The following is a 72,089-nucleotide window of genomic DNA, read 5'->3' as shown; positions in this document are numbered from 1 at the left end:
CTACTATGGTAAATACTGACGGTATTAAAATTAAAAGATGTGGAGACAGTGTTTTTAAATCATGTTTGTCAATATTCATACTCTATTATATCATAGGATAAAAGGAGTAATCCTGTTCGATCCACTCTTGTTTCTTACGTACTTGTTTCAACCAAATATGATCAAAACACTAAGTAGTGACAAACAAGATGAATAACGTAGAAAAATAGTGAGAAAAGTGATGATGATCGAGGGAATGATGAGACTGTACCTTTCAGTTGTCTATGTACCCAAATTATCGATGGGATCAAGTTTCAAGAACGTAGTTCTTTATAAAAAATAGTTTGGTATTTATATGTGTAGAGTAGAGATATCTTGTAGCTCAAGTAATTGTAATTGAACATGACTCTTAATTGATGATTATATCTTTGATATGAAACGAATCTAGACATAAATTAATGTACGTAAGTGGCAAGCCATGTGGCTAGGGTTCCGTCCTAGACACATGAGTTAATGGGCATGTATATTGATTTATGATATTGCAAATTGGGTCTTAGCCCAGTTAATTAAACGAATAAAATAGAGACCCCTACTAATGGACGTTTGCCACATAGGTGGGGGTCGAAACACTACCCCCTCTTTGGCATGTGAACGAAGTTCATGTAGGAACCGTTATTCAGAATGCATATTTCTACAAACCGCGAGAACCACGCATAGCGGGATTACTGGGTTCTCATGATTTTGGATTAGAGAACATACCTTTTGGAATCGGCTAAAATGTAATCTTTGAGAATCAAAGCTTTATCAAATCCGAAATCAACCCCTTGATCTTCTGTTGTATTCCTTTAGAATAGATTGGACGTTGTGTGGACAACGATCTACCAACCCTTCTTTCTAACAAAGCCAGATCCAATTTTGGATCTATCTTTCCTTGCCTCTTTTTCTAATACAGTAAATAGTGAATTTTGGCCAGAGAGAGAGTATTCTATTTATAGGCTACAACAGGGACCATGAGGAGAAATTAGGGTTGGGCCTCCTAACGGGCTTGGGCTTCCCATGTTCACCTAGAACACACAGCCCAAGTCCGTCAACAAATGGCTTATTTCACTAAAGGTCATTGTTGCACTACCGCCCTAATCCCAAATTACGTGTCAGCGTTTATGGGCTCCATATTATATGCTCGTTGATCTCCCCGTGTTAAGATATCGAATGTCCGTTGATTAAGTCAAGTTACTGACAACTACATTAATTAACTTCTTATGTCCTTGAGTAGTACCACTCAACCTCATTGTCATGTCAGAATAAATTCACCTGCAGGGTTTACATGACAATCTTTTTGAGCTCCTCAAGGACATCATCAACCCGACTTCTTGCAGGACACGGATTCCTTCTATAATCAACAGCACACCTTATATACAATGTCATTACCCAATCCATCGAGTTTGTTGATTCACAAATGAATCTCACTCATTGATGATTTAAAACAATGTACAATGCATGTAAGTGACCGTTATTATATCCAGATTAGGAGGACAAACATCCATAATAACAGAGGCGTTTGTTCTCTTATATAGTCAGTATAATGAGAAACAACCTCACTTGGTCCTGTTCAATACACACAAAGTGTACTAGTGTAATCTTATAGTCAAGATAGACTAATACCAGATTATACTACAACCGTACTAATGGTTTGTCCAAATCCATCTAGGTTGTGAACGATTACTTATACTTTATAAGGTACTGATGATATGATCTTCTGTGTGTCCACACCATATCATCTACAACATAAAGTATTAGACACATGCATATAACTAATATGCATAACATTTGCCCATATGATTCTCATTCAAAAAATGAAGAATTAGAGTTAATACAAAAGTAATGCTTTCAGTATATAACCCTATCAGTTCATATGGTAAAGAAGAGAAAAGTAAACTAAAAATCAAAGTGAGAAAGGAATATGAAATGAAGTAGAAGTGCAAGTGCAAGTGCAAGTCTTGGTAGCAATGCATAAAGCAAGAGATGGCTAGGAAGATGGCTTATAGAAAAAGGATTTTAATGTATGCATGTAAAGCAAGGTATGTGGCATGTAACAGTAGAAGTTGTGTTGGCATGTATTTGCTTTGTGTAGAACTGTCGATCGAACTAGACACAATTAAAGGTGATAGAATAATAGAGTTGGAATTTAACTCGCTACTGAAGATAAATATAATTGATTGTATACGTTATAATTTAAGACTTGACGTTAGAATTCAATAGGAATAGGTGTACGTATGTGTAGGTGAACGCTAGGAGTGATCGATGGAAAAGAAATATATGCAAGTCATTTCAATTGAAGTAGCGTACTTGACAAAGATGGGCTTAGTAACAGGAAACTCATCCAAGTGCCAAGTGCTGAAGAAATATCATATAATGGTATAACAAAAGTATACGAATAAACAAAAAAACAAGGGTTTTCTCTCCTTTGCGAATTCCATGTCTCATTCCTTTATTTATCTGTATACTTTTATTCTACCATTACATGATATTTCTTCAACACTTAGCACTTGGATGAGTTTCATGTTACTAAGCCCATCTTTATCACGTACACTACTTCAATTGAAATGACTTGCATATATTTCTTTTTCATCGATCACTCCTAGCGTTTACCTACACATACGTACACCTATTCCTATTGAATTCTAACATCGAGTCTTAAATTCGAATGTATACAATTAGTTATATTTATCTTCAGCAGCGAGTTAAATTCCAAGTCTATTATTCTATCACCTTTAATTGTGTCTAGTTAGATCGACAGTTCTACACAAAGCAAATACATGCCACCACAACTTCTACTGTTACATGCCACGTACCTTGCTTCACATGTATACATTAAAAATCCTTTTTCTATAAGCCATCTTCCTAGCCTTCTCTTGCTTTATGTATTGCTACCAAGACTTGCACTTTTACTTCATTTTGTATTCCTTTCTCACTTTGATTTTTTGTTTACTTTTCTCTTCTTTGCCATATGAACTTCGTTCACATGCTAAAGAAGGGGCGGTGTTTCGACCCCAACCTACGTGGAAAATGTCCATTAGTAGGGGTCTCCATTTTATTCATTTAATCAACAGGTCTAAGGCCCAATTTGCAATATCATAAATCAATATACAGGCCCATTAACTCATGTGTCTAGAGCGGAACCCTAGCCACATGGCTTGTCACTTACGCACATTAATTTATGTCTAGATTCATTTCATATCAAAGATATAATTATCAATTAAGAGTCATGTTCAATTACAATTACTTGAGCTACAAGAAATCTCTACTCTACACATATAAATACCAAACTATTTTTCATAAAGAACTATGTTAAAGAACTACGTTCTTGAGACTTGATCCCATTGATAATTTGGGTACGTAGGTAAAAGTGGTGACGAATGAGATTAATAACGTAGAAAAATATTGAGAAAAGTGATGGTGATCGAGAGAATGATGAGACTGTACCTTTCGGTTGCCTACGTACCCAAATTATCGATGGGATCAAGTCTCAAGAACGTAGTTCTTTATGAAAAATAGTTTGATATTTATATGTGTAGAGTAGAGATTTCTTGTAGCTCAAGTAATTGTAATTGAACATGACTCTTAATTGATGATTATATCTTTGATATGAAATGAATCTAGACATAAATTAATGTACGTAAGTGGCAAGTCATGTGGCTAGGGTTCCGCCCTAGACACATGAGTTAATGGGCATGTATATTGATTTATGATATTGCAAATTGGGCCTTAGCCCTATTGATTAAACAAATAAAATGGAGATCCCTACTAATGGATACGTAGGTGGGGTTCGAAACAGTACTTAAATTTGAATCTAGACTAAATAAAGTTATTCACTAATGAGAGTAATATTAGGCTATGAAAACAATAACTAAATATACCAAAATAGTGATTTATGATGAGAGAAAGATATAGAGAGGGGTAATCCACCACTCAATTCAATTGACTATTGATTGATCTAGTTGTCGAATTATTTGTTGGATCCCTAGTGAACATCAAGTTATCTCTAATCAAGGCTTCACTAGCATGAGAGATTACCCCCACAAATATTTTTTATGGGGTTTATAATCTCTAGTTCACCGTTGTGAGATTTATCTATAAATTCTCCCAACGATGAACTTGAAATGATTTAACTAACGACCACTACATTAACTACCAATCATCCTCACATGGCTTCATAAACCCCCTATATTGGAGGGTTTAGCCTTTGTCATCGAATTTTCTATACTAATAAGAGAAAAGAAATACATAATAAAGTAAAGACAAGAATTGAAATTGAGCTAAAGCTTTATTAAAGAAGGTTTAATGGAGGCTAACTACAAACCTACTTAACTAAACATAAACTAAACTATATTAAACTAAAGAAAAGGGGGCTAAAAGAGAAAATCCTAATTACTACTAAACTAATGAAGATGTGAGGAGTGCTAAGTTTAGCCTTAATCCACTTTATATAGAAGGTGATTATGTTATATTTTCATGCATAAGCCTAAAATGGGGGTTTGGGCATCTAATGCAAGCCCAAAGTCCATTAGGTTAAGTCTAAAAGAGCTAATGCTGTTAGAAAATACTTTAGTACCCTTTTTGTCCATTTTTACAGATCTGATTGGGGCAAAGTTGGGTCTATTGTAAAGCTCGTTCCGAGCCGGTCATTTTGACATAACGTAGGCCCAATTCCGAGGCCCGAGTCCAACGATACGCTCTTTTGAAGTTCTGATGGTTTTTTATCATTTTTCTATCCGAATTTACTTTGACTTCCCAGCTTTGACTAGGCTTGAAAAAGTTTTTCTTTTTTATTCTTGGGCTTTAAACATAGAACTCTTCTAGCAATCATCTTGACTCGTTTTCCATGCAAAATGGCATTTTTAAGCACATAAACAACTTCAAAACCTGAAATGCACAAAAACACGTAAACAATACTAACTCTTATTTATTATAAACATAATTGGCCTAAATGAAATACTATTAATGAGGTTAAACTACATTTTTGGGTGCTTATCAGGTACCATGGTCCATAACATGGTGACATTTGTGTTGATGTAAAGCGGACCAAATTTGATTGAATTGTTATGGCAAAATTGTGCTCGACTTCAAACGATAGTAATGTACTTTTTTTTCAAATGGAGAACGACATGTTGTTTTTCATTTGCTTCATCAAAAGTACTTTTTTCTATTAATTTCCACGTGCGAATTTTCTTAGATTTTTCAAATTACAAAACTATTCAATATGTAGATGTATTAGGGATGGTAGACCTGTGGCAGGATGAGATTCAAGAGAGCAATGTAACTCTTCAATAAAAAGGGGGAGACACTTTCAAGGGAAGTATGCAATGTTGTCTATGAAATTTAGGATTTGATGGAGGAGATGGATAGTATTAAAGTTGATCATAATGCAGGCGTGCAACTAGACAATTTTAATGTTAGATGGTTGCATGTTAGTTCATCATTCTTCATCACACTCGTAGACAACAAACAAACAACTATTATAGGAAAGGAAGGAGTCAATATCATGTAATTATGACTACAAGAGGAGCTAACTTTAAAACTTACGTAACCTCTGTACAATTTTTTTAGGTACAATGTGTCTGACGTAATTTTATCTCAAGACAGGGTGAATATAGGTAGGTCAGTGAAAGCACTTTCTTGGTTTGCACTGAGCTTATTTAGTGGTTCCTGCTAGTGGTGATATGACTACTATTACATATTTTATAGGGGTGATTTAAGGAAATTGTCTGTCTATTAAACAATCCAAACTGATTTAAGGAAATTGATGATTCACTGAACATAAGCTCTAGGTAGCTAATTTTCTATTCACTTTGTTTTTCCATCATTAGTTTCAGGGAAGAAGTGCATTAAGTTAGCTAATTTTCAAGTTCATTTTCTAACTCTTCTCATATAGGTCGGCTATATAATAATTAAGTTGTTACAACATGATTAGAGAATAGATATTATGTAAATTGGAAAGTGATTATGTTTTCTAACTATTTTCATTAATGGACTACGAGTTGTTCAATAAATCAATTTTATTATAATTCAAATTTTATAAAAATAGTTCTTCAAGTGCCCATACTCTAGGGAAGTCATGGATGGAATTAAGATGCTATTGAATTTCTCTACTGCAACAGTTAATGCCAATAGGGAATTGTTCAACATTTTTCGATTGTGTGAGTGAAAGAAAGACCTTACTGAGATTTATCGGGCATTCATTTGTGTTGTGGTTCATGGGATATGGGTAGAGAGAAATAGAAGAAGGTTTCAGTCAGTCCCACAGGTTTAAGTAAAGGAGTTGGTAGAGCTTATTGTTAAACACACTAGAATCTATTTGTAGGCGGAAATAAAAGAAATTGCAAATACAAGGGAAATCAAGCAATTTCTACAAACCCTTCGATTACAAGTCAAGCTAAATGAGGTCATTGTAGTACCGTGTTACTGGACCAAACCTGACGAAGGCATTGTCAAGTTGAACTCTGATGGAGATGTGAACTCTCGAGGTGCTAGCTCAGGAGGAATTATCCGTGACAGTGGGGATACAATTATAGCATACATAGGAACCAGCTTCAACAATTCATTCCTATTTCAGGAGTTAATTGCCATACATCATGAGCTGTCTATATGTCGTCAACTTGGTTTCCTAAAAGTTTTAGTTGAGTCAGACTCTCTCAGAGCAGTTCATGCTATTAAGACAGTTGAAGCTAGTCCATGGCAGATACTTGATATGGTTCCAGAGAATGGGATTAGACTTTGAATTTAGTGAATTTAAACATGTCTTTAGAGAAACTAATAGGGTAGCGGATCCATCATTTGACATCTTTGGCTAACCCGAGAGAACACCTTCTAACTTGTACTTGCTTTTATTTCATTCCTCGATTGACTGACTTATTATAGACTATTGTAAAGGAAGATATGGAGGGAAAGATGTATATGAGGTTTTAATATAATGCAAGGGTCGAGCCAAAACCCCAACTTACTATTCTTTTTTTGTAAAATACATAAAAACGGCACCCGTTCGTTGAATGGGTACAAAATCCAGTTCTAAAGACCCTCATCAGATCATATCCATTTCTGTTGGCTCATCAAAGACCATTAATACTGAATAGTTGAGAATGCTCCCATGAAGCCACGTTAACCCCCTTTTTCCTCTTAAGTGGACACCTCAGATTTAAGAAAAGTTCGGCATGAAAAAAAGGAATTCTACGCCCTCTTTTTACAATTCTACGCCCTTTCATAATAATAATAATAATAATAATAATAATAATAAACTTTCCGACCTTTACCAAAAAAAAAAGAAAACCCTAACTTCTCAATTCATTCTCTAGCCTCTCTCAACAACAAAACAGAAGCTCTGACTTTTGCCCCAACCAAAAGAAAAATGGCTTCGTTGATACTCCTTTTCAACTCTCTTTTTCCAAAAGCAAAAAATAAATAAAAATGGTGGCGCCTAATCTGAAAGTGGAAGCGATGTGTTTGATAGAAAAGAGGGAAGCTATAGAGACGGAGATGAATGCCATCATTTCTACTCTCACCCAACCCAGCGGTCCTGGCCTTACTAGCAATCTTCTTTATTTCGAGGTTCATTATTTATTTATTTATTTATTAACCAATCCCAGTTCTCCTCAATTAATTAATTAATTACTAATTTTTCTTTTTCTTTCAGGGATTCCCTCGCTCTGATATTGACGTCCATGCAGTTCGTGCTCAGCGTCATCATCTTGTTGGTAATTATTTATTTACTATTTTTTTTCTTATGATTTTACCTAAACATCCAAATGGAGAATTGAAACACGTTTACCATAAAGTTTGGCCTTTTGGGTGTGGGATGTGCCAAGTAACCTTAACATAGTGCAAAGTAAATGCTTAGGCACATCACTAGGGGACATACAAGAGGTGAATGCAAATCAGTGTGAGAATTTTGTAAAAAATGAGAGACACTGACTAATTTAGTATGGACATACACTACAACAAACTTTAACAAGTATGATGCATGTTGGTATTGTGTGGTATAGTAGTTGGAGATAATAGATGATATGTGCTAAACTGAAATTAAGAAAGTGTCTAGAATTTACAAGTCATGGCATTCTTGCGCTATATGGATTGGATTTAAGGTCAGCAAAACTGAACAAGCCCAAAGTTGTTTTTCCCATTCTTCAAATGTCATCTCTTTCAGTTTCTCTTCTCATTCGATATTCAAGCTTTGTTCCTCACCAAAGGTAACTTCATCACAAGTCTGTTTTACTTATTTGTTGAGAATTCGAGTTTAGGATCAATAGCTTCATTGATGTTTTATTAGATAAGTAGGAAGATTGTAGGAATTGTTGAACAAGTGTAGTGTGTTTTGTATGTTTGGTTAAGTTAATTTGATGGCAACTTCAAAAGTGGAAAACCTTATAATCTACTCGGGGTTTTGGAAGATTTATGTTGACTGTGTTGGTCTATTTAAGACCAGTTTGATTGCTTTTATTGGTTTGAGATGAGAGATTTCTTTCGTAGTGCTCACTGTGTTGTTGTGAGCAATTGGAGTTTGGATTGAGTTGTATATTGGATTAGCTATTGATACCTAAACTATGTAAGTTTGTTAACTCTGTGCAGTCATTGTTTGCTATCGACTTATAATCAATAGTTGATTTCTTCAATTGCTATCCATTACCGATTTCTTCAATTGAAATAATGCCATAACATACAATAGCCCTTTCTTCATTCACAGTTCCTAATCTATTTTATATATTTGTTAATTGGGTGCTTCAAAAAATGCACTATGTGAATTCAATCACTTACATTGATAATTCGGTTAACAGACATATCGATATACACCTTAATGACAATCGAGAGGGTTGTAATGCACTATGTGAATTCAATCACTTAGATTGATAATTCGGTTAACAGTCATATATCGATATACACCTTAATGACAATCGAGAGGGTTGTATAGCGGGTTTTCCTATAATTTGAGTAAACAATATATTAATATATCATTTATTCAGTGGTATTATTAAGATATGTAGTTCAAAATGTTATTAGTTCAATAGTATTATGTAAGAGGCACCAATTGGATGTAGAGCTTCATTAGGCTAGCATAGTGTGCAACAGAATTACGGTGTATTTCCAATAATTAATAAAAACGCTTTGGTAGGGGCATATTGAGAGGTGGGTTGGTGGCACTTCACTAACATAAAAATATGGAGTGGAATGTCCATGCTAGGAACACCATTACATCTCAAATTTTCTATGGTACATTAGACATATCCATCCATCATTACTTTAACAGTAGATGCTTCATTTCACTGAAAATTCAGACAATAATATTATCTTGATTTTGAGTGGATATGAGATATTAAAATGCCTGAATAAAGTGAATTTTTAAATAAACAAGAAGTTTGAATGTTTTAAAATGTTCGATTTCATACATCCTATAATACTGTTTTTTCTATCACCATTCTTTTGTCAACAAAGGTAACTTTTTCTTTTTGTTTGTTGACAAAGGAAATTCTAATTTTTCATTTTTCATTAAATTTTGATTTTGTCAGCAAGAATACCCAGGTGGACTGGCGACACAAGTAATGAAGTCGATGCTCAATGATGTCAACTGTCTTCACTGCAAGCATCGGTGCTTAGTTAGATATGGTGGTGGCTCTGTTGGGTTAGTTTTTCTTTTTCATCAATTAGTATCATTGTATAAAATTTTATTGATGTCTAAAAAGCATTGCATTCTTTACAAGTGATTCAAAGAATTCATCGAGAATGGTCTAGATGCTTCTTCAACTTTCGTCATTGTTATCATCAAAGACGGTAGTCTTAAACTCATTCAAGTATATCCTTTTATTTTGTTTTTGAATATTTTACATTATTTGGAATTGTTTTTGAATGAGGATTTTTTTTTTTTTTTTTTTTCAAGCTGCAAAAAAAAAAAAGTTAATTTCGATAATATTCATTGGATTGGTCAATGTATTCTACTATGAAACAACAATTCTATTGTTGATTTGTCTTATTTCTATTTGTGAACATACACCACTTAATATATTGATTTTCTGAACATTTATAAAATATCAAGCTAAGCCAAAATTTATTGTCATCAAGTGAAGGCTACACCTTCCAATTTTGGATCATCTTTATCGGTTAATCCTATTAGGACCTTCTAAAGCAAAAAATAGGTTACTTATTCTTTGATTTTATATTTCCTCTTCTCCCACCTTAAGCCTGCAAGGTGATACTTGGCACCAAGGTAAAATTGAAAATTGAAAAATTTCAGTCCATTCTTTATTACTGTTAATGGCTATAGTGATTCCATAACAAATGATAAATGTAATGATTTTTTCGAATGTTAAATCTCAATTTAGTTGTCTTGCTTATGAATGTTTTTGTTCTTCACTGCTTTGTGTGGGTCAATGATATGCCTTAAAGAAAATTTCAAATGGAGTTTGGTTGAATGGTGCAGCTTGAGTGTAAATTTGCATCAGGCAATGCGATGAAACTATTAGTTAGGAATGCCACAAAAAAATGAGTAGTTTGAATAATACAACATTTCACCACCAAAAAAATTATTAGTTAATATTTCTACTAGCACCCCCCCCCCCCTATTCAAAATCCTAGATCCACCCCTGAACCTCATTGAATTTCAATCTCCTTTACATGTAATTATTTCCTAAGTTTATGACCTATTATTTGTGCTTAAATATAAAATGGGTGGTATTACTATATGCAGGTTGTTAAGGAAATTCAATGTTTAGGAAATATATTCACAATTAAGATGGAGAATCAGTGCTTCTATCAGTTAGTATTGGTGTTCTCCAAAGAAGCCTCATTGAACTTCAATCTCCTTTACCTGTAAGTTATCTTTGAACTCTGTAAGGCTTCAATCTCCTTTACTTCGAACTCGAAGGTACATGATTAATTTAAATAGCTCGCCTTTTTTTACGAGTGGATTGATTTGATTGGTAGTACATAGTGTAACTTGGTTAGTTGTACATCTTACTAATTCTAATTGGCTATTTTCAAATTTGAATGGAAAAGAGTTGCTTGAGGTGCAAGAGCATGCCTAATGTCAAGATGTTCCATGATTCACTCAATAATTTAAAAATCATGTATTATTGTGAGAATCTTGAATCAATTACCCAATGATGGTTATGACTGAGAGTAAGCCACCTATTTGAGGAATGATTCTTTGCCACACATTTTTAAGCTTCGACTTTAGGATTTGAACTATTCAAAAACTTCATCTTTCTAATGTGGTTTCTATAATAGCCCATTGTAGCGATCAAGTTTAAACATTCTATGGTAAAAAATTTATACCATTTCATCAAATTGTTATTTTGTTGGCTCATTTACTTATTGTGTGGACTTGAGATATCACATAAAACTATATAAGCATAATGTTGTGTGAATAGAGTATTAGAATATTTAGTAGGGGCCTAATTATTTTTTTCCTAGTAGAATGAGCTTTAATTGACCATAAGGTTAGGACTGCCCATTGTTTTAATTTCATGGAATTGGGGCAAGGGATGATGACTTCATTACTGTCAATACCGATACTTTGTATAATATCCTTATGGTAAAATTTTCTTTCTTCAAGAATTTATTGTATATCAAGGTTGTGTTAGAACTTTTGATTCAGTGGATGAAATTGATAAAATATAGTAGGCATTATTGTGGACAAATTTGTAGCATTAGGCAAATAATATGTGATACACTTATTGGAACTCAAAGGCACAACTTGATTATCAGTTCCTTTTTTTCCTTTGAAATTAGAGAATGTCTTCTGTCATGTTGTTTTTTAGATGTAGACTTCCCCACCCGATATTAAATACCAAGTTTGGAAAACCCAATAAACAGTGACATGGAAAATGTAGTTATTTATAGACGTCGCTGGGGATAGAATTCCTCTGGAGCAAGAGCAGTCTCATATTCATCACAATTGTGGAGAACTTGCTGATTGACTTCTTGGGACTTGCCACACACAAAAACTACACTTTAATTTGTATATATTTTTTATCATCTAATGACTGATTGACAATTAGGTGAGGCGATTTCATAAAAACAAAAAAAAAAAAAAAACAATCAGGTGAGGCGCAGATTATTAGCACTTATATGTGCAACAATTATCAATAGCTATCTACATCTCATATTCTTTTGGTTCTATTTCATTCCTTGCAAAGATATTAGCTTTAGGGACTGATCGGTTTTCACCTTTTCTCGATATTTAGCAATTCTAAGGTTCTTTGGAATCTGTGTTGGTGAATTTTGCTTTAGATATTGGTATGGTAGATAGTCATATCTGAAACTTGCATAAATAGCTAGATAAGCTGTGGTTTTTCTGAATAGTAAGCTGTGAAATTATGTGCCTGATCAAGGGACACTTGCTGAATGCTCCATATATATCCCTTAGTTTTGGTAGTAATATGGTAGCTTGGGTTGATCGTTTTACTCTATTTTATGCAGGATGCAGATTATATGAACATGAAGAGCATGCTTGATATAGCAATCCAGAGGGTGCCTGACATAACCATGGGAAGGTCACCCGAATATGCGTTAATAGTTTTCAGAATTAGCTATAATGGTCGTCAACAAGTACATTCAGCTCATCTTTGAGGGATTTAAAGCCCCAAATGTGAATTAATATCATGGTCATCCTTGCTTTGGACCCAAAATAAGGGATTTTCATTAATATCATTGAATATCATTGGAAGGAAAAGATCAGTGTCAAGGTTGGGATTCAAGAGAATGAAGGTGTAGTTGGGTTAGCTGGAGCAACCTCATGTCACCATGAGTCATGAAAGTTAAGCACAAGAAGGGTTCTGGGGATTGGAAATTGCACTCCTTGGTGATCAAAAGAGCTCTTGATCCTCTTGAACTTCAAAACCAAAATTGCAAAACAGGTGTATTAATTGTTGATGCCTAACAATCTTTTTATTCATCTTTTATCAAATATGGACTTGATTTTATAGAAATAACTGTCTAACTATATATTTTTTTGTGTGCAAGTCTTCATCAATGTTCCATAGTGGTGCCTTGCATCAAGTAGGACGATTAGTCCCTTCTTGACCATTAGGACCAAGAACAAGTTTTCTCAGGAGGGCCCTCAATACCCTTTTCAAGTTAGTCCCGAATTGATTTTGCTTCATGTTCTTTGTTTATTTGATTTTAATATGGTGGTTTCGAGATTTTTTAATGTTTTGATTGATGACGTCTTTATGTTATGTATTTGGTTATAGATACATTGCTCCTAAGCACGACTTTAGTATGGTGGTTTGAACAAAGAGGGTGATCAAGAACTTAGTAAAGCTGATGCAGTTAGTGAGGTTAGTAATTTCCATTGCCCTTTTTTCTTCTTTGCCAATCCGGCCCGACTCTTTTATTTATGAAAATTATTTGTTGGGTTTAGGAAAAGTTGTCTCATATATTCCGACACTTTTTTGAAAACTCATACTCTCATCTAGAGATTATGTAGGTTGTAGTGTGGTACTACTTTAGAAAACGAATCGAGAGTATTACATAGTAAAGCTGGGAAGCGGATTGCATGTTCAATGTGCACTATGGCAAGTCCAGTACCAGAAGGAGTTAAGAGCATATATGGAGCCATCACCCATTGATGAGATCCTAGGATTTTTGTTTGCCAATTGCAATGTGGGTGGGACTGGAAGGGCATGGCTTGGTCAAGCATGGATTTGTGTATCATAACTCATTCAGAAAACCAATGGATTTAAAGCTTTTAATATGGTTAACTGTTAAGTAGCTATCCAGCCTATCCTCACCCAATGTAATAATGCCTAAGAGGAGATGATACAAAAAATATGGTGAAAGCATAAGCATTTCACAAAATTGCTCGTGGATATGATGAACAAAGAGCAAATGGTAGACATATACAATAATGTCAAAAGGGTGATAGGTTCGGTAGCCTTTTCATATCATGTAGTCTTTGATGAAATAGTAGAATATACTTCCTTTTTTATGCATTACTTTCTAAGTCTTCATTGAATACCTACTGCTCATATTGGTTGTTTGTTTATGTATCTTGCTTGATAATTTAGCCCCCATTTGGTGCTACATATTTTAGTAGAACTAATATGTTAATTTTTATTTCTTAAAACTTAATCCTTTATTCTTTTCATTGGGTCCTTCTTGACATCATTCATTTTTTTGTATAATTAGGATACATTTAACCCCTAATGTTTCCTTGATAATTTATTCAAACGAAATTTGATTTTGATGGGAGCAGAGAAACAATAACAATTTATTTCCGAGTTTCATGAAACCTCAACTTCTTTGACAAAGAATGTTGTTACATAGAGCTCTTCTTTAATAGTGGTAGGATTTCAATTTGAACATTTTAATTTCTACTACATTAATTGGTTGTGCCATACTATATAGATATTGTATTTTCACATCATCACATGTGGCAACGACTCGATTTCTTTACTAAGCACAAAAAGGCCTTGCAAGATCTTACATGTAATACATTGGTTACGCGTGTTGTAGCTTATTTTTCAGCATAGAATTTTTTTTCTTCTCTTTGAATACATGATAGAAAGAATACATAATTCTTGGATACTTGGCCCAATCTGAACTATGAAACCTCCAATATATTACCCGTTTATATCGATTTTGCAGGCACATAAACATTCAATATGTACATGGCTATTAATAACTTGATCCAGCATGGTTACGTTTTCACAAGTCTAACATGTTTATTACTCTTGGAATTTGATTAAAGTAAGCTCTTGGTCATATGTTGCTTTAATCTGTTGCTTCTACTGATGTTTCATTTTCTTGGATGCCAAAATTCTTAAATATGCAACATAAGTTATGGGGATTTTTTGCTGTGGTTGGAGCTACAACACTTGATATTGCATTCTTTGAGGAGAAAGAAGTTCATGTCCACACTAACTACTCTCTTGGAGTTCAAATTGAGTGATTCAAACAACTCTTGCTTTCTCTTTGTGCTTGACCTTCCTGTAAGTCAAACAACTTAAACTTTTTTTTCCATCATTCTTAACAAGTAAATAGGTTGATAGAGTTGTTGGCTGAATTCATTATGCAAGATATATGAAGAAGATGATGCTAAAATGTTCTTATCATGAATTAGTCTTTATGATCTATATGACAACTTGAATAGTGATATATAGAATGGCTGAATGAGGTTGAATCTTATTTCTATAATGAAACCAATAAGCACAAACGATATATTACACAATGAACAACTTCAATTGGTTTTGATGTCCCTATATTTTGTATTTCTACTTGATAGAAAGAATTTTCCACTGTAGCGTATATATGAAATGGTGTACAATAGGCCTTATGAATCTAACATTATAAACTAGAACCTTAGTAAAGAGGCTTACTGCCGATTAAAGATGCTGATCATAGTGAAAATCATTTAAAGAGACCCATTGCCCATCAATCTATGAGCTTGAAGTTCAGGGCTTTTTTTTTAGGGTATCAATTTGACTATCCCAGTAACGTCAACTTTTGTAGTGTGTGGTGTAATACTTGTTGTAACTTATAATGCTCGTTTAGATGTTTGGTGAAGACTTGAATTGCTTAATATCTTTGTAACTACACTTGCATTTACAAAGAATTATTTTACTTTTTTTGGTGATTGTCTCAAATCATACATATCTTGGTCTGACAATAGCACATGTGAAGAGTCACTTATAGGTGAAATTATTAGAAGGAACCTTCTTTGATTTCAAATGGATATATCATTTTTTGTTGGGTTGTCTTAATTATTTGATAAGTGGTTTTCTAGGAAAATTCTTATCAGCTTAATGTAATTCATCCCTGTGTTGAAGCAATCACATGGAAAAAAGCACCACCGTAGTGTACATGCAAAGGTCAGCAACATAGCACCTGTAGTAAGGTGTAAACTTTTACATTACCAGAACTATAGATGTCATGGCCGATCTTCAACTGGCCTAGATTGTATATTGTATTGGAGGAACATCTTCACTCATTTGATTTGACAGGTTCCAATTAGTAGCATCGTTCTGCAGACCTAATAGGTTCTTTCCCCATAGATGATGACGATCAGAAAGTGATCCAAAGGTGTGTCGATACCTTCTCCATGCCCTTGACAAGCTCTTAGGCTCAGACATAGGCGAAATGGTTGCATCATCTGATACAAGATAAATGAAGTCAATAATGGGCCGTTGCTTTCACCAAAAGTGTTATCCCTGTTGGCAGAGAAGTCATCACCAGTTTGTTGCCCAGACTAGGAATTGCATTGTGTCATGTGCAGAACTACTATAGAATTTATTACAAGATCTATAATTTTGTATGAATATTGATGAAGAATGGTAAGAGACGTGATACCTGATGATCTCCATAATTTAAGCATCTACGAAATCAAATTTTATTTACATTATCAGTATTTTAATTTATATATGATGGCAGGGAGTGTTGTGCAAGTGTGAAATGCCAATATAGGTAAGAAATCGGTTAGCCGATGTTATAGAATTTGTTTTGATGGGATTGTATATATTTGGTTCGCGTGGTATATAGATATGTTTTGGCTTTCAAAGTAGATAAAGTTATATATAACTTGGAAGGGTTGATATATGGATATTAGGTTATTTTGATTTTCAGGTTATGACAAGTTTGGTATATGAAATGTTGATAATACAAAAAAAAACTATGCCGAATTTTTATTTGTAGAAAAAAAAAAATATGATGGTTTATCGTTAATTTTAAATTATTATATTGAACATAGTTTTATCAACGTCTTGACATCTTTATTTGATTTTGGGGCGTTACACATGCCATGATCCTTGTATTTTTTTAGTTGTCTTTTCATGTATAAGAAGATATATTATGTTGACTACCTTTTTACATCTGCGAAGCACACATTTACAATCTTAGATTTCTTGCATTTAGTCTGTGCTTTAATCATGTTAGAATTCAAACCTTCTTTTAAGAGGATAAGTTCGGTTGGGTCATGGCCTAAATGTATCAAGGGTGACCAACTACGGGTCAGAAGTTAAAGCAACCCTTGAGTTTTTGTTATTAAAAACATAATATTCTAAAAGTAGACATTTGTAGCAGCATGTTACATGTTATTGGTGACATCATGCATTATGGTTGCTGAGAGTGCTTAATGTGCATAAGTTGAACTTTTGATATATCATGTATCTCATGTATATCCAAGTCAAAACTTAAATGATTAATTGTAGCATTAACTTCCTATATATAGTATGAGGTGGCTACCAAGCTAGGCCTTCATTCTAAGATGTGTGTGTCACAGTTCATGAGAGTCACACTATCACAATTCACAAGCATGTATGTGTTTCCTCTCTACAGAGAATCCATTGGAAAGGGGAACTTAAAAATAGAGGAGAAGGAAAACTTTAGTGAGATGAGAAGGCATATATCTCTAGATGCTAAGGATTTATTGTTAGAGAGAAGCTCTTAATCAACATATATTAATTGTCGCAAAGATTTTTTTTTGTAAGGGTTTTTGAAATTTGACTATTAGACTATGGTTCTTAGTAGTTGAAATATTTCTGAAGGCATGCATCTCTTTCTGAAGCTACACCAAATAAGTTGCATAATCACTAAGAGATGCATGCCTTACTTGACCAAATAAGTATGCAATAAGACAATATGGTGCAAAGAAGAGATGCATGCCTTCAAAAATATTTCAACTACTAAGAACTTATTTCTGAATTGTATTTGCATAATCACTTCAGAAATAAGAGATGCATGCCTTCTGAAATATTTCTGAAGTGATTATGCAAATATTTCTGAAATAAGTATTATGCAATAAGTATGTGCAAATATTAAATCTCTAAAGTTTGTCTGAACTGGATGATCTTTGAAGTACTTGACAACCAATAGAAAAAAAATATATACCAACAGAATTTCTCCGTCTCCAGCGGATTCAAAATACCTACATTCATCAATAGTTCGTCCTAATCCCTAATACACTTTTAGCTTTATATTCAGAGACTAAAGATATTACAACCATCTTAGGTGAAGTACATATGTATAAGGTTGCATAAAAACTGGAAATTTTGAGGCTAACCCAAACCACAAAGAGAAACTAATTTTTGCGCAAATGTAGCTGCTAGACGTGGGCTCGAGATTTGGAGCGACTATAATTGAAAGCCTTTTGCTTTTATGCTCCTTTTGTACGTAGTGAGAAAAGCTTAGTGACTAGAACTGACATGAGTGCTGGATCACGTCCTCCTTTAGTGCTTACAATAAGATGTCTGAGCAAAATCTGACAATCAAGTTACGTTGTTTATTGTATCTTAATTCAAGGAGGAACTTGGTGTTTGGCAGTGCAATTGAATGCATCATTAGGAACTGTCCAGGATGATTTATTTATTAACCTCACTGAATAATTAACGAGAAATAGGAAACTAGATGCAAATGCATCAAACTAACCTCAAAGAATAATTAACGGTAAATCAGAAACTTGATGCAATTGTATTGAACTAACCTCAAAAAATAATTAATAGAAAATCAGAAATTATATGCAAATGTGTTGAACTAACATTAAAGAACAATTAACGGGAAATCGGAAACTGGATACAAATGTGTAGAACTAACCTCAAAGAATAATTAATGTGAAATCAAAAGTTGTATGCAAATGTGTCGAACTAACCTTAAAAAACAATTAATGGGAAATCGGAAACTAGATGCAAATGTATCGAACTAACCTAAAAGAATAATTAACGAGAAATCGAAGACTAACCTCAAAGAATAATTAACGAAAAATCAGAAACTAGATACAAATGCATTAAACAACTAACCTTAAAGAATAATTAAAAAAAAATGGAAAATATATGAAGATGCATCGAACTAACCTCAAAAAGTAGTTAATGGGAAATTGGCAATTGGACCCAAATTCATTGAACTAATCTTAAAGAATATATAGTTAACGGAAAATCAGAAACTGGATGCAACTATATTGAACTAACCTAAAAAAATAGTTAACGGGAAATCAGAAACTAGATAGAAATGCATCAAACTAACTTCAATGAATAATTAATGAGAAATAAAAAACTAGATACAAATGTATGAAATTTCAAAAGAATAATTAACGGGAAATCGAAAATATAGTGTAACTGCATTGAACTAACCTCAAAGAATAATTAACGTACGGGTTCCTAATAATCTATTTTAACAATATATTATATGAAATATTATCTATGTTTTTTAATGTTTAATGCAATATTTATTTCAATTTAATCATAAAATAATAATAATAATAAACTAAAAAAATATAGCAAATCGAGATTGAACTTTAAAAAATTGCCGGCCAAATAGTTAGTGTGGTGGTCAGTAACTCAGGATCACAATTGTGTCACTCACCAAAACCAAACAACATTAAAAGACAACAACTACACACGGGTCCCAACTCCCAAATACTAAACTGTCGAGTCCACCACTTAAACATCCAAGTATCCAACTACTAGCTCTACCTCTGCAACCACAGAATATAAACTCCAAACAAAAACATGCTCTTGTCATCACTCTCATTTTCTTCCAAAACACAAGTTAAATTTTCAGCCATGTCCATTATCAACTCAGAACTCCACGCCTTTGCTGGAAACCCTTTGAAGTTCAAATCCTCAAAACCGAGTAATGATCTCTTCTCTCCAATATCAGCTCTTGAATCACTGAAAAACCAGCTTTTAAACAACACCCAACAACCTCCTTCACCTAGTTTTAAGGTCTTGCCTTTCAAGAAAGGTAGACCATTGGCCACTTCTGCGGCCACGTTTTGGCATTTGGGTTGGATTAGTTTGGCTGATTGTAAGGCTATTTTGTTGGACAAGTATGAAAATTTGAGCGAGAATTGTTTTGTTTATTTAGGATCAGATGAAAGTGAAGATGTTGTTTATTGGGGTATTGATATTGTGGGTGAAGATGGTAATCGTGAATTGCGCGAAAGGGGTCTGTGTTTTGTTGAATTGAGGACTTTAATGGTTGCTACTGATTGGACTGATTCTCGCGCTATGGGGGATTTAGCCATCGCGGGTCATGTAAGTAGTGATTGTTGTTTGATTTCATTGTCAATCATGACACTTAACTAGTTAGTATAGGAAAACATATAGAGAGAAACTATTACAAATCCTGGAATTGATAATTGTGTATTTTGCTATTGGTTTCTTTATTTTGGCATTAGATCAGGCCAGGGCACTTCTAGAATGGCATAATGTATCTCGCTTTTGTGGCCATTGTGGGGAAAAGACAGTCCCCATCGATGCTGGGAGACGGAAGCAATGCTCAAATGAAGAATGCAAGAAGAGAATATATCCCCGTGTTGATCCGGTATGCCATTATATATTGTTGTTTGTTGTCCTTGAAGAATCTCGTGATGTCCTATTAATCATGTCCGTATTGGTAATGCCCTTTAACAGGTTGTCATTATGCTGGTCATCGACAGAGAAAATGACCGTGCACTTTTGAGCCGACAGTCAAGATTTGTACCCCGTATGTGGAGTTGTCTTGCTGGTTTTATTGAGGTACGATTCCGTTTGTCATCATTTTTTAGCTTCTACCAGACAGAGCCTTAAAACTATAGTATGGATATGTTAACAAGAAAGATACTTCATTAAATGATAGCAAATAAGTCATACAACTTGGACTCAAACTCTAGCAAAAACAATTTGGACCGACATAGGTACCAAATTGTTAGACACGTCATTTAAATTAAACACACTGAACTCAGCCAACATATGTGCGTGTGATCAAGTTTCTAGGACATGACACTATCTTAAAACACACAAACAACTAGTTAAGAGTATTAATCTTTTCAAACAGAGAACCCAAATCACATGAAACGTCAGCATATCCTTAAGCATAACTACTATATATTTACAGTCCGAGACAGCCACCACATAATAAATTACCGTTTACAACAATTGTTGAAGCCCTCATTAAGGATTGGGCTTCTGCCTCTTCTGCACTACAGACTGCAACTTGCTTGGTTTCTGCTTGGACAATCTTGTTATTCCAAGGATGAAAACTGATATAAATACCTCCCATTTTTGTAAGAAGGTTAAGTTGTTGGAACCTCCATCAGTAGCCAAAGTATACAATTTAGGGACAAGGGATGCGGGGATGAAACGGTTGATATGTATGGGCTGTTGTTGTGGGATAAAGGGGTTTGAGGAACTGTTCAAGATATGAATGGGTTGTTTGTGTTCGTAACTAGGATCAAGTACTAGGTTGTTTCTGGTCTACCATATAAAGTAAACAATATTTGCAAAGTTAGTTAAATTCTCCTTCAGGATATCCTTACTGAGTTTATGACTATTTAATACTACAAACTTTCATTTTTTTTTTCCTAAATGGTACCCGAACTTTTTTTCTCGCCTATCAGTACCACGAACTTCCAATTTCTTACGATTTGGTACTCAATGTCCAATTTATATTTTCTGATGACCAAAATGCCCCTATATATTTTTGTAAGTGTATCTTCTTCATCTATCCCTGCCACCACCTCCACCCCCGCCACCACTAACTAACTTTTCATTTTTATCTAAAAGAAGGTGGGGTGGTGGATGAAGAAGATATATAATCACCATCGGATTCATTCTATTGGGGCGGGTTAGATGACCATAGTAACTTAACTACTTAAGTGATGGAGTGGCAATTTGGAAATTAAAGACATAAGGACATTTTGGTCATCAGAAAAAGAAATTGGAAATTGAGTACCAAATTGTAAGAAATTGGAAGTTCGTGGTACTAATAGACGAGAAAAAAAGTTCGGGTACCATTTAGGAAAAAAAATGAAAGTTCGTGGTCCTAAATAGTTATTAACTCTATCCTTACTTAATGAGTTAACATTAATAAGCTGAAAATAGCAAAATCCCATACTATGACTCCAATTATCAATGTGCAAAGAGAGAGGACTAGCAAGCCAGATCTTTTAAGATAATCACAAGTAGACAAAGCATGTTCTATAGTTTCAATATTTTACTGACATCTAGAACATAAATTATCATTAGTAATATTCCTATCAAACAAAGCTTCTTTTTCTTTTCTTTTTTTGAATTTTGAGCTAGAGTTAGGCAGACCCCTACCAAACAAAAGCTGGTTAGTAGGAAGTATACAATTTAACACTTTCCAAGAAAAGGGTTTGATTCAACGGGGAGATTGGATTTTCCAGAAAGCATTCCAAATATTTTTTGAATTGGTGGTAACATTAGAATGCAGAATTTGGTTGAGAAATCAGCTATAGGCTTATTTGACAGAGAACTGACCATTTTTCTCTGGTATACAAAGTATCTTTCAGGAGAGGTAGAAGGGTTAGTTTGGGAGGTTACTTTGATAGATAGCATTAGCTACAGCCTACAGGTCCAGTAAAGAGGTTGTCCATATCGGCTATATTACACGTTTGGCTATTAGGAAGAATAAGTTCAAACACGAAATTGATATTAGGATGTAAATAAGAGTTGGGCCTTTCATGTCTTACTTTTTCTTTTTCCTTTTTTTTGTTCACGTCCTAAGAGTGCAAATCCAACCATCTAGTATACTTAGATTGAATAGTATATCTTCGTAGTAGTTTCATTTTTTATATTGTTCCTACTATTGAAGAGGTCCAGATTTTTATTTAAAATTTTCATCTCATTCTTAGCCGGGAGAAAGCTTGGAAGAAGCAGTGAGGAGAGAAACATGGGAAGAGACTGGTATTGAAGTAGGTGATGTCGTCTATCACAGTTCTCAGCCATGGCCTGGTAAACTTTTTGCTTCTTGTCTCGAGTGGTAAATGTGTTTATTGATCTGTTTCACTGCATTTACAGGGCAAAGTATGGCGATTAGTATAGAGAATCATATTCCAGTTAAATATGTAGTTTTGCAAGTTGTGCTAATTTGAGACTGATCACTGATGTAGTCGTTGCTGGCAATATATTAACGCTCTATTTATGGTACCAAATTTTAAAATTGTTACCATAGTACCATTATTATTGTCATCTCATCTGGATAACCAAGTAGGTTTGTTCATCAATGGATTACTATTGTGGATAATTAAGTAGGTTGGTATCATCAATGAATTATTATTCTCATATTCTGAAATATTTTAGATAACGTATTTTAGGGTCATGGATAACCCTGACCTGCATTAATTTCTCTTGTAAATATTTACTTCTTTATCCTCCATGACGCACATCAAAGTTTCTCGTCTAATGGAGGTATAGAGTTGGACAGTTGGTACATTTCTCAACAATTCGTATGCTGGGTCAGCTATCTATTAGTTTCTCTGTACACATGAATGAAAGAGATTTTACAGGCTTCCTGTATATGTTTTGTGATTTATAAGGCTGTATTCAAATAGTAACAAGGTGTCTATTTTCCCCCCTTCAGGATGTTAATAGCTATCTGAGATTCAGCTGACATCACTATCTTTTTTGGCCTAGTCGAACACACCCTTGTTTACCATAAAGTATCCCCTGAAGCTCTTGATATAAAACTGATCTCATGCCCCCTTCTTCTGTATGGGCAAGTAATACTTCTCCCTCTGAGTTTCTGATTGCTCCAACTCCAGTTCTAGTATATGTCATGGCTCCATCAGGGTTCATCTTGACACCATCTCCTACTGGTTTGATCCATGAACAAAGGATAGGTTCTCGTCATGTAGTTGACTTGTAGTCCAATCTTGTCCATGAGGACTCTTCCCTCGATGTCAGAATGTAGTGTGCCATTCTTAGCTCCTTGCTAAGTGCTAGCTATCTTGTTTGTACACTTTAATTGCGAATGAAAAATATAACTTTTCACGGATGAAAATAAAAGGTTCACTTGTGTTTCTAAACCTTCTGAAGTTTCTTTCTGTCCATAAGTGGCTCACAGTTGCATAAACATAGGTTTTAAGTATCTGAACTTCTATATCATTTGTGGAACATAGCTTCATGATTATCTTTCATTCTCTGTTATTGTCTCCTTGTATTCTTCCTCCAAGTGCAGATTTAGAGCTGTACTTACTGCTTGATTCCAGGGTCTATATCACTCTATCTTCTTGGACGTAGTTACTGACGTCAGTTTCCAATATTTGATCTTCTATTTCTCTTTCTGGCATGTTAGTGACTATGTTATTCCAAGTCATGTTTTGAACGTGAAAGCGCCGCGAGGCGTGATATTGTTTTTTATTTCAGTAAAATTCCTATTATACAAATATAAATGTCTAAGTCAGTAAAAATTAAAAGTAATCTGAAAAGCATCAATGAAGTGAAGAAAACTGTGTGGTACATCATTGTACACAACAAGTTATTCAATAAGTTGAGATTTATTCGTAGTTTCATATTGTCAAGAGTTAATAGTTACACTCTAGGTTGCACGACAAGAAAGAATACATGGTTTATAATTTAGGAAAGTTGACAGTTGCCCCTACAATATGTTAAAAGATGGGTTAGTGAGCTACGTCAATGCTACTTAAAGATGATGTCTACTTTAATTAAAATATAGATATGGTCTGAATATTTTTTGAACGTAGGCTTATACCTTACTACTGAAGCGTACACTTCAAGAATGCCTCAACGCTGAAGTGTACGCTTCCGGTGCAAAAACGCCTTTTGGGGTGGATGCTCTAGTGCTCACAGTTTAGATTGGACAAAGGTCCCATCTACTCAACGTCACCGAGGTATGTTAGTCACTTGGTCCACGTGGTAGGTTCAAGTAACAAAGCCCATGTGAGTTGGTGTGCTGAGATTTAAAGACTTGCTTATTGGTATATAAGTTCTTGGGGAAGCTCCACTCACTGCCAATTGGTTTTAAGTTGGATGCTCCAAATTATAGTATTACTTATTTGAACCTTGTATGCTACATTCATAAGACGACCCAGGGGTTCCCACTGTCAATATCGTTCTGTAAATGTTTTCTTTTCTTTTTTTCCTGTGTTTTTAATCGGTAACTCCGAAAGTCACCAAATTAATCCTCAAGCACTCAATGATTAGACACGATATGTTTTCTTCTTAGTTTGTGAGGCGTTCCCATGCAGCCTGGATACTTTTGCAATTGGGAAGTTCTGTAGCTCTTTGGACCTATTATTGTAATTATGATATCATAAAGTATTTGTTCTAATACTACATAATATTTAAATAGTCCAACCTTTTTGTGGCTGTTTATACTACTTATTGACATTTCTCCCTGTCAAAATTTAATTTATTCAGTTGGACCAAGCAGCATGCCATGCCAATTAATGGTGGGCTTCTTTGCATACGCAAAATCGCTTGAAATACATGTGGACAAGGTCGAATTAGAAGGTATATTTTCTTGACCAAGCATCCAGTTATTACTATGTTCTAATTGGGCATTTGGCTTTATTCTCAGCTACATGCTAATGAAGCATTAATACTGTTTAGTCATGTTAAGATTTTCTTTTTCTACAAATTTCTCATGGCTAAAGAAAAAAATGGCCTGACCTAATTAGTTATTTAAAAGAAATTGGTTAGGTAAGCCATTGGCACATATGATGCACGGATTCGGGCACGGGTACCGATACGGGGATAGGGGTACGATATGGCATTTCAAAAAGGATAGGAGTTTGTGTATGGCTTAATAAATATAAATGATTATATTTATTTATTAACTCCCTTTTAAGTTAAACAAGGCAGAGGAGCACCTGATCAGAGAGTCCAGCTGGCTGATTAAAGGCCATTTAAGATAAATGAAGTTGGGAGCACACTATCAGATATGCTTAAACCAGGTTGTCTCCAACTGGAAGCTGCAAAGTCAAAAGTCAAAACTGATTGAGAGATTCTTGCTTAGTTGAAAGAAAAACGAACAAAACAAAAGAAAGTTGGAGAGAAAACGAAAGAGTCGACGAAAGGAGATTTTTCAGGATTCTATTTTAAATTTCTTGACTTGAAATATTTCTGTATCCTACCAGTATCGGTACCCGTATTGTGCAGAGGCAAATATGCCGTATCACACGCTGGCATATTATAAAGTATGTTTTCAGCTTTTAGAAAACATGAGCTTTACTAGATAAATAAAGGGTGCTAATATTCTTACCCCCTGTAAAAGCTTCCCCAAAACCATTTTCCTCCACTACCACATAAGACTTTTGATATCAACAACTTGAAGGTAATCTGCAGGTATACTTGGAATTCAGCCTAAAGTATCTCATGATTAGTAGCTTCTAACTTTTATTTAGAGTAATGAAACCTTAAGGTGGGAAAGTTTATTATTGATGGGATTGACATTTGCAAGTTGGGACTTCATGATCTCAGGTCCGCTATGGGATCAGTCCTTAAGAACCTGTCCTCTTTGAAGGAACCATTGAGGAGCAACATTGATGCAATTGGAAGGCACAATGTAAATTTAAAGGTTCAATCATTGTAATCGACTTGATAATAAATTCCCAGTAACATCACTTAAAGGCAAGAGTACATATGTCAAATTCACGTAGTCGTAAAATTCAACTGATTTGGAAACTTGAGTCATAACTTTCTATAAAAAGGGATGGAAATGGTGGCGTTTTTCTGTGATGGGGAGGAAGAGAGGGCATAATGGGTAACTAAAGTTGTTAGGAGTGAATATGTGAAGTCAAATGAAGGGGTGAGAATATTAGCACCTTAATACACATATTTGTGTCTTGGTATCGAACAAAAAATATTAAATTTCATAACCTCGTTTGGAACATAAGTTGGAGACACCTAAAGAGAAGTGGATAGCGACTCGTGAATTACCCCAAATACCCCCATTTATTGAATGTTGGCAACTCCAACTTTACTTTTTTTTCTTTTCTCGAGGATGGCGGTGGGGTTGTGTAAATGGGCGTAATAGTTCTCAATGTGAAAATGATAGTGAGAGGGGGAAGTTTTGCAGTAAGACAAAGTAAGAATAAGATTGAATAACAAAGACACATATGTAACATCTTAAAGATGTGGACTTGCTGTATTACTGCATTTATCTTGCACGTGTGCGTGTTGTCACCTGCCTAGACTTTACCCGTGCTAGATACCGTGATGGCACGTAGATGACATCCTAATTTCACCTAAGTCGGTTGTCCCAGTGCCCTAGAGAGAATAACCCAAACTCTCGAAGGACTTATAATGAGCAATAAAGAGAACACTACGACTGTATGGAACCACACTTCAATTTTTTTGTTCAAACTTGAATGATTACAAATGAGAACCCACTCATGTTTGTAGCTTTAAGGAGGTGGAATGAATGGCTAGATTGTAACACTGGTCCAACATCTAATGGTTGCATAGAATTATCAACATTTCTAGAAACAATCTAGATATTTCACATGTTTTAGTAATTTCGTAGAAACATCTATATAAAATATCCTAAGTAAAGTTTAGATCATCTATTTTCTAAATATCTAGGGAATTGTCTAGATGATGGGCCCTACTTAGACCATTTTGAGGAACTCTCTCGATTTGGGCCCATTAGGCCTTAAGAATAAAGGATTTGTGGTCCAAATAGCATTAACTTATAGTTTTGGACTTAGGCGCTACCCAACCGTGACACTAGAGACTTAGAATGAGCTACCAAGAGAGAATAAAGAACACTAGCAAAGTCTAAGAGTATTGTAAAAGCACACACTTGTAGTATTTCATTCAAACTTCATTTATTACAAATGAGAACTACTCCTATTTATAGGCTTAATGAGGTGGAATGAATAATCTAGATTGGAACACATTTTATTTTTTATCAGAAAGTAGGGTTTTTGAGAGGTCCCTTACCCTATTTTATTAATAATGAAAGTATTAGCTTAGTTCCAATTACATTCTCTCCCATACTCTTTCCCTATTGCATCCTCATATACTATTTTCTTTACATCCTCTGCAAATGAACTAGGAATTAAAACAATATATCTAACAGCTGGAATATTAGAAGCTAGTGCATCTGCTAGCTTATTACATTCTCTAAATACATGTGTAATAGAAAAGTGTTCCAGTTCAGCTATCATTCTTCTTATGTTTACCATCAGATGTGTTGCTTCCCACGGGTAGTCATTGTTGTTAAAGAAGGCTACCACGTTTTGCGAGTCTGTTTGTGCTTTCAGTCTTCTTATTCCATTCTCCATTGCTAACCTGATTCTTTGTTATACACCTTGAAGCTCTATCATTGCAATGTTATTGTACTCTGATTTTCCATGCGCGGCACTTATAACTTCACCTTGATCGTTTCTTAGTGCAGCAGCCCATCCCCCTTCATTGTTCTGCAAGGTGCCATCTGAATTCAGGTTATGAGTTCCCATCGGTGCTCTTTCCCACTTGCATTTGATGCATCTGGTCCTCTTCTCTTTTACATCCATATTCCACAAGTTCATGAACCTTTCTCTCTCGGGTCCTCCCTCCATCTGCAAGTGTAAGGATATAAGCTTCGTTCTGACATCTTTAACAACTTGGGCCGCTATTAAACTCTTATTTGTAAAGATTTTATTGGAACACATTTCCTACATCTAATACTTTTTAACAACATTCTAGTTCTAGATATATCATACATTCTAATAATCAATTAGAAATATCTATACAAAATATTCCAAGTACATCCTACATACATTTCAATCTAAATATCTAGATGAATATTCTATATATTATATTTGCCCATTGGGCCCTATAACTGAAGGATCTTTGATCTGTATAGCCTTATCTTAGGGATTTGAATTTACCAAACCGTGACACTCTTCCCAGATGATGTCAAGAGTTGTGAAGTAGTCATAGAGTTGCTCACACCTTTGCTTTGTTCACCACTTGAACTTATCGATCTCCTCGACTGCGAATCTATCTTAGAAGGCATTGTTGTAAGTCAACTGAGAGCTCTCGATGGGTGAACAAAGCTCTCGATGAGCACGTCGAGCGAGTGACTACTTCTCAGTTCTCGGGGACGTTGAACAAGGGACTATTTCTCACCTCTCGACATGGATGTCAATAAGGGGGGGGGGGGGGGGGCATGGGCACAATTTCGTAAAGCCAAGTCCAAAACTCCCTAAGTCAAAGCTATTTAACTTTTCGGATTACAAATCCTTAGGTCTTAAGCCCTGTATATAGATGATCCTCTAGATTTATATAGAAAAGTATCTAAAATGTACTTAGAATATTTTGTATAGATGTTTCTAGTTGATTCCTTGAATGTAGGAAATATCTAGAATGTTTCTAGAAAGTGAAGATATTTCTATGTAACCATTAGACATAGGACGTGTTACAATCTTGGTCATTCATTGCACCTCCTTAAAACTATATAAATATGGGTGGGTGCTCATTTATAATCAATGAAGTTTGAGTAAAGTATTACAAAAGTGTGTGTGTTTACAGTACTTTTCGTGGTTTTTATTCTTTCTTAGTTGCTCATTCCAAGTCCTTGGTTTACGGTTGGGTAAAGCCCAAGTCCGAAACTCCAAGTTATTTGAATCACAAATCCCTTTGTCTTAATCCCCAATTGGTCGAAATTTAGAGAGTTCCATTAAGTGGCGCAATATGGCCCTATGTCTAGAAGATTTCCCTAGATATTTAGAAAGGAAAGTATCTAGAATGTAATTGGGATACTTTTGTAGTGATTTTTTTTGGAGATATCTAGAATGTAGGAAATATGTAGGGTGTTTGTAGAATGTGTGTTTCGACCCCCACGTACGTGGCGAACGTCCATTGGTAGGAATCTCCACTTTATTCGTTTAATCGACAGGGCTAAAGCCCAATTCGCAATACCATGAATCGATTAATGTGCCCATTAACTTCGTGAGTCTAAGGTTGAACCTTAGCCACATGGCTTGCCACTAATGTACGTTAATTTATGTCCAGATTCGTTTCTTATCAAAAGAGATAATTATCAATTGAGAGTTATATTCTATCACAATGACTCAAGCTACAAGAATACTTGAGCTACAAGGACTCTCTACTCTATTTATATAAATACCAAATTATTTTTCATTCAGAACTACGTTCTTGAGACTTGATCCCATTGATAATTTGGGTACGTAGGCAACCGGAAGGTACAGTCTCATCATTCCCCCGATCACCATCATTTTTCTAATTACTTTTCTACGTTCTTCGTCTCTTTTATCAACACTTGATGTTTTGATCATATATGGTCGAAACATAATTGGCGCCGTCTGTGGGACTTATGCAAAACCGACGATCACGTTCTACAAAAGTTATGACGAATACTTGACGAGCCTAAGTTCTCGATGCACTTACTGACGATCATCGCGAATGTGCGGTTCCAGGTCAACCTGGCGGTATCAAACTACTCCCTCCTATTCCTTTTCAACATCTGATTGTATACGACCCGACTACCGTTCAACCGATGCGCCAAATTATTCAACACGAAGTTATTGCCTCTGACGATTTTTCGTCATCTGTTGCGGATAATGTCCGTCATATGTCTCGAGGCATTCTTGTATTGAAAATATTACACTGGCTTTGTTTCATGCTGTCAGACGTCTTAAGCTTATTTCAAAGAAGGAATAGTCGAAGTTTATACTTGTCGAATATCCGCTGCGTAAGTTTTTTCGCAACGTCTACGGATCGAGTCGCAGAATGGAAAAGTTATCTTAGCGTTTACAACATTGTCTCTGACACTCATACAATTAAACAAAGACAAACTTTGGTTTCGCTAATGACTGACTTTCTTATTGATGATATTCCTATGTCGAAAGCATTACTCGATGAGGAAAACGTCGATCTCTAATTGTCATTACCTCCCGGGGGCGATGACTTGAAATATTTATCGGATATATCGCCTACTTGCTAGATTTACACCGATAGTTCGCGATAATAAGTCCGCCTCCGGGTCTTGTTTGTGTCATCTTGAAGCTGAATGAAGACATAATTGAGAGGTCTCTACATTGGGGATTTGACGCGTCAAATAATATGGTCGAATACGAAACTGTCATTTGCGGTATACGCACAACTCTTCAATTGGGGGCGATTAAGTTACGATTAATTATTTTAAATTAGTCGCTAGCCACTTTGAATGATAATATGCGACTCGCAATGATAGAATGGGCGTTTATTTGGACTTCGTTCAACGAATTGCATGAAATTTTACATCTATCAGTATTGTACAGTATCCGCATTATGATGTAAGGCATCCTGATTCTATTGCATACTTATCCGTGAAAAATCAAGTCGTCACTGTAACGACAACACTGGATTAACCACTTATCCTGTCAGATGATTCCAACGAGCTTAGCACTAATAATGTTTCGGTATCTACCGACGACGATCATGCAGCTGACGATGCTCAGGAATTCCCGGGGGCGAAGTCTCGCTCACATAACAATGAACCAATGGTATTGGTGGCCATACATGCCAAATGATGTTAAGCATTTGTCCGAGAAGTGTGTGCCTTATCAAACACATGATATATGATATGGGTCAACTTCCCGCGACGAAGCATTATCCAATCCATAAACCTTGGTCATTTGCGAAATGGGGTTTTGACATTGTTAGTTTATTTTCGACAGCCCCTGACAGTGTTCGTTTCTTGCTCGTCGCAACAAGTTATTTTACTAAGTGAGTGGACAAAATTAACAAGTTGGACGAAAAACCAGACAAAAATTTGTTAGTCTGTTTCCAGTTCAATAGTTTTTTTTCTGTTATCATTTTTGCACTTTTCAAGATTTGGTGATCAATAAAGTCTTTCTTTCACTTCAGTTATAATGGCATAATTTTTGTTTCCATCGCAACATTATTATCACTACGGACAAAATCTGACGAAGTTACCGCGTTTAGCTTCGTCAGTCTAAGTTTGAACGTTTTTACGCTCGCTTAGTTCGTTACTATCTTTACGACAAAATTTGACGAAGTTACCGCGTTTAGCTTCGTCAGTCTAAGTTTGAACGCTTTTTCGCTTGCTTAGTCGTTACTATCGCTCCGACAAAATCTGACGAAATTACCACGTTTAATTTCTAAGTTGAACACTTTTACGCTCGCTTAGTCGTTACTATCGCTATAACAAAATCTGGCGAAATTACCACGTTTAATTTCGTCAGTCTAAGTCGAACGCTTTTATGCTCGCTTAGTCGTTAATATCACTCTGACAAAATATGGCGTAAATTACTACGTTTAATTTCGTCAATCTAAGTTGAACGCTTTTACGCTCGCTTAGTCGTTAATATCGCTCCGAAAAAATATGGCGAAATTACCACGTTTAATTACGTCAATCTAAGTTGAACGCTTTTACGCTCGCTTAGTCGTTACTATCGCTACAACAAAGTCTGGCAAAATTACCACGTTTAATTTTGTCAGACTAAGTTGAACGCTTTTACGCTCGTTTAGTCGTTACTATCACTACAACAAAATTTGGCGAAATTACCACGTTTAATTTCGTCAGTCTATGTTGAACGCTTTTACGCTCGCTTAGTCGTTATTATCGCTCCGAAAAAATCGAATTTGAAATTACCACGTTTAATTTCGGCCGATCTAGGATGAACGTCGTTCGTTTTTCGCTTAGTCGTATTATCGCTACGACAAAATCTGACGAACGTATCACATTTAATTTCGTTAGTCTAAATTGAACGATTTTACGCTCGCTTAGTCGGTTACTCGCGCTATGTCAACATCTGATGAAGTTACCCCGTTTCGTTTCGTCAGTTCTGCGTCGGAGCATTTTTTCGCTCAATCTAATTTTGCAAGCTTAAAGTTAGCATTGGGGGCGTCTCATTCTATTTCATTTCAATTATATAAATCAACAACACTGTCAGTTTTCCGCAGGTACGTTATCTGTCACAACAACAATATTCAATAGCAAACCCATACTTTATTTTTATTTTCATCACAAGAATTTTTAGTTCTATGATATTACATTCACACAATCACATAATCTTTGGTTTGGGAAAAGCCAATGGTTCCTTATCAGCTTTTGCTTATACAGCTCGTACAACTCTTTCCGTTTCAAGCGAAACTATATGCCAACTTAATTATTTTTTCTAAGGCATTGTTCCGATCTTTCTATGAAAAAATTTCCGAGCAAACAATTTCAACAGCTTCATGCTGATTTTTCTGAGCGAATCTTCCGGGTGAATCTTTCCTAGTTAAACTTTCCGACAGCGCCATTATTTTTTCTAAGACATTGAGCCGATCTTTCTCAACGAAACTTCTTTCAGCTTCTTTCATTCTTCTACGACATTAATTGACACCTTGTTACGCAAAACTTTTCTCCGTCGACTCTTTCTAAATATATTTTGCTCGTACGACCGCCGTTTCTCCGTGCGGCAAAAAAAAAAAAAAAAATCGCATTACGTTAAGTTTCTGAGCAGATTGAAAATTATCTTCACCTTATTTATTTTTTACAAGGCATTGAGATCATGCGGAGGGAAACTTTTCTCGTGGTATCTTCACCTTATTTATATTCTCCGCACTTTTCTCCATTTTCTTCGTCTTCTTCGACAGGCGAATCTTCTTCTTCTCGATTATATTTCGTTCGTATAGTACGGTCGTTTCTACCGCAAAAAAAAAAAAAAAAAAAAAAATGGTCAAATAGCTCAAAACCGGATGCACTAGCTCCACAAGGGTGAACTGGTCACCAAGGCAACAGGTATGGTGCCCCTTCTTTTCCGGTGCGGCACCGTATCATGTTTTGTTATTTCAGTTCCGGATACACTTTGGCCATATTAAAAAGAGTAGGTACGGTGCTTTTTCATTAACCGGGCGCCGCGACCGTATCGTATTTGTTAACATCAAATTTGAACATGAGCGCCATCGTCAGTATCTCTTCCTCACCGTCTTCTCCAGCTGGTCTTCAGGATCACTACAGCCAAAAAACAAAAACCAAAGTTAATATATTTTTTTGTCGCTACCTATGTTCAACCCTTACATGCCAAGGTAAGGTCGTTTTCTCTATGGGCAAAGACGACGAGATTTCTTTTTCACATGCTCGCGGCTGATGGAAACGACCCACGAAAATCAGCACCACCGCTTAGTGTTTTCCCCACCTAGATAGGTTGAATCCTCCTTATGATAAGGATAATAGGATGGTTATACCTGGTGCTATCAAGGTGTGGAGTTTTCAACCTGGACAAAAGTACGGTTTGATGGGATCAATACAAGGAGTAAAGTTTTACTTACCGAAAATCTAAGATGAGCTGAACAAGTGCCTGTTCGATGGAAGACGGCACACAACGTTCAAAAGCGGCAGTAATACAGAAGAAGACGAGTTTTCTGCGACTTCAAAACTTTTCTTAACCCGCATTCGTTTTGATAAACGCCAAAGACTTATATAGGGTCGAAATTTGTTTTTTTCGATGGGATTCTTTGCTAATCCAACTTCATCTCTATTCTCAATTCTTATCTCCTCCATATTCTTATCTCATCCGAACACTTTGAGTCCAATATGTATTTAACATCCTTTTATTACTATTATTACTAAACTGCCCCTACGTTTCATTTTCAACGGTATAATCCAAGTATCGTTATTCCGTTGGCACGCATCGTCGAATTCAAATTTCGTATTATTACGTGACGCGTTCGGTATAGTTTTCGCCAATCGAATTTTTTTTGCAATTTTATTTCTGTGCATGTTTTATTTTTTTCTGTGCATTTTCGGCCATCTTTTATTTAACTACATTGCGTCCCGTATACGTTAGTTTAACATTATTTCGTTCCCGATAATTCACGAATTTTTTTCGACAGTCAATTTTCCAATTATTTCTTTTCGCACGACACTTCGTTATACATTCCGCTAATTTTTCTTTCTTCTTTGCCATATGAACTTTGTTCGCATGCCAAAGAGGGGGCGAACGTACGTTGGTAGGAATCTCCACTTTATTCGGGACAGGGCTAAAGCCCAATTCGCAATACCATGAATCGATGTACAGGCTCATTAACTCATGTGTCTAAGGCTGAACCTTAGCCACATGGCTTGCCACTAATGTATGTTAATTTATGTCCAGATTCGTTTCTTATCAAAAGAGATAATTATCAGTTGAGAGTTATATTATATCACAATGACTAAAGCTACAAGAATACTTGAGCTACAAGGACTCTCTACTCTACCTATATAGATACCAAACTATTTTTCATTCAGAACTACGTTCTTGAGACTTGATCCCATTGATAATTTGGGTACGTAGGCAATCGCAAGGTACAGTCTCATCATTCCCCCGATCACCATCTTTTTTCTAATTACTTTTCTACGTTCTTCGTCTCTTTTATCAACACTTGATGTTTTGATCATATTTGGTCGAAACAATGTGTTCATATGATCTTGTTGCCATTAGATTAAATGTAAGACGTGTTACAATTTAGGCCATAAACTCCACCTCCTTGCACCTATAAATAGGGGTGAATTCATATTTGTAATCAATCAAGTTTAGTGAAGTATTATAAGTGTGTGGCTGTGTTGCATGGGTATGCCTATATTTTCATCATGTCGCGTTTCGTGTCGTACCGACACCGACACCGATTCGTGGTCGAACTTGAGAGAGAACAGAAGTAGAGAAGAGAGAGAACAGAAGTGGAGAAGAGAGATCAGATCGAACTAGAGAGAGAGAGAGCAGATCGAACTAGAGAGAGAGAGACAGAATTGTTGGAGAAGAAGACTCGGAGAAGACTAGGGATTGTTTTGTTTTCGGGCTTTTTTAATTGGTATTTGGGCTTGTAATTTAAATGTTTAATTGGGCCTTTATATTTCTTTTTATTTGGACAGCAAATTGGGCCAAAAAACTTAGAACATTGTTTTAACTTTTAAACTATGCAACAATTACAAACCGGACCTTCCTTATTGGGCCTACTTTAAAGGTTTATAACTAACCCATGGTTTTAAAATGGACCAATTATGCTTTTAGAGTATACTTGTTAAGACCATGCTTTTTAAATAAGGATTGAAATAATTATTTTTTGAGGATGGAAATAATTATTTTTAATAAAAAAATTAATAATAATAAAATATTAGCCGTGTCCCCGTGTCTTGATATTACACTCGTACCCGTACCCATGCAACACAGGTGTGTGGATATAGTAGTCTTTGTGATCTCTTGTGTTTTTTACTTTTTTGGTTACTCATTTCATTCCAAGTCCTTAGTGGTTTATTCTCTCTAGGGCATTGGTGGGGCGGACTCAGGTGAAATTTGGGTGTCATCTAGTGCCATCACGATATCTAGCAGGAGTAAAATCTCGGCCTGGGACAACGTGGTATCAGAGCAAATGTTCCAAGGAGCATTTGTCACACCAAGGGAGAATCATGTTATCTGAAAACAATACCAACATCACTAAGATTGAAGAAACCACCACCAAGGGTGGTAAAAAAAAAAAGAGAAGTCTTGAGATGTCATAATTGGTTTTGGGACGAATTTAAGAAAGAAATTAAGAGACAATTCTATGTTGAGAACGCTGAGCATCTGGCAAGGAAGAAGCTCAGGTGGCTCAAGCTTGCGGGATCACTTCAAGATACCGTTATGTTATTCAATCTTATCTAAGTAAGCAATGTTTTGGATGATAGGGTTTAATGGATGATCATTATTAGATTTGATGAAATCACAATATGTAGCGAGTCTTGGTTGGGAAGTTGGGACATAGAGCGAGGTGTATTGTTAATATATTATGTGGGCAGTGATATACATGTGGCTATTAGCCCACTTGAAGTTAGAACATTTTCAGAAATTAATTGTTGTTTGTGAGAAGAAAGTAAATCTACAGTGATGGTCCACCACATGGCAGTCTTTAATTTGTTTTTATCAATAGGAACAGACATGTTCTAAAAGAGAGAAAAAAGATGGGGAACAGACGCAATACAGGCTAGCTCGGGGTAGCTCATTTATAGAGGAGAATAGATATATTATATGATTCTAGGGTAAATAAATTTAAAGCAGAAAAGCTATATGTCCATTTGATGAGTCTGGACAATTTTACAGAAACGGGTAGAATTCTTTTTGATGTATTACGTTTCAAGACAAAATGTTAGGGGTGGGGTAGAAACTGTCAAGCTGGGTTCTAGCAAAAATGGTGTCGTAGGAGCGGTTGAGTTGAGAAAACTGATAATGATACGTGGGGGCGGAAGGTGTCTGTGAAGAAGAGGCTGGTGTACGTCTTGCTTATTTAGAATCTCCTTGAGGTTGTTTATTGGGGCTATGCTTTAGTAACTTGCTAATGTCCCAAGGGGTTGATGTGATTGGTGAGTTAATCGAGGTTTGCTTATGCCTTCAATTTACATCATACTATTCATTATAATTATGTTATTACTTAAAAACCGGTTGATGGTGTGAGAATCTGTTCACATCAATCAAGTTGATGGTAAATGTTACATATATAGCAAAGGCAAAGGCACACCAGCATGGATGACGGAGGCATATGCCGAAATGTGCCAAAATTGTTTGCAATGGTATGAGCTTGTTTCAAAATTTGGTTGCTTTGTTGATTTCTACCAAATAAAGTAAGATGAAATCTGCTCATCTGAAGTCTGACTTTCAAGATTTTACAGGAATTTTGACTGTACATCACCAATATCTCCCAGTGTACCTTGATATAGTTAGGAGTCTTATTAGTTTTTGTTAGGGATATCTGCTCAGAAGCAAATTTTGCTTAAGCTGTTACTGATGTGTTCATATACATAAATTGTACATTGCAGGGGTTTCTTGCACATTGTAGGGTCTTCTTGCAGGATAACATGTCCATTATAATTTTTATTTTCAGACCTGCCTAGTGATACCAATGTGGTTTTATTCTTCTGCAGATGCTCAATGGCATAGTAGGGAAGATGTAAGGAAAGCATTAACATTTGGCGAGTATGATAAGGCACAAAAGACAGCTTCTGCCAAGGTAGATCAGATGTGCAAGGGAGTCGAGAAAGGGCAGAATTTTTCTTCAGACTTTAATGTGGAAAGTGGGGAGCTAGCTCCCATGTTTGTACCCGGGCCCTTTGCCATTGCCCATTACCTGATATCTTCATGGGTCAATCAGGAGTCTGACCATGGCACTGGAGTTCCAGCGAGAGAACCTAGCTCCATGTCAAGTTTGTAGCATATCCCAAATTTTCATACTTTTGGGTTGTAAAGTAGATTCGTTCTTCATGTTTCTATGACACTGTTATCTATTTGAAGTTTTGAACTGTTATAGTGGATCAACGATGTATTCATTTGGTGCCCTTTTAGTTCAACACAAGTCGTCTTGTGTTGTGTAATTGTAAACGTCAAGGCTAACCTGGCTGTTTAATCTAAAGATGGACTGGGTAAAAATGTCATTGTCCCAGGCAAGATGATCCTACCTCCGGAGTCATACTGTGTTTAGAAGCTGATCAGATGTATTTCCCGAGAATAACATATGCACTTATGGAGTCGGACATGGGCATCAAACTGGTGTTGGATCGTCAATGTTGTCGAGCAGTTGAGATATCTGAAAGTTAGACCAAGCCTGTTACCAAGCTGCAGTTACAAATAATTGCTGTGTATACCTGTTTGATGCTTGGATGGACAAATAAAACAGTGTAAATCTAGATAGTGGTAAATAAGAGTGTATGAGAACAGTTCTTTAATCCTCGTTGTCCTTATTTATCTGCATCTTTCTTTTCTAATGTATTAACTACGTTTCAATTTTAGTGTCATTTAGGTTGTCTATGTTTTATCCAATTCGAATGAGTAGCAGTAGCTGATGATCAGTTCCGACTTGTGTGAATTCTTCCGCGTGGGATCTCGATCTCCCTTGTCATTATAAAGTAGTCTCTTCTGATAAAAACATTAACACCCTAAGATATGATTAGTTGAACACTCTTAATGGACGTAAAGAAAACGTGAACAAAATGAAAGTGTGCCAAAACTACCACCAAACATTCTAACTATGCAAATGGATGTGTTTGTATGCATACTTCCCCTAGCACCAACTCTACATACCCTTGATCCTGGTTGTTCATCTTGTAAAAAGGAAAATAGGAAGCCTACACTTTAGAATATCTTTTCGTTAAGTGTCCTCGGTGAAGAGTCTCTCCAGCGACCTTTTACAATTCTAATATTCCATCTAGTGGGGGTAATACTCGTTAACCCTTTAATAGAAGGGGAAGCAAGCTAGTTATCTTGTCAGCCTTACCTTACAAGCAGCTAATGAAAATTGCTATCGAAGTAGATAAATCTGGACATCCACAAGTTTTTGCAATAGGCCAACTGGCCAAGTCGTTGTAGTTTCCTACTGAATTGTCAGATTCACCGAAAATAAATAGATAAGTGCATTAAAAGATGGCATGCTGTCCTTCCGTAAAGGACCTTCCACAAAATGGTTACACGATGTTTTGAGTGCCATGACCAACGCTAGAAACTCTCTTTTTTTCTTTTTTCTTTTTTTCTTTTTTATTTTTTTTTTTTTTTTTTTTTTTTTTTGGGTAGATCTTCTTCTCCTTTGCAGTTAACAAGAGGGGGCCTGTTCAGTTCAACAAGTACAGCAACTGGCAGCTTGAGAGGCATATCATAATTGAGGTTTTCTTGTAATCCACGGCGCTTTGACGCATTGTTATGATATCCCTGCAATATCTCTACTATGGTCATTTTCCTATTTCTAGTTTTGAATTCTGACCTGTGTGGCGCTTACACTGAACATGATCCAGCGTATCCACAGAACCAACATGAGCAAGCCTCAAAGAACACTCTATCCATCATGCTAAAGTTTCCCCACTCATGTTGAGCAAGCCTCAACGAACACTCTATCCATAGTGCTCAAGTTTCCTCGCTCATGTTATGCATTTGATAAAAGTGTCTGCCCGGAAAGGAAAAGGCGCTGCCAAAGTGTCCTGAGTTAGTATCTGTGTGGTGGCCTTCTAATACAATATCGGCATGAGGGCCGATATATTCATTATAAATTACATGTACAAAAGAGTGAGAAAGTGATAGACACATATCACAAAGCTATTGGATGAAACTGAGGAGCAACTATAAAAGGATTAGATGCAAAAGAAAAAAGACCAGATTCATTTGGCACTTTATTTTTCTATTTCTCACATGTAAACCAGAAAGAAATTAGAGAGTATTGTAAAACACCATTAATGAATAAGAAAAACTTAATTGATCTTTATCTTTCGCTTCTTATATCTCACCGTCTGTATCTTTCCTCTGTAGCCAGTTTAATTGACTTCAATCAGCTAGTGTTCATAAAATGCAATGGAGTATGAGTAGTTGACAAACATAACGAATTGTATTACATTGAGCATCAAGTACTACTCCAGTGCTCACTCTAAAATAAAAATGACTTGCATATCTTCAACTGAAAGAAACAGTGAAGGGTTAACTTCCAATGTTAATGATCTGTTATACATTATGGTATGACGAGAAACACATAATATTCTCAACATAGCCTTACAATCAGTGCAATGTTGTGGTGCATGAGAAGTGGTCAAGATTATGATTGGATTAGAATTTTTATGGATCTTTTCTTACCAAAAGCAAAGCATGAACAGAACAATATAGTAACTTGAGTGTAAATCACCCGAGTTATTTGCCGACCTGTCGTAGACCATTCACAACGCCCTGAGATTTTGGATAGAAAGACTTCAGCTGGATAGCAGAATGGCATCACTACTACAATGCATGTGTCTCAGTCCAACATTTTTTATAACTTGGGTAAAATGTTCCTGCGTAAGAAAATCACTTGATCAGGAATAAGATAGAAGTCAGCTTGATAGAAAACTGCGTAGGGAGGAACAACCTAATGTCAGAGTCAATAATGTAACAAGGTTAACATTCATGGTGATAATCACAAACTATAAACTCATAATACAAATTACAGAAGGGATCCATCTTCTGTGTTGCACGAGGTAAGAAAAAAATGCATCGATGGGTAACGAACTATAGACGAAATCAAACATTGGGGCATAAACTTTTTTTTGAGCAAATTTGGGTAACGAAGTGTACCACGTTTTGCAACGTTGGCTTTTGTTACACTTCCATTCATTTTTTTCACACGTGGCACGTTATTTTTCATTTTCTCTAATTATTTTCCTATGTGGCTATGTAAAACTTGTCATGTCGTTGCTACACGGTATGCCAGCACGTGAAGAAAACCATCAGAACTCATCATCATCAACAACTCGTCGATCGAAGAAACTCCATTGAAGAAAATTTCTTCTTCAAAACCTGAACCAGTGAGCTCAATTTTTATTTAATTCAATTATCACCACTTCAACAATTTCTCATTTCTTTTCTTTCCCTATAGATCCTTGTTACAAAATCTCTTATTCCAGCTTTTGAAGAAGCAATTGCTGTTGACATAAATGAATCAGCTGATTCATCAATCGATTATGAAGAACTTGTTAATCAATCACCTAATTTCTCAGAGGTAATATGCATATCAATCAATAATTTTGTTAATTTTCATTCCAATTTCTCAGATTGTTTACTTAATTATGTGTTTCTAGTTTCAGAACTCGTCAATTGCTTTATCAGATTTGACCAATTCAATTGTAACAAACGATTCCCCATCTGATTTCATTCCTACTTCAAAGCTCATCTATCGATGATATATAACAAACAAGAAGAAGTTGTAATCAATTGCTTTAATTTACTGATGACGGTCGTACGATTGTTGTTGATTTTCTTCAAGAAGATCATTTTCAGTTAGTGGGTTCTTTTGGCGTTGATCCTACATCAAAGAAGGCTCTAGACCCTAGATGAATCGGTTAAGATCGTGATTGATAGTTTGTACGAGTTTCTCAAAGGAGAGAAGAACAGGTTTTCTAATGTTAGTATCAGTGATGAAGATGCGTATTGGGTTTGTTTCTTTGAATTGTTTCAGTTTCAGATGTTTTGTTCTCCTACTTTGGTAAGCAGCAGAGTTACTTTACTCACATGCCTCCTACGTGACAAGTAGTTGCTGGGGGCTGTGTTTTGTGTTAGCATAACATGTGGCAAGTTTTACATAGTCACATAGGAAAATAATTAGAGAAAATGAAAAATATATAGCGTGCCACGTGTGAAAAAAATGGATGGAAGTGTAACAGAAGCCAACGTTGCAAAACGTGGTACACTTTATTACCCAAATTTGCTCAAAAAAAAGTTTATGCCCCAATATTTGATTTCATCTATAGTTCGTTACCCATCGATGCATTTTTTTCTAAGAGGTAATTAATAGAAATGCTACGTCTAACGTGGAAGCTATCACAACAAACTACCAACAAAGTATATTCAACAACTCTCCAAGCAACAATCCAAGATCAATTAATACAATATCAACAAGAAGATAAACGTAATCAATAGTAGAGAATAAGGTAAAGAATACACTCACACACAAAACTAGATATACGTGGTTCGGCAATGTGCCTAGTCCACCAGCAACCTCCATAATATATTGGATGAACTAGATAGAGAATTACAAAGAAGAGTTTTCTCTTCACTCACTTAGAATGATTCACTCAACACTCACAAAGAATGTTTTTCTCTCAAATCTCTCTTTTGTTCTCTCAAGATCTCTCTCATTTAGAAAAAAAATTATTAGGTCAAAACCCAAACTCTTCTTTTTATAGTGGGCCGAAATTTTAGTGTAGAAAACACAATCTCGATTTACTGGTGAAATCTCAAAACCTGATGTGTAGAGGCTAGGGCGAGTACGCGCCTTGGGCAAGGCATATTGGAGCATGCGCGTCAATTGGCCCTTCGGGCCATGCCCACAAATGGCTCTCATCAAACATGTAGGATTTGGAGTAAGTCCAAACAATGTTGTAACTTAACTCCGGTGACAACCTTAGTCAACATATCAGCAAAATTGTCTTTGGTGTCCACTTTCTCAAGTGCTATATCACCATCCTTAATGACATCTCGTACAAAGTGATAGCGGACATCAATATGCTTCATCTGAGCATGATGAACCTGGTTCTTCGCCAAATGAATAGCACTCTGACTATCACAATACAAAGCAACACTGTCCTGCTCAAAACCAATATCATCTAGAAGACCTCGAAGCCATAAGGCCTCCTTCACTGTCTCTGCCACTGCCATATATTCTGCCGCTATAGTAGATAGAGCCACTGTAGCCTATAGCATAGACATTCAACTAACCGGTGCACCATGCATCATAAATACATAACCAATAGTTGATCTTTGTTTGTCTAGATCACCTGCATGATCTGAGTCTACATAACCACTAACATGAGAGGTATCTCCACCATAAACTAATCCCACATCCAAGGTACCTCGATACCCATTTCACTGCCTCCCAATGCTGCTTCCCAGGATTTGTCATATACCTACTCACAACACTGATAGTTTGTGAAATGTCCGGGCATGTGCACACCATAACATACATCAAACTATCACTGCACTAGCATAAGGAACTCGAGCTATATGTTCTTGCTCCTCCACTGAGCTAGGAGAAAACCTAGCTGAAAACCTAAAATGCCCAAAGGAGTAGAAACCGACTTTGCATTCTCCATACCGAATCTAGAAATCACTTTCTGAAGGTATTTCTTTTGAGATACAACTAGCCTTCACTTCTTCATATCTCTTTCAATCTCCATGCCCAATATCTTCTTGGCTCCACCTAAGTCTTTCATCTCAAACTTATAGCTAAGTTGAGATTTCAACTTTTCTATCTCCACCATACTTTTGGAAGCAATAAGCATGTCATCCATATAAAGCAAGAGATAAACAAAGTCATCACTACGAAACCTACGAAAGTAAACACAACAATCATACTTACTTCGAGTATATTTTTGCTTCATCATTAATGTGTCAAAGTGCTTCTACCATTGCGTTAGCGATTACTTTAATCCATACAATGACCTGTTTAGCTTGCACACATGATCATCTTTCTCAGCAACAACAAAACCTTTCGGTTGTCTCATATAGATCTTTTCCTCTAAGTCGCCATGCAAAAAAGCGGTTTTCACATCAAGTTGCTCCAACTCCAAGTCGAAGTGAACTACCAAACTTAATAACACACGGATAAAAGTATGCTTGACCATCCGTGAGAAAATCTCATTATAATCAACTCCTTCATTTTGTGAGAAACCATTTGTTACCACTCTTGCTTTGAACCCGGTATCACCCGACTCAGGAATGACCTCTTTCTTTCTGAACACCCATTTGCTATCGATAGCCCGCTTGCCCTTAGGCAACAAACCAGGTCCCATGTGTAATTTTTATCAAGAGATTCCATCTCTTCTTGCATAGCTACCAACCAATTGCTGTGATGTGCATCTCTAACATCTTCTTTGAAGTTATTTGGCTCATCACCTTTAATATTCGGTGCATATGCTACTAGATTCACCTGACCATAATGTTCCACCGGCTTATCGTGCCCATACTTGTGGACTTCCTTAACTTGTCTCTTTGGCCTAGTGCTAGCCAACTCAAGTTGCGGATGTCCATGCTTTTCTTCTGATTGTTGTGTGGTTCCATGATCTTGGACATCATCATGAACCAACCAATCGTCTACTACATTAGACAACTCAAGCTCAGTAGCTTGAGTTTCTATAGAATCACCACTCTGCCCAGCTTTCTCCGGCTTGCTAAAGTTTAGCACCGAAGTCTCGTCAAAGGTAACATCTCTGCTGACCAGGAACTTGTTATCTTCAAGACACCACAATCTATATCCCTTTACCCCATTTGTGAAGCCTAAGAATATTGTCTTCTTAGCTCTAAGATCAACCTTGTTTTCCCTCATATTGTAGTAAGCTGTAGATCCAAACACTCGCAAAATACTCTAATCAACAGGTTTCCCTGACCACACTGCATAAGGTGTCTTGCAATCTATTGTCGAAATCGGTGACCTATATTATACAAGTAACACGCCATGGACACTGCTTCATCCTTTCTGCCATCCCATTCTGCTGGGGCATGCCCCTGACTGTCCATTGTCTATCAATACCATGTTGCGCACAAAACTTTTGGAAATGACCATTAATATACTCAGTACCATTGTCAGACCTCAAAGTCTTCACCTACCTTTCTGTGCGATTCTCAACCCTTGTTTTCTACTTCTTAAATATCTCAAACACTCCATCTTTGGTTTTCATCAGATACACCCACACATAGTGAGTATGATCATCAATGAATGAGACATAATAATAGTTACCTCCTTTAGAAGCCACTCTGGAGGGTCCCTAAATACATCCGTATGCACATAATCAAGGATGCTCATTGTCTTGTGCTTGCTTGAACTGAACTTGACTCTACACTGCTTTCCATAGACGCAATGCTCACAGAACCCCATACTTGGCTTCTTCAAGTCCTTCAAGAACCCTCGCTTGCACAACTTAGACAAATTTGGGGGACTTCGTTTTAAATGCGCCCCTTCTCTCAAACTAAAAAACAAACAGTACTGATACAGCCAAAACAACAAGAAAATTAGCACATGCCAAACAAATAACAAGGACTTCTGGGCCCACTTATCATCAACTGTTATCTTTGTAGCTCGACAGATCTTACATACAGCATTTTCGGAAACGGGGTTTGTGTTGGAATGTAAGTACTGGATAGGCTACCCTGTTTTGTACATCCTCTAAGTGAATCAGTCATGTCTCCAATCTCAATAATATGCCTGCAATCTCCAGGTCACCAGATAGGATGCCCTGCCCTTTTCACACGCCTCATCCTTTGATATTCTAAGCCACTATCTATGACAAAAGGATCTCTCTTATCATTGCAAAAGATATCTTCGATAAGAAAATAACCTGAAAGATCATACTGCCCTGCTGTTTGCCTAGATGATCAGTCAGGCAATATATTTAATCATTCAATTTACTGAGCTTATGATTTCCAAGGATCAGAAACTCCCGAATCTTTATCCATATTCTTGACATGTTATATACTTGAACACAAAGAACCACTTCTGGAAAAGGATTTGGAACATGTTCATTCACATTGGATGGCTTCCTAACCTTCGCTGCAGAAGTTATGAATCTAAGAGATGTCATCTTGTCAACGTTCTCAGACGACAGAATTGACCACTTCATTCACCTTGCAAACACCATTAAATGAATGTAGTTTCGCTGCAACAACCTGATCTTCATTTTGTTTTGGCAAGTAACTGTATCTTTTCAATATAACCGTTATTTTCTAGTTCAGCAGCACGAGTATTCATATCAAATGTTATCCCTTTTTTATACCCTTCTTTGAATTATTCTTATGGTCTTTCTCAACTAAAGATCTGACTTAATTCTTCTCCGGAGAGTTTCATTTTTCGTCTCATCCAAAATCTTTTCTTCTTGAACTTTCGAAGAACTTTCTGTTTGTAATTCAACCTGAACTTCTTTCAACACGTTCTCAACTAGTTCAGCAGCAGGAGCCATCTTCTCCTTTCTTTTCTTATTCTCATATTACCAACCATATGGTCTTTATCAGCTTTCTAAACCAAAAGTACCATTTTTCGCCTCATCTGAAATCTCTTCTTCCTGAACTGGTGAAGTCTTTTCTGTTAGTGTTTCAACCTGAAATGCTGCTTTTGATGTTATCTTGACTACTTCCTTTTCCGAAAGAATTTTAAGTTCACTGATCGCAATAACATCCTAATCATCTTCACATACTTAAGATGAAGAAGGATTCGTGTTGAGTTATGCAATACTTCAACCACTGAGGCTTCAAATTCAGGAACCCTAGTGATTTGACCAACGAGGTCAGGAAGGCAAATAGGTCCTCCATGTGGTACTTGAAATTCAACTGAAGAATCCACCATCTCCATTGCCATAGACTTTTTCACTCTTTATTACTGAATTGAATTACAACTTTGAGAGAGGCAACAAAAATATTTTTGTTTAAGGGATATAGAAACCAAAAGATTCCGTGCTCATCAACCTAACCAGTATACAGGACCTGCAGGCTCCCAAGAAGAACACAAAACAAGTGTTAGCTTAGGGTACTGATGAGTAAAACCCAACAACCATGTCTAGAGTTAATGATGCAATTTGCAATCAGAAAATAAACCGAAAATAGACAATAAAATCTAATCTCCTGTTCACCAAAAAGTGATTCAAACGTTTCAGTTGAATGAAAAGATCACTCTTAAGTCAACAGCCAAAAATAACATAACACCATATGTTTGTATAAGAATCTATTGTGGAAACACTCCACCAGCCAGAACCTTTACTGGCGATCACCAGAACGACGCTTCAAATATCATAGATGTTTGTTGTGATAAGTCAGGCTTAACAAAGGTGATATCCTTTTGGATAGCATCCGTTTATTTTTATTTTTTTTCTATAGCAACAACTTCTCCCTCGCTTCGCCATCTGGACAAGCAACCTCAACGAAGCAGAGCACAAATTGTAGCCTGTTTTTTTTTATCAGGGTCATTCATCAAATAAAAGTATTACAATGCAGTAGAGTAACCTCCACTTAGTAAGACACCAAGTTACGCGAATACACTCCCTATATGTAAAGACATAACCACTTCACATTACAAGGCAATGGTATCCAAAGAGTGTCTCCCTGACTTGCAATAGGATTTTATGCATCTCCGTTGTCTTGTTCTCGGATATTCTCCGATTCCCTTAACACAAAGAACCCCAAGCAATAGCTCTAGAAAGACGTTCCACCGCCCATCTTGCCTTAGGAGCTAGGATATGTGCAATGATGTCTCCAGCAAGGCATGTTCAAAGATTCAAAAATTAATTCCCCAACCCACATCGCAAACTGGCATTGACTACGAACATGGTCCTCATCCTCCACACCTCTCCTACAAAGTGAACACTCATTATCAAAATCAATACCATGCACATTTAGCTTCTCTACGGTTTGTAAACGCCGTGGACAAGCCATCCAAGTAAAGAACGCCACCTTAAAAGGAATAAAAAACATCCATATCGTTTGCTCCTGAAAATTGGCAAGTATCTAGTGTGGCTTCAAATCTTTATTTGCGTGCATCTTGGCTAGTCCCCCATACATTGATTTTACAGTATATTCCTTGTTTCAATCGCACGTCCATATCCGCTTATCCATATCCATATCCCATCTTCCTCTCCAAACGTTTCCCCTTCTTCATATAAAGTGGCTATAAAAATATGAAATCAGATATTTCCCAACTATTTAAAGGTCTTCTCAAACTCAGTTCCCAAACCACTTCATTCTCTCCTCTTTTTGCATAACCTCCTACTTAAGCATTTTTATTGCATGCTATCTCATGCAGGGTCTCATACTCTCATATAGGGTTTCATATTACACACAAATTGGTATTCCTCCTCTACAAGTGTCGTGCCAATTGGATATTTTGGATCCGGAAACCTTAAGTAATAGGTAATTCAGCCGGCTTTGGCTGAAAACTAATGTGATATTTGGTTTTAGCCCCACTTACGTCTGTTGACCAAATTGACTGAGAGTGAATCTTTAGGTTTCCTTTTAGTCTTGTTGGTGGCTACTTGAAGTTTTTGCAATTGGTTGATTGTTACCAGAATTCTTTACAGGAACACTGGCCATCTTTGAAATGATGGAATCGATTACAATCTCTAAGTACAATCTCCCGGTCATATACTTGGGAGATGAGTTTAATTGCAATGTGGCAATCTCTGCATACCCTGAGATTTTTCACCACTCGAATTGGTTTTTTCCTGCTATTATTCAGAAGACCAAATGCTACCGCCAGCTTTTCACTGTGAATGGAAAGATTCTCAGCCTTTTCTTCTTCATCCAGGTCAAACAATACAACTGAAGTATCAGGCACATAACCAATAGACTCCAGTCTCCGAGAAATCTCACCGAGTTTGTTGTAGATCTCTTGGGTCTGGAGATGCGTTTTATCCCCTACAACAAACTCATGAATGGTGTTGTTAACTTCTATTGAGCTGCATCCTGGAGTCTTCCCAATTCCTTTGGATTTCATCAAGATTCGAACTCTGGTCACATCCTTCCAACGTTTTGCAGAGGCATACATATTCGACAGAAGAACATAGTAACCTGAATTTAGTGGTTCTAGTAGCACCAGTTTCTCAAGCACCTTCTGACCTAACTGGGAATCATTGCGGACTCTGCAAGCACTAAGCAAGGAACCCAATATTACTGCATTGGGTTCTATGGGCATCTGATCTACGAGATTAACGGCTTCATCCAATTGGTTGGTTCGTCCCAACACATCGACCATACATCCATAGTGTTCGATTTTAGGTCTTAGTCCATAAACGTTTTGCATGTCTCTGAAGTAAGTCCAAGCTCTTCCAGCAAGTCCAGCATGAGCACAAGCATTCAGTAGTCCCACAAAAGTTATATCATCAGGCATCAATCTTTTTGCCTCCATCTCTGTGAAGAGGTCACTGGCTTCTTCACCTCGACCATGAATTGCCATTCCAGATATTAAGGTGTTCCATGATACCAGACTCCGCTCACGCATTCCCTTGAATACAGCCATTGCCTTATCAATGGAACCACACTTTGCATACATGTTTATGATGGCATTGCATACTGTGATGTTGCGGTCCAATTTTCTCTTTTCAACATAAAGACGAACCCACTCGCCTAACTCTAGAGCGCCCAACAGAGCGCAAGAATGCAATATGGATACAACAGTGATCTGGTCAGGCTTCACCCCAGCAAGCTGCATCTGATGAAAGATGCTTAACGCTTCAGCTGGTCTTGAGGCTTGATTGTACCCAACTATCATAGCATTCCAAGTTGGAAGTGTTTTTAAAGGCATATCATTAAACATGCTCCTAGCAACATCAAACTTTCCAATCTTTGTATATCCACAAACCATGACATTCCAAGACTTCTCATTCTTATCCGGCATCTCATCAAAAAGCTCCTTTGCAGCCTCAATACCCCCCCTACTCGTATACGCAACTATCATGGAATTCCATGTCGCAGCAGTCTTGTACTTCATCCTATCAAACACTTTTCTCGCAATCTCAACATTCCCTAGAGCATACATGTTTAGCAACGACGTGTAAACATGGACATCAGAATCCGGTATCCCAAAGACAATGCTTTGGGCATGGACAGCCGGACCAGATGAATTACTACTTGCACAAGCCTTGATAAGGAAAGTAAACGTATAGTTATTGGGTACCATTCCTCGCTCTCTCATACCCGTGTAGAATGAGATAGTGCGCTTAGGTGACTCACTACCCGCATAACCTCTAATCATTGTGTTCCACATAAATATATTGGGCTCCTCCAGTTGTTCAAAAACAAGAAGAGCATAGTCAAGTGCAGTGGCAGACATGGAGGGTAGTGAAGTAGAAACGAGTAAGAGCTTGGCATAGAGATGCTCAGCGTCCTGCGGGTTGTTACGGAGAATGCAAACATGGATTTGCTTGGCTTGTTTAAGGGAAGTACAAGACTGTAGAGCAGAAGAAATGTCGTCGTGGGTGGTGGGTCGGAGAGGTGAGGAAAAAGAAAGTGCCACTGCCATTGTTTTTAGTTTGTGGTTCTTTGAGCTTGGGGATGAAAACTTCTTATCCAAAAGATATTTATATGTTAACTATTCGTATTTGTAATTAGTGACATTCACTTATACATACTCAGTCACGTCCACATTTTTATCAAAGTAATATATAACAGCAGAAAGAAGTCAAAAGTGAAGAAGAATAAGAAGAGTTACCTGGAACTGGAAGCAGTAGATTGTATGAGAAGAACAAGCGTTGCTACTCAACTAATAATCATCAGCTCAATTCTTCTCGAGGATGTGAATATGGTCATCTGACTTGTGGCCTAATTATTAGGATTTAAGGCCCACAGCATATTCTTGCAGGATTGACCCGTTTTTTCATCCAACATGCAAACCTGAATTCTTCTTATCCACATTTTTTGGATGAAATTCAATTCCTACTTTTGCAGAACGTATTTTTTGGTCTGAAAATCTACATAAGAGAACTTATTCATTTTATTTACAAATGAGAAATTCCATTTTATAAGTGTTTACTATACATTTGGTGGTATCCACAAAATTGGATGCATCGTCCATGCATCCACGCGCATTTGTTGATGAAATTCATACTTTGTTCCTTTTAAGTTGCCAAAACTACATTTTCAGAGTGAAAGAGTGAAAATGTATTTTGGAATGAAAATTTTCGCTTTATACCGTGTTTTAAGGAATACACTTTCTCTTCATCCAACACAGGCCAACAGCCAGCCATTAAGGTTCTTAAAAAATAATTATGATTGCTTGAATCTATATTTCTATATGAGAAATGCTAGCGAGCCACCCTTTAAAATTCTATATTCTATATTCAATATTTCTTTTAGGCTGAGTCTAATGGCTCTCTATGCCTTTAAAAGTAGTGTTAAAGTCAATAAAATAGAGTTAAAGTCAACAAAAAGAAATTTAAAAGTCGGCGTATTTTCTTCTCTATCATTATTTTTTTATGTATATATATTAAAGATTTTTACTCTACATATATATAGAAAGTAAAATGAAAAAATAGAGTAGAAGAATTTCAGTATATAAAGAGGAAATTAATGATAGAGAGAAAAATCTATTGACTTTAGCTCTACTTTTAAAGGGATAGGGAGCCATTGGACTCAGCCTTAGAGACACACCAGGCTTTTTCTTATACGGACAAAACTTGACAAGTTTATCTAGTGTCTTGCGCAATTTATAAAGTGGTCGTCAATTTTTTTTTAATTTATGTTTATTATCTTGTTTAAGTACACTATATAAACTGTTCAAAACACTATATAAGTTTTCGAACGTGTCTTTTGAGAGAAAGTCTGCAAAAATATTTGAATAAAAGATGAATGAGTTAATTCCGAAATAGCCAAAGGATAAGGTGGTTATTGACTGGAAAATTTTCTTTTCTAGGAACCTGGACAAATAGCAAAGGATACCGTTGCAAATCAGCTACGATGAGCTACTAAAACGTAAACAAATATGAAATATGTTGCATTGCATTTCACTAGAAAACAGAATACTCGTATATATACATGCAAAATCAAGAGTGTAAATAATTACCCACTAAACCAACTGACTAAGCGCAAGATTGAGCCCATCCAATGGTTATTACATACTACAAAAATGTCAATTTGATGTACAATCTAGGAGTCAACTGACAAGCAAGAGAAACCAATTGTAACGGCAAAGTTGAAAAACAATTCGACTTGTCCTACAAGCAGATAGGCCAATGCAAAGGAATCAGTACTTCAGTATATAAGTGCATACTGCTCACTCATCTCTACTCAATGTTGGAGTTATCCCTCATATGAGGAGAGAAACAGAGCTGGAGAGAAACGGAGCAAATTCGGCCGGCCGGATTTGGCAGAGCCGCTTCGGGCGGGCGACTCCACGCCGGACTCAAGACGTTATAGCGACCGCAGAAAAGCGGGGTGCGACTTCGGCTCCGGACTCTCGATCACGTTAAAGCGACCGAATTCAAAGGCGACCAGCGCCGTGTCTAATTTCGTGGGCCTCATTCACAAGAACCGCAGAAAAATTTGGTTTTTGGAGATAAAAATCAAAAATCAAGGTTTTAGAAAATCTAACCTAACCAAGTCAGAAGGATTGGAATCCAGACTAAAACAAGATTGAGAGATAACCTTTACAGAGATACAACCCTGTAAAGAGATAAGAGAGATCTAGTAAGGTGAGAGACTGAAAGGAGATATTGTAATCTTTCTTCCCACTTTATAAAGAACTGGCTCTTGTGGAAGTAGGCATCATTGGCCGAACCACGGTAAATCTTTGTGTTGTGGTTTGCTTTTACTGCTTTACATTATTATCTGTTGTTAATAGTTGTTTAGCGAGTTGGGCATGTTAGTATAGGTTGTAGTTGATATTTAGATTTTGTCCGGAGTTGAATTGTGTTCAAATATAAGTTATCTATGTAGTGGGGAATCGATTGGTATTGATATAATCCCCAACAAGTGGTATCAGAGCCTTGGTTAGAATAGCCTAGGGTGTTATCCGAATCTTGGTCAGAAGGTGTTTGACGAAATTCCTGAGAGAAGATTTGAGGTTAAAATAACTTGTAGAGATGGACCATTCAGTGAACACTCGCATGATGAGTCTGAATAGGAAGAACTATACCATCTGAAAAGCCAAGATGGAAGACTTGCTATACTGCAAGGACTTGGCACTTCCCATTGAGAATGATGGAGTAAAATTAGAAAAGACTGATGAGGCTAAGTGGAAAGAGCTTGACAGAAAAGCGATTGGATACATTCGACAGTGGATTGACGACAGTGTCTTTCACCATGTGTCCCCGAGAGACTACTGAGGCTTGGTTTGTGGAAGAAACTTCGAAGACACGTATGAAAGGAATCGGGTGGAAACAAAGTGCTAGTCGTTAAGAAGTTTGCGAACCACGAAGTACCAAGAAGGTTCTTCAATGCCCGAGCATCTTAATGAAGTACGTAATATCATCAATCGGATGCATTTGATGAAGATTAATTTGGGAGGCGAAGTTGAGGCTTTGTTTCTATTAGGCTCTCTACCCGAAAGTTGGGAGACATTAGCGGTTTCTCTACATGGGCGACCCAAGGATGGAATTGTTACCATGGAGATGGCTACCCGCGTCTTTGTTGAATGAGGAGACTAGAAGGAGTGCAAGAAGCGGCTCCTCTCACTCGAGATCCTTTTCACAAAGAAACGGGGAGAGGTCGAAACAGAAAACCATCTCGTTCTAGAGGTGATGACATAAATCTAGGGGTGAAGCTAGAACTCCTAAGGCGGAGAGGCAATGTTACTATTGTGCCACCAAAGGGCACTTCGAGAAATGAGTCGGGAATCAAGAGGGATGAGAAGAATAAATGTGTACATGAAGACATAGTGCAGAGGAACGGAAACAAACAGGCAGAGATACTACCTACTAGTCTGGTCGGCGACCTAGTGGGAATTGTGGTCGGATGATTGTGGTGTGTCTTTGTCTTAGTACCTCATCGAGGGATCTGAGTGGGTGATAGATACAGGAGCATCCTATCACGTCACACCGCACAGGAGATTCTTCACTACCTACAGCTGTGGTGAATATGGTGAAGTAAGGATGGGTAACAGTGGAGTCTCGAAGATTATAGGCATTGGAGATGTTCATATAGAAACCAATGTTGGCTACACCTTGACACTCAAGGATGTACGACATGTCCCTGACATACGGTTAAGCCTAATTTCGGCTGGGAAATTAGATGACGATGGCTTTGTAAACTCGTTTGGTAACGGAGTATGGAAACCGGCGAGAGGTTCTATCAGAAGCGGCTAGAGGAAAGAAAACTTGCTCTCTTTACAAAACACAAAGCTAGTTTGTGTAAAGCGAAGCGAATGCGCGTAAGAAGAAGCTTCATCTGAAGCGTGGCACAAGAGACGTGGTCACATGGGCATAAAAAGGATGGAAGTTCTTGCTAAGCAAAAGGCGTGCGGACATTAAAGGTACACATTTAGATACATGTACTCCTTTGTTTGGTAGGAAAGCAACCACGTGGTGTCTTTCCAAAGATTCCGTCTCACGAAAGGACACCGTCCTTGAACTAGTGCACGCGGACTTATGTGGTCCTATGAGAGTGAAGTCCCACGGGTGGAGTTTAGACTTTGACATTCATTGATGATCGTCAAGAAAGATATGGGCCTATAGTCCGAAGACCAAGGATGAAGTACTTGGCGTGTTTGAGAAATTTCACAAAGCATGGTGGAAAGAGGATGGGAAGTTGTTGAAGTGTATTATTCGCTCGGATAATGGGGGGTGAGTACATTAGGCCATTTGAAGAGTATTGCCGAGTCATGGGATTCATCATGAGCGGACCGTTCCCAAGACACCGCAATGAGAATGGAATAGCGAGAGAGAATGAACCGTACCATTGTAGAGAGGATGAGATGCATGCTATCTCACTCTAAGCTACCTAGAAACTCTTGGGTAGAAGCAATGCGTCTGTAGAGTGCATGTGATCAACTGTCATTGGCAAAGCCTCCGGATAGTGATTATCCGGAGAGAGTATGGTCGGAGAGATGTTGATTATGGATACTTGAGGGGTATTTGGGTGCAGGGCATTTGTGCATATTCCGAAGGATGAGAGATCAAGCTTGATGACAAAGCCAAGATTGCATTTTTCGGGTTATGGAGATGAAAAGTTTGGTTACAAACTCTATGATCCGATTAACAAGAAGGTAATCCGAAGTCGAGATATTGTGTTCTTAGAAGACCAAACCATAGCAGACTTTGAGGAGGGTGAGAAGCTATAGGCTTTCACCAATGATCTTGTTGATTCAGAACCAGAAGTTCCTACCGCGGTGGAGCGTGCGAAGGCATTGAGAATGCAGAGAACCATGAGTTTGAAGCTCATGATGAGAATCCTATTGCTCATGATGGGATAGAACCTATTGGTATATAAGATGCAGATGAGATGCATGAACCACCACCAGAGCAAGCAGAAGTGCAACCTCCTGAGGCACTAGCAGATGGGGCAAGGAGGTCCGGACAGAGAGGAGACTAGCTTCAACCAGGTATCCACCACATAATGATGCGTGCTACTATCGGATGGTGGAGAACCTATGTACTATCAAGAGGCACTTGAAGGTACGGACAAAGAAAAGTGGTTGAAGGCCATGCATGATGAGATGGATTCTTTGCATAAGAATCACACTTATGAAGTTAGTTGAGAAACCCACGGGGAGAAAAGTTCTCAAGAATAAGTGGATATATAAAGTCAAGCATGAGGAGAATAATCCTCACCCAAGGCACAAAGCTTCGCCTTTGTTGTGAAGGGATTCGGTCAAAGGAAAGGGATTGACTTTGATGAGATTTTCTCTCTGTAGTGAAGATGACTTCTATCCGGGTGGTATTGGGTATGGCCGCAAGTATGAACCTAGAGGTTGAAAGCGGCTAGATGTTAAGACGGCTTTTTTTCTTCATGGAGACCTTGAAGAAGATGTCTACATGGACCCGACGAGGAGGGTTTGAGGTCAAAAGGCAAGGAGCACCTAGTATGCAAGGTGATAAAGAGCTTGTATGGGTTGAAACAAGCACCGAGAGGCAGTGGTACATAAAGTTTGACTCCTTTATGGCGAAGCAAGGATATAAGAAGTCCGCTCCGATCATTGTGCGTTTGTTCAGAGATTTCCAGATGGGGATTTCATAGTGCTATTGCTGTATGTGGATGATATGTTGATAGTTGGCCCAAACATCAACAAGATATCCAAACTAAAGAAAGACTTAAGTAAGTCCTTTGAGATGAAGGATTTGGGTCAAGCAAAGCGAGATACTTGGGATCGCGGATCACCGTGATGAAAGAGTGGGAAGTTGTGGCTTTCTCAAGAAAGCTACATTGAGAAGGTGTTGAAGAGATTCAACATGGATCGCCGGGCCGATTAGTTGTCCGCTTGGTGGCCGGTTCCGCATGACCAAAGAGATGTGTCCTAAGGGTGAGCATGAGCAGAGTCGGATGGAAAAGATTCCTTATGCATCCATGATGGGCGGTTTGATGTATGCCATGGTATGTACTAGACCCGGATATTGCTTTCGCCATTGGTGTTGTAAAGCGATTTCATCAAATCCGGTCGAGAGCATTGGGAAGGTGTTAAGTGGATATTGAGATATCTCAAAGGCACTTCCAAATCATGTTTGTGCTTTGGTGGAAGTAAGCCCTTACTTGAAGGCTACACCGATGGAGACATGGCGGTGATGTTGATTTCGATGAAGTCCACCTCGGTTATCCGGTTACTTTTGCGGGGGAGCAGTTTCTTGGCAATCTAAGTTGCAAAAGTGTATTGCCCTCTCCACTACAGAAGCCGAGTATATTGCAGCCACTGAGTGTTGCAAAGAGATGCTATGGATGAAGAGGTTCTTCGACGAACTAGGGCTAAAGCGAAAAACAGTTTGTAGTTCTATGTGACGGTCGAGGCGCCATCCACTTGAGCAAGAGTCTGAGTTTTCATTCTAGATCCAAGCACATACACGCGTTATCATTGGATTAGAGAAGTACATTCGAAGACAAGCATTTGTGTATCGAGAAGATCCATACCGACAAGAACGGGTCGGATATGATGACCAAAGTCTTACCGAAAGGTAAGTTTGATATTTGCCGCGGCTACCGCTTGAAATGGTAGCGGACTCCTCTGTTGATTTGGCAATTGCATGGAGGTATCCCCTCATTTGTTCGGGAGGGGAGATTGTTGAGTTATCCCTCACATGAGGAAAGAAATAGAATTTGGAGAGAAAGCGGAGCAAATTAAACCCGGATTCGATCGAGGGCCAGCGCCGTTCGGAAGAGCGCACCAGCTCCGGACTCGATCGTTAAAGCGACCAGCTCAAAGAAGCGCCAGCGCATGCGTGTCTAATTTCGTGGGCCTCGCTACAGTAACCGCGAAATTTGGTTTTTGGAGATAAAAACCAAAAATCAAGGTTTTGGAAAACCTAACCTAACCAAGTCAGAATGATTGTAATCCAGACTAAAACAAGATTGAGAGATAACCTTTACAGAGATACAACCCTGTAAAGAGATAAGAGAGATCTAGTAAGGTGAGAGACTGAAAGGAGAGATTGTAATCTTCCTTCCCACTTTATAAAGAACTGGCTCTTGTGGAAGTAGGCATCATTGGCCGAACCACGGTAAATCTTTGTGTTGTGGTTTGCTTTTACTGCTTTACATTATTATCTGTTGTTAATAGTTGTTTAGCGAGTTGGGCATGTTAGTATAGGTTGTAGTTGATATTTAGATTTTGTCCGGAGTTGAATTGTGTTCAAATATAAGTTATCTGTGTAGTGGGGAATCGATTGGTATTGATATAATCCCCAACACTCAAGTCTTCAACAAACCATTTCTCATAAACCAATGGCATCCTCTAAACTGCTAGCCTCTGGTCTCATCATTCTTTTAATCCTTCAAGCTCTGGTACTTCTACCATCAAACCAAGCAGCACCAACAGGGTCGAACCTCTTTCGAGAATACATAGGAGCAGAATTCAACAACGTCAGATTCTCCGACGTACCCATAAATCTATCCGTCGACTTCCATTTCATTTTATCCTTTGCCATCGATTACACCTCCTCGTCTTCTGCCTCCCCAACCAATGGGAACTTCAAAGTCTTCTGGGATTCAGACAATCTCGGCCCCTCCCAAGTTTCTTCTATCAAGAACCGTCACTCGAATGTCAAGGTCGCTTTGACTGGGAGGTGACAGTGTTGGGAATGGTTATGCGTACTTCAACCCTTCTTCGGTAGACTCTTGGGTTCAAAATGCCATTACTTCACTAACAAAGATTATCAATGAGTATGGTTTGGATGGTATCTGTAAAGGAGTGTTTTGGATTTCTTGTTGGGACCGAAGTTAAACTACGAGTTTAACCGCCACGATATCATCTTCTTAGTTTTCTCCTTTTCTTTCTTTTCTTGGAGAGAGGAATCGGGCCCGGCGTAGTTCAATCGGTGGTATTTATAGGCTTAGGGAAGGATCAATCTAGAAGACACGTGTGTTTATGCTACGTGTAAAGGTCGAGAATCGTGAATGAGTGTCGAAATTTGGGTTATATTATAAGTCATGCACTCATTGGGTTGATGAGGTTATCCCTATTTTTCGGGGATGGGTAATGATTACCCCGATGGTTATCATTACACGGTAGGCGTCTGCCATGTGCTCGTCTTGAAATATCTTCGTCCTCCTTTTCGTAGGTCGCTCTTGGAGGTATTTACGGGGTGTTCTCGGAGGGGCTGCTCCGCGATTCGGTCTCGAGGGTCGGCGTCACGAGTTAAACTTACGTTTGCAGCGTGCATAATAAGATATCGCTCCCTACCACGCCCCCTCGGTAGAGTGTTTATGCCATAGGAAACATTATCTTTGAGAGAAAAGAATGTGGAGCGTGAAGCGGTTGTGGTGGACGACTTCGACTAGGGCGACATGACTTTCGAATTCACGCATGCCGATGCTTTGGCGGAAAGGGAAGTTATGTAAGTAGCATGCGTAACGCGAGAATCGTAGTAGTTGAGAGAGTAGCGTGTCGCCGCATTATTGGGCTGTTGAAAAAGCGATTACCTTGGAACACGTGTCGCGGGCTATAGCCTAGGCTGTAATCATAACTTTTGGTAGCTGAGCAGGCGGTTTATACAAAATCGAATTTGGGACATTGAAAAGGCATTGCGTGTTTTCTTCTTCCACAAAAACGCAAGCTAGGGTTCCTCAGGTGAGTGCTTCTGCTGCTGTTATCTTTCCATTTTCAATTTGCTTTCCTCCCTGTCAGTGCGTTTTGCTAAATAGGTAGGTCACCATAAGGGTATAGGGTTTCAGCTTGAGTAATTGGTAGAAAAAAGAAAACTTGCCATAATGTCTGACTCTGATGACACTTTCGATCGGAGGAGGTCCAGAGATATCCTTGAGTTGTGGAGAGTACGAGGATGAAGAAGCGGTGAGTGTTGGCGTGGAGGTTGATTTGGAAGAAGAGGATAGGATAGGTGAGGGTAATGCCCGATCTAGGTCGAGGAGGGTGGCGTAGCGATGCGTCGGTCGAGGGATATGTCGTCATCATCGATGTGCCCCTTAGAAGTGTAAACCGTCGTCTTTGCTAACTTCGTTCCCAGGCGAGGCGCATATGGGATTAATGTCACGACACGGAAATATCGAACCACGATTGAGTGAAAATGTTAAGTAGTGAGGAGTACAACAACCCGCCCGAATGGTGGAATAATAATCTGTGAGGGGCGGTGAGGCGCGTATGCACATACCGTTCGAAGCGGTATCGCGACTTCTTGGCGCTTTGTTGGAAATCTCCCTGTCGGTTCGTAGGTAACACACGGCGATTATTTAAGGTGTTCGACCTGCTTGAATGCGAGTGGGGAATATGACATAAAATTATCGACATAGTGGAACACTATGTGGTGCGGCGATCGGGGAACATGAACTTTAGCTTGCGGACCATGGCAGCGCAGCTGCTGTGATCGATGGAGTAAAGCAATGGGCTGGACTAAGAGCCGTTGTTGCTAGTTGGCAACTCTTGTGTGAGCGGGTGTATCTGCAAACTAGGATTTGTAACATATCCGGTGGGTAGGACATTTATCTGTTGTTTCTTGTCGAGCGTTTGATAGTTACTCTAACAGGTCCTTGTTTTACTTTATTTGCGAGTTTTACGTGAAGAAGCGAACCGATCGTGGGGAAATAGAGAGGTTAGCGGTTGATTTCGTGAAGAAAAGCAAAAGCGAAGCTACTGAAGTTACACACTTTTTTGTGGAAAAGGGTGGGCTGCGATCGGGGAAAAAGGAAGCATAAAAAGACCGAGCTTCGAGGTCAAATAAAGGGAAAGAGGCGATGGAAGCGAGCGAGTGACTTAATGCTTAGAAGAGAGGCAGCGGCATGGCGGTCGCGAGGCGACTGGTAGAGGTGGGTACCTCGGGCCGGGAGGATCGAGCTTCATACGAAGGAGGTTCGATCGATACCCACAATGGAGTTGGAAAGCGGTGGCTTTCAATCCTCGGCGAGGAGCGGTCGGAGAAGAAGAGGCGCGACGCCGAACAAAGGCTGCCGAACTTCGAAAATATCGCGGCACGCTCTTGGGAAACTCTAAGCGCCGTGGCGATTCGATGGTGGCCCAACTGGGGCTATGGTTTCGCCGGGTGGAGCCACGACTGGCGAGTCATGGACTTGGCCACTTTCGGGGCGGGTCTAAATGCGCCCGACGGGGCATGAATCGATCCACTAGCGAAAGCGAAAGCTCCACGTAAAGGCAAGTGGAAAAATTTGTTATGGTGAGTGGCGACTTAGAGGCGAGTTCGTGTTCTGGATGAAATGGGGTGCAACGAAACTGTGAAGCGAAGTATTTGTAACCGGTCGAGTAAGATATCGGGTTGCCTACTATAACGGATAGCTCGGATGGCAATCGCAGGGAATTTGGATGATAAAAAGGCTGGCCGATAATCGAGGCGAATGGAAATTGCCCAATGTTTGGTATCGCGTGTCTATCTTTGTTTGATGTAGCTGTCTCCGTATAGGCGCTATTATTGTGTTGTGGCTATTAACCATACATATGTATTTGCGGAAATTTGGTAAGTGGGTTTCAAAATTGAAGGAGATTGCGCGGTTCGCAGAGGCGGATAGAGGCGGTGGTGAAGGTTATCGATGGTGAAGAACGCGTCGGGGAGGCCTCGAAGATGGAGCGAGGCTGGAAGGGTCGAAGAAAACTCATCAAAATTTGAGTCGGCCAAGATGTTGAAAGACCACGGAATTTGAAGATTTGAGGCAAAACTTCTGAGGGAAATTTGAAGAGAACGTCCGGCGGCGTATGTGGAGATTGGTAGGTTGAGCGATTATGCCTTACTGCAAGAAGGTTGCTTTCGGGGGCGCTACCAAAGCCTATGATGTTACGGATGCAGATTTACCGTGGGCGGAGGCCGACTACAACGCTTTGAAGACGGATCATACCGCGTATTTGCGTCTTACCTCGGGGTAGAGAGCGGGTGCGGGGAGGAATTAATAGTGCTCTGTTACTTGAGAGGTTTTGCCCCGGCCCGTGATATCGCTGGCCCGATGCTCGCGTAATGCGATGCATTGATGAGTTTAAATTTGGATGGAGTATCGTGATAGTGGCCCGAATGCGGATCTTTGAGATTGATGAATCGCTTGACCCGGAGAACTAATTATGGAGCCCGAGGTGGCGATTTGTAATTTTGCTTTTTAGTCTTTGTCGGCTTATAAAAGGCTGTGATCTGATAAATTTGGTTTCACAGGGTAACACAGGCGATTCGTCTTGTTACTGTATGCTTAAGTACAAAGAAACGACACGGTGCTCCGTTCTATCTTTGGGGTATTTTAGGTGGTAACGAAGGTTATTTAGCGGGTTGGATTTCTGAGTAATCTCGGCAACCGGTTAACGTATTATTTTGCTATCTTGCTAATATAGATCGGTGCTTGTCGTATGCCATGATTGTTGCTTATTTCTTTATTCTTGCTTGCTCAACTATAATTGTGTGTGGTGGCCCGGTGCATGTGGCGAAGAATGGTAGGTATGTTGTAATGACAACTTCGGCGTCTGGTGAGATGTTTGCATGGCGTCGTGTTGTTAAATTATCTGCGGCTCGAGGTGGTGCTTTCGTAATGTGGGGATCGGATCGGCCGGCCGGCTCTGTGATGCAAGTCGAAGCGCCGTGTTGTTCGGTGCCATTAACAGCGGTGTTCCCTGGCGTGCGACCGCGTGGAGGGATCTGGCGGTTCAAGGAGCGTAATGATGGCGAGGCCGGATGGCGTTTGGCGTCTCAAAGGTAATTAAGAGGCGCTCAGGAAAAGACGTTTCCTTTTGAATAAAAGCGGCTTATCACAGACCAAGACAAGTATTTGCTTGCCTTCTTCCCAAAGCTTCGGTCTGCCTACTTGCTCTGCTCATTTGCTGTGCCTCTCCTCCATTGCCGCTTATCCAGATACGTTTATTCTCTTCTGTGAGGATTCTCTTGTTGATAAAAGGTTGGGGTAAAAAACTATAGCTCGTGTGATGATGCGTTTGTGCTCTAGGTTGTTATCATGGCGAGATGTAAGATCCATTATCGCGAGGGAAGGAGCGGCATGAGGGAAACTTCTCCGTGATAATGGAAGAGATGGAGTTTCAACCGCGTGCATGCATGGTGATCGGGAAGAGGAAAGCGATCTTTGTAGAGGCGAAGAGTCATAAAAGCGTTCTAGGAGAATTTTGGCGTCCCCTGGCGGCATTGTCTTTAGGTCGCCGCAATGGGTGGCGACACTAGTCGTCCGCTGGCGGAGTGTAGCGACACAGGGCAAAGGCCGCCCGGTCATTTGGTGAGCTTCGTCCCCCTTTGTGGTGATGTGGGGGGCGAGTTCTACTCGATGGGGAGGGCTGGGAAGAAGCGTATGGTGAAAGCCTTTCGGTATAGCTTCCCTTTCGGCACCCATAGCGACCGGTGTCTGAAGGGGATCGTCTTGGATGGTGACAAAGGCGGAGGTGAAGGATGAGGACATGGACCGCTTCTTGGGGGCGATGGATATGGCCGCTTGTTTGGTAAACTCGGACATCTTGAGTTGTTATGTCGGTTACTAAAGTGGCGGAGTTGTTGTACAAATGCAGTTTTTTGCGAGGATATGACAAATTTGAAAGATGTTGTACAAAAGCAGCGGAGATGAATGCAACCCTACGTCGAGCTAGGATGTATGCGAGCTGCGTGGGGGCGGAACAAAGAAATTTGGATTTGATGGCGACCAAGTATCGAGCATGCTTGCGGAGAGAATGCAGCGTTAGTGGTGGCGTGATGAGAGTTAGAAAGGGAACTAGCTGTGGTATTTGCTTATCGCGAAGAAATGTCGGAAGGTGGGCGCGAAGTATATTTTGAAGCTGTATCGCCTATGCCGTATTTGGGCCGAAAAATATGATGACATTATTTGAGGAAAGCGGTTCTTTGGCGATGAAGGAGGGAATGAGATCGTGTGATCTTTGAGGTCATTTCGGCATCTTTGCCGACTAAGCGCGACCGGAAGATAAGCATGTCATCAGCGAGAATCGATAAGGTGATCTTCATTTGACTCTGTTAGTCTTGAGTTGTAAGTTTAGTTCACATTTTTCTCTCTTATCACGAGAGTCAACAATAAATTTTGTGTTTTCGGGCTTGCACGGCGGTTCGCCATTTTATTCAAAGGCTGGTTTCCACGAAAGTGGCGAGTTCCACACTTGGTTAATTTTGTAATGATCATCGATCTGGATTTCTGGGTAATCGCCAGATCGGTGGATGTAGCTGTTATGATGCATGGTTATATAATCGATTGGAGATGTTAGTATGTATATTGCCGTGGTGGTGGTGTAATTAAGCTCTCTGCTTAGGATTCTAGTAATATCGTCTGTCTTGTGGTCACCCTAGAAATATAGGTCGTCGGCGTGTGGAAAGTGGAGGGTCAATGGATCATCGCGGGCTCGGGGGCGATCTGCTCATGGGGGGGGCGATTAGACGGTGTAGTCAATCGTAGACATATAAGTAAATCGGCATAACAAGACGTAACAAGTAAAAAAATTTTGTAGAGCATGTAAGCTCGAGAGAGCTGTATGCTGCGGAGAAGCGTTCTCGTGTGGTCGATCCTAGAAATATAGGTCCTCGATGTAACAAGACTTGGAAATTTTGTAGAGTCACGTAAGCTCGAGAGTAAGCTGATACATAAGCGTTCTCGTGTGGTCGATCCTAGAAATATAGGTCCTCGGCGTAACAAGACTTGGAAAGGCTGTGTAGAGCACTGTAAGCTCGAGAGAATTTGTATGCTTTCAAGACTTGGAGAAGCGTTCTCGTGTGGTCGATCTAGAAATATAGGTCCTCGGCGTAACAAGACTTGGAAAGGCTGTAGAGAAAGTGTATGCTTTCATGAGGAGAAGCGTTCTCGTGTGGTCGATCCTAGAAATATAGGTCCTCGGCGTAACAAGACAAGACTGTATAAGGAAAGCTGTCCAGGCGTTCTCGTGTCGATCCTAGAAATATAGGCTCGGCGTTGAGAGCGTTCATGGAGAGGCGTTCTTGTGACCGGTTTCTTTGGTGAGAATGGTGGACCCGATGGCGTGTTGTTTATCTATCTTTGTGTAAAGCTGGTTGACTTGTCACTACAAGTAAGTAGATTATACCTTACTAGCTAACCCGAAAGCGTAGTTTTCATTAATGTGAACATAAAGATATACTGGCGTGAATATATCATTCTTGGTAAATTTTTTTAGTAGATAAGTATTCAAAAGGCGAGGCAATATCTTCCCCTCTTGGGTTCTTAGCGGTATGCTCCATTGCCCGGCGATAGCGTTCCCGCGATGTAGGGGCCTTCCCATGTGGGTGATAACTTGGAATCGTCTTGCGTCTTTTTTGAGCACTAGGTCTCGGGTTGAAAAGACCTAGGATGAACTTCGCTTGTTGTAGGAGTTCTTGAGTTTTTGGCGATAAGATCGACTCGATGGCGGCTAAGTCAGCTTTTCTTCCAACGAAGTCGACTTCGTGCTAAACAGTCGTTATGTCTGATTCGACAAGTTCGGATCGAGTCGTAGTATTTGTCGTTTCGATTGGGAATTACGACTTACGTGCCCATAACATAAGGAGAATGGAGACTTCGCCCGATCTTGGATCGGTACGTGGTGCGGTGGGCCCATAAAATATTCTCAATTGATTTGGCCATTGGCTTTTATTCTTTTCAATCTTTTTCTTCAAGTTTTCCAAGATTGCTTTGTTATTGAAACTACGCGACCATTACTCTGGCGTCTTGTGGAGTAGAAAAGCGTGAACGATCTTCCACTTGGCTAGAAACTCTTTAACCGTTACGCCTTTGAATTGAGGCCCATTATCCATTACTAATGTGTGTGGCAAACCGAATCTGGTGATGATGTGGGTCAAATGAAGTTTTCGACATGTAACTCCTTGGCGTGTGCTAAAGGAATAGCCTCTACCCACTTGGTGAAGTAGTCGGTTTGCGGCTAGGACAAATCGGAAGCCGATACTCTTACGTGGGATAAATGGGCCCATAATGTCCATGCCCCACATGTGGAATAACCCGCGGGCTCGCTATCTTGTCGGTTTAGCGGCGAGGGTTGGATGATATTGTGGCAAAGCGTTTGGCATTTTGAGACATTTGAGGGCGTATGCTTTGGCATCGATCGCATCCGGGGCCAAAAATATCCTTGAGAGATGGCCTTGTGGGCTAACGGCGGCCGCCCGGCGTGATTTCCACATTCTCGCCGTGGATTTCTGCAAAAATCAAGCCCGACCACGATGCAGGGTAATGCACCGTAAGTCGCGGGCCTCCAGCCGGATTTCTGAACAATTTGTTATGAACCAAACAATAGCGTCGTGCTTGGTAGGGGATCGCTTAGCCTTGAATGCGGCTCCGGGGGGGCGTGCGTCTTTGAATATAATCAATGATGGGTTGCATCCATGTTTGACTCAAACCGAGTGGCGGGAGAGGAAATAGGTCGCTTATCATCAAGGTGTGGTGGACTTGGTATGCAGTCGATCGATGACTTCTATGAGAATTTGTCGGGGAGCGCATTTCGAGTGCGGGTAGCCAAGTAAGCTAAAGCTGTCTGGCGTGGCGGTTCTCCTCCGCAAGAAATGATGTATGTGTGTACTGGCTAAAAGAAGGCAATAAGCGATGAGCGACACGAAGATACTTGGAAAGGTTACCTTCGTGGGTAGTGTACTCTTTTGCAACTGGCGAGCGACCGGTTCGCGAGTCACTAAAGACTTGGATCTCTTCGGCCGAGCTGCGGTATATCTGAAGTCCCCGATCGCCTCATCATACTCCGCCTCATTGTTGGAAGTGGCAAAGTCGATCTGAGCGGACTTTTCCATCACCGTTCCATCGGGTGAAACTAAGACAACCCGATGCGCTGCCGCCGGGATTGCTAGAACCATCTACAAAGAGAGCCCGGTGGATTTGATGTGCTCCTTCGAATCACGGGAGGTCGGTCTCTTGTTCCCAATTGGGGTCATCAATCAGGAAATCCGGCTAGAAAATCGACAGCGACTGTCCCTTACGGGAAATTAGGTGGTATGAATTCGGTGGTGTTCGCCGAGTTCTTCGCCCAAACCGCCATTCGAGTAGTTTTGTTTTCTTTGTGGAGAATTTTCTTCAATGGGAGGTCGGTAAGAACTTTGATTTGATCGCTGAAAGTAAGGCTGAATTTCCGTGCGAATATAACAAAGCAAAATCTTGCTCTTTCGGGAAGGAGTAATTCTTTTCATTTGTCGTGGCGTCTTGCTTGTGAAGTAGATCGGTTTTTCTGAATTGTTTTCCTCTTTGAAGAGAACTGATTGATTCAAAATCGGATCTTGCCGGATAGAGCCCCGAGTCTCTCCATCTACGAGGTTTAGCTAAGGCGGGCGTGGTGAGGTACTCTTTGAGAGTGGCGAATGCTTGATGGCATCGATCGCTCCATGAGCTGCTTTCGCCTTTTTAAGGAGTTGCAAGAGCGGTCTACACTTATCGGATGCCCTTGATATGAATCGGTTGAGTGCGGCGACCATGCGACAATTTCTGTATTTGTTTATTAGCCGATGCGCGGATCGGGCATGTCTAAAACGCTTCGGATCTGGTGCGGATTCACCCGATCCTCATTTGAGACACTTGATACCTAAAAAAACTTGGGAGGGCGCTCAAAAGGCATTTCTACGGATTGAGTTTCATGCGATGGGCGTGTGTCGAGAACGCTTGCTCAAGGTGGGCGAGGTGATCACCGGCTTTCTTACTCTTGGCGACCATATCATCGATGTAGACCTCCATGGTGTCGCCTAACATGTCTTGGAACATGTCGGTGACCCGGCGTTGATCACGTTGCTCCGGCGTTTTCAAGCGAATGGGAGAAACGTTGTAGCAATAGATCCCTTGCTCTGTTATGAAAGAGGTCTTCTCTTGATCCTCCTCTGCGAGTGGGATTTGGTTGTACCTTTTATGCGGCGTCCATGAAGGAGAGAAGCTCATGACCACAGTGCAGTCGACAAGTCGGTCGATCACGAGGTAGGAAAAGCTGTCTTTTGAGGTGGCGATTTACATTAAGTAAAATCGGCGCATAAAGTGAACTGTTCATTTCTTTTTGGATGCGGCCCACGATGTTAGCGATCCACTCCGGATAGTCTACTTTTCGGATAAAACCGACTTGCTTGAGTTTATCGACCTCGTCATTGATGGCTTTTGAAAGCGAGGGGATAGTCGGTGAAGTCGTTGTCGGATTTGGTCTAGCATGGGGATTAACATTTAATTTATGGCATGCGAGTTTGCGGGATCTATCGAGGCACATCGATATCGACCAAGCAAAACATCTTTATTCATAGATAAGAAATTTACAAGGTGGGTTTTGATGGTGGGGTCGAGGTTAGCCCCTACATATACAAACTTGGGGGTCGTCTCGGTGCCAAGATTCACTTTTCTTTTACGCATTTGGAGGTTTTACAACCGATGGCGAAGCACTACTTAGCGACTTCGCTTATCGGAGAAGGTCGAACACACGGTGGGGCGACTGGACTGGTCATTTGAGGGTGGAGCGAATTGTTGTTAACGCCGCCGAGGGGTATCCACGACACGGGGAGTGGGACTGGCTGCAAACACATTGATGAATGCATTTGCTGCTATCAATCGTGTGGCGGCGACATGACATGGTGAGACGATCTACGAAACTTTAGCCGTGAAGCTCATGTCGTTGGGTCAATGCTAGAGGTCTTATTTGGCGCATTAAGGACTTCGGGGCGAGAGTGCGCGGTATCGGCGTGGAGAGAACTTACGCTTGTAAGAGCCCCCACGTTACGCTTGGTAGTTCGGGGTTGGACTTACGCGACTAAGTCCGTGCCATTGTGTGTATTTGGAGGGTTCTGTATGGTGGGAAGCAATTCACGGCGGTCTCATTTGTTGATTTGACACGGTTACAATGGTGCGCTTCAAGTTGATTGCTTCTAAGTTCCATCATTCCTCTCGAGGTCACGGGAAGCGGAGAACTTGATGTAAAGTGGGCCCGGTATGCTCGCATCGATGAATCGTCGTCAGGGGATGGCATTGTATGGCGACTTCTAACATCTAGAAAGCTTGAGAACCGTGTATGGCGGGTGATCTTGTCCTCTCTAGATCCCACCGACACTGGGAGTATAATATCACCAATGGGATCGATACGGATCCATTGAACCCGTAAAGGGGCGTCGGGTCGGCGAGGGGGCCGGACTTGGGAAGGCTCATCTCTTGCATGGTGTGGTAGAACAAGATGTCACGAGGCTGCCGGGTCGATCGAGCGCGGCTTGGTATCGGTCGCTAATTTTGACATGGACAACCAATGCATCATTATGAGGAAGGCGGACTTTGCTTAAATCGGCCTCAAAGTAAAAAAGTGATATCGCTGCTTTTGCGACTGAACGCACGCGAGCGTGAGCTGCTGCTGGGAGGTGAAATGATAGACTTCACGAAGCGCCAACACGGCGTCTTTTCTCTACGGATGAGGTTACGGAATCATCCGGAAAAGTAATCACGTGAATAGTTCGATCATTGTCACGATCGGATGAGTGTTGCCGGCGTTCGTGGCGCGAACGATCTCGTGGACGTCCTCTGCTGCGTGGACGACCTTGAAACTCTTGGGGGTGACGGCGAGATGGAGATCGACTACGGACTCGGCGAGCCATCAGTTTGTGTCGCAAATCGCCGTCAGGAATGCTAGTGTACTGTTTGATGTGGCCGGCTTCCACTAGGTCCTGGAGATAGTGTTTAAGCCCCCAGAAAGCATCAGTTTCATGGCATTTGGCGTTGTGAAATGCGCAAAATGGCTTGTCGGGCCGATCTCTTGGTTGCCTCGCCGGGTAGGAAGAATGGGGCTCGCTTAATTTTACCCGAATGTAATTTGGGGGCGTCGGGATGGCGAACTCTCATTTTTCGACGGCGGGTCGGCCTTTGGTGCAAAGCGACCTGGCGGCGCTTCTTTGCCCGTGGTGTGCGATCACGAGGCTAGCTGCGACCTCACGGTTCTCTGCTAAACCGTGGAGTTTTAAAGTTTCTGCAACTTGATGTACTTGTCCCACGGCGTAGCTCGGACGATGTGTCTCTGGGCGTTCCTTCATCAACGACTAGAGAGGTCGGTGTTTTCGCACTTTCGGCAAGCATTGGAAAAGGCGATTAATGGCGAAAGATTCTTTCAAGCCACTTTCCATACCACAATGATTCGGCCTTGAACCGCCCTAGGAATTCACGAATAGTTTAGTCCTCCTTGAATGATAAGCTGAAACAAAGAATCAAGATCGCCTTCTTCCGCTGTTGTGGGCGTCTTGTCTTTGGCGAACAAATCGATAAAATTTGTTTGAAGGTTTTATAGAATCGATTCGATTGAAAAGAACCAATCGAGGCGCCATCCTTGAATTGGGCTGGAAATAATCTGCGGTGGAGATGATCAAACTACGGTGAGTTGTAAAGTGCCAAACTCTACGAATATAGCGAGCCACATCTTGACCCGCCGGGACGCGTCTTTGCCGTCGCATTACATGGGAAAGCGTGGCTGGATAAAGTCTTGTGGAGAGGCTTTATTGAGGACCTCTGCGGTGAATGGAGATCGCGCGATCACGTCTTAAGCATCTTGTGCACAATCGTGTCGAATCCTTCTTTGCGGCGTTGACCCAATCCTTTGGGATAACTTCGTTAATCTGTTGATTAACGTCATTGATCTTTGTTCTACGCTCCGTTCCCGACTTGTTGTTCTTTGGTAACTATCCGCTTTGAGCGCGTAAAGTAGCATTTTCCTCCACGAGCAAGGAAATGCTCTCATTCGTTATTCATTTGGTGGGCAAGGTCTTTGGACTTGATCTTCTAGGCTAACCATGCCGTGGGCTTGAGAGTTAGAGATGGATGAACCGATTTAAAGTGGCTCTCAAGTAATCGAAACCCGCAGGGGCCGGCGCCAATGTAAAGGAGTGTTTTGGATTTCTTGTTGGGACCGAGGTTAAACTACGGCGAGCGCCTCGATTATATCTCTTCTTAGTTTTTCTCCTTTTCTTTCTTTTCTTGGGAGAGGAATCGGGCCGGCGTAGTTCAATCGGTGGTATTTATAGGCTTAGGGAAGGATCAATCTAGAAACCGCGTGTGTTTTTATGCTACTGCGTGTAAGGTCGAGATCGTGAATGAGTGTCGAAATTTGGTTATATTATAAGTCATGCACTCATTGGGTCTTGATGAGGTTATCCCTATTTTCGGGGATGGGTAATGATTACCCACGATGGTTATCATTACGCGAGGCGGTCTCGCCATGTGCTCAAATCTTGAAATATCTTCGTCCTCCTTTTCGTAGGGTCGCTCTTGGAGGTCATTTGTGCGGGGGTGTTCGAGGGAGCTGCTCACATTCGGTCTCGAGGGTCGATCACGAGTTAAACTACGTTGCACGCGTGCATAATAAGATATCGCTCCCCTACAGTATCGACATTGATTATGAGCACTTTCAAACTGACCCGAATACCTTCGCAGAGTGCATTGGAAGACTAATAACGACACTTAAAGGCAACGGACTCATATCGTTTGCTTCCATAGCGCCTTTTGATGATGACCAAGTTCAGAGTCATTACATGGCACTGTGGAGTAAGTATGGACATCTCATAGACTACGTCAACTTTCAGTTCTATGCATATGATCAGGGTACAAGTGTGTCTCAGTTCATGAAATATTTTGAGACCCAGAGTTCACATTATCAAGGGGGAAAGATCATGGCTAGTTTCGCTACTGATGGCAGTGGAGGGTTGTCTCCAAATGATGGCTTCTTTACTGCTTGCAGTAGGCTAAAGAGTCAGGGAAATCTTCATGGCATCTTCATTTGGTCCGCAGACGACTCCAAGAAGGAAGGATTTCGTTATGAGAAGCAATCGCAAGCACTGTTGGCAATACCCTAGGTAGTAGTCCCATATTAATCACTACCCTGAGAAGCTTCCACACGGAACTATCCACGTCTGTGTTGTACTATGTCGTATTCTATTTCTAGCCTATATGCTGTTCAGCTGTTGAATATTAAATCTTGATAAGTATGTGTTTTTTTAGAGGCCGCGGATCTTCTCCACCCGGGTGTAAAAGATCACATTTTACACCTTACAAAAGTAAATTGACACCTGTCCACATATTTCACATCCAAAACAAAGGGAAGTAACGGTGTTAGATTAAAAACAAACAAACAAACAACGCTACAAATCACTAAAAATAAGGAAAGATGTTGCCAAATATCCAAAACAAGATTCGAGCTCTTCTTTGAGATTGCTGAGAACAAAGAAGACTATAACAAGTTCTATGAAGCTTTCAAAAGAACCTAAAACTTGGTATCCATGAGGACTCCCAAAATAGAACCAAGCTTGTTGAATTGCTCAGGTATCACTCAACCAAGAGTGGTAACGAGCTGACTAGTTTGAATGATTATTATCACTCCTTTACATGCCTAGCTTGTTACAGACAAAGTGAATGCAGTAATAGATCAACACTATTAGTCAGCACTTTGGTGAAGACAAAGTGAATTGAATGAGTAATAGATCAGCACTATTAGTCATCAGTACTTTGGTGAAGCCCATGGGTGTTATCAGTCATGCCTTACACTCAAGCTGCAAATAACACTCAATGAGACATGCATAAAATCATCCCTGTTGTGGGATATATGCAAGGCAAAAGTTTCTGTCAAGCAAGCTAGTTTAGCCTATTTTCGCTTCAAATCCATGTAAAACCAAGTAATTTAAGGAAAACAATGTTCTTAATTTCATTGCTGAAGCTAGGCCTTACAAAGTTACAATGTACTAAGTTGTAAAATTTATGTGTCATTTGAACCTTCTTCTACAATTATTTTTATCTAAAATTTGTGATGAGTAGTGAGAAAAAAATGAATGTATCAAATCTGGAAGCATTTTTTGTGGAGATTACCACACCTTCTTTTCTTTTTGTTTCTCCATTTTCCTTTGAAGTAGAGAGAGAGAGAGGGCGAGAATGTGGAGATAAAGTGATAAACCAAACC

At 39.1% G+C, this 72,089-nt stretch overlaps 1 protein-coding gene and 3 pseudogenes across 4 annotated transcripts; 2 read left to right on the top strand and 2 right to left on the bottom strand.

The window, feature by feature from the left end:
- The first annotated feature begins 19,406 nt into the window (after positions 1–19,406).
- Positions 19,407–38,367, top strand: NUDX19 (nudix hydrolase homolog 19). Of its 2 annotated transcripts, XM_086602311.1 has the most exons (6): positions 19,407–19,988; positions 20,137–20,277; positions 20,367–20,471; positions 22,589–22,688; positions 25,116–25,208; positions 37,570–38,367. In XM_086602311.1, exons 1-6 carry the CDS (start codon positions 19,461–19,463, stop codon positions 37,854–37,856), a joined length of 1,254 nt encoding a protein of 417 aa, XP_086458437.1. In that variant the 5' UTR covers positions 19,407–19,460; the 3' UTR covers positions 37,857–38,367. The 2 variants fall into 2 exon arrangements, with proteins under 2 accessions (XP_086458437.1, XP_086458438.1); XM_086602312.1 differs by lacking the exon at positions 25,116–25,208 and having other exon boundaries at positions 19,422–19,988.
- A 5,199-nt stretch (positions 38,368–43,566) lies between these two features.
- Positions 43,567–50,777, bottom strand: LOC147510304 (uncharacterized; annotated as a pseudogene). Its single transcript, XR_015216000.1, has 6 exons — positions 50,334–50,777; positions 46,299–46,618; positions 45,394–45,756; positions 45,083–45,354; positions 44,130–44,482; positions 43,567–43,914 (listed from the first exon to the last, which is right to left on the bottom strand). The product of XR_015216000.1 is annotated as an uncharacterized LOC147510304 (transcript).
- Positions 47,145–50,169, bottom strand: LOC147510305 (pentatricopeptide repeat-containing protein At2g29760, chloroplastic pseudogene; annotated as a pseudogene). The gene has a single exon (XR_015218785.1). The product of XR_015218785.1 is annotated as a pentatricopeptide repeat-containing protein At2g29760, chloroplastic pseudogene (transcript).
- Positions 50,778–70,671: 19,894 nt separating the features above from the next.
- On the top strand, positions 70,672–70,992 carry LOC147510303 (chitinase 1 pseudogene; annotated as a pseudogene).
- The last annotated feature ends 1,097 nt before the right edge of the window (positions 70,993–72,089 follow it).

The sequence above is a fragment of the Coptis chinensis genome, chromosome 3 (assembly GCF_015680905.1).
Source record: "Coptis chinensis isolate HL-2020 chromosome 3, ASM1568090v1, whole genome shotgun sequence".
Taxonomy (NCBI): Eukaryota; Viridiplantae; Streptophyta; class Magnoliopsida; order Ranunculales; family Ranunculaceae; genus Coptis; species Coptis chinensis.
The sequence above is the reverse complement of the archived record's forward strand: the minus strand, read 5'-3'. Positions and strand labels throughout refer to the sequence as shown.

What these genes read in the sequence shown, in the direction of transcription:
- NUDX19 (XM_086602311.1), top strand. Translation starts at nt 19,461, where the DNA reads ATGCTCTTGTCATCACTCTCATTTTCTTCCAAAACACAAGTTAAATTT. An exon ending in TATATCCCCGTGTTGATCCG is followed by an intron (nt 20,278 to 20,366) that starts GTATGCCATTAT and finishes GCCCTTTAACAG; the next exon opens with GTTGTCATTATGCTGGTCAT. An exon ending in GGACAAGGTCGAATTAGAAG is followed by an intron (nt 25,209 to 37,569) that starts GTATATTTTCTT and finishes ATTCTTCTGCAG; the next exon opens with ATGCTCAATGGCATAGTAGG.